This window comes from Solanum dulcamara, chromosome 9, assembly GCF_947179165.1.
Source record: "Solanum dulcamara chromosome 9, daSolDulc1.2, whole genome shotgun sequence".
NCBI classification, from domain to species: Eukaryota; Viridiplantae; Streptophyta; class Magnoliopsida; order Solanales; family Solanaceae; genus Solanum; species Solanum dulcamara.
The window spans coordinates 38,179,971-38,252,059 of NC_077245.1; the positions used below are offsets into that span (position 1 = coordinate 38,179,971).

The window sequence follows — 72,089 nt, forward strand, 5'->3', positions numbered from 1 at the left end:
GCCGAGCTTCTATTTTAAGTAAAAATAAGATATAAAAATTAAAGAAAAATAATAAAATGACATAATTTTTTTTCTGCAAAAGAAGTAAAATAATTAGAAAAGAAATAAAAATTAAAAAGAGCAACAAAAAGAATGTAAACAACAATATTTTGTTTGGATGTTCTAAGCTCAAAACCTTAGCTAATAGTAACCTTTTCAAAGAAATAGAGATTAATTACATCAAACATGGCTATTTGGTCGAATTGGGCCATTTTGGGCAGTGTTGTATAGTTTGGCCAAAAAAGTGGTAAACAAATCTTATGGGTTGTTAGTATAATGACCTAGAGGGTCATCTTCGAAAAATGGAGTGAAATTACCATTTTACCCTTATCATTAGTACCCTCGAGTATTATTTGTTTAGTTTGTATAGTTGAATATGTTAAAGTCTTAATAGATACTGAAATAGGTAAATTCTTGAGTTCTATAGAGTTAAGTTGTGAAAAAATGATTTTCAGAACCAAATGGAGCTACAGGTCTCAAAACGGGATTTCATTAGTTCCATCAGATCCGAAATGTAAAAATAGTCTAAGAGGGTCATCAAAAACAGATTTAGGGTTGATATGTGAAATTGTGGTCTCAAGTTGGAAAGTTAGGTTTAAAAGAGTTAAGTTTGACTTTGGTCAACAAATCGAATTCGGAGACTCGGATTGGATTTTTGATGATTCCAATAGTTTCGGGGGATGATTCTAATGCTAGAAATGGCTTCATTGTAAGGTTTAGAGGTTTCAAGGGTATTTTGGGTATTTCAAATGCCGAAACTAGTTTAGTTGCGATTTAACGGATTTCAGGTCATGGAGACCTGGAGTTTGAATTCTGATAGTTCCATTGAACGTCGAATTTAGTAGGAGTGCATATACAGTTTGTGTGCAGGGATATCGAAAAAATCCCGAGGGTTTGTTCAGGGAATTTTCTTAAGTGTTGGACTGCCATCTGGTGCAGTCACACTTTCTTCTCTGTGTTCGCGGTGTGCAGCTTTTCCCTTCTCCGCTTTCTCTGAGTGAGTCCGCATTCGTGGAACGAAGTTAAATGTCCGCATTCAAGGAGAGCATTTTAGACCTGAAACAGTAAAGGTCGGAAAAACCTCCATTTTTCAGCATTTTGAGACTTAAAGCTTGGGGAGGCGATTTGAGAAGGGTTTTTCGAGGAAAAGTATTGGGTAACTGATTTTTCGACCTTAAATCTTCTATTCTCATTAATTATTAGGTGATTTCAACTCTTAAATCTTTAGTTTCAAACCCCAAATTTCTCTTTTTTTCTCTAACTCGAATTTAAGGAAAATAGTGATCACTAACTCATTTTGAACTCTATTTTTGTGGATTTTTCAATCATGAGTTCCTAATTACTAGTAGAGCATTATTTTGCAAGAAATTTCCATATTCGACCTTTTTCAAATTTAATCAATTTTTTGGGACTATTTTACCCCTGTTTTCGAAATCCATTAATATGGGTGTCATTGGACTCCTTATGACACGTATATTTCATTATTGATAGTAGGTTGTCATTCCAGACATTGAATTTGAGAGTTGATCATCCGGTGGAGGTATTCGAGTGCGATTTTGGCTATCGAGGTAGGTTTGGCTATCCTTCTCTAGGCTGAGTCACGGTAATTAGTCAAATTCTATGTTGTAAACTTTGGGATGGGGTCGTAGTGTAGTTTGGGACTGATAATTGATATTGTGATTTTCGTGTGGGGGCTTATATGTGTTGTATAGCCCGTATGGGGGCTTTATATGATATTTTATTTGTGATTGAGATTGTGTAACCCATGACTTAACTGAGTTAGAGATGTGAAGAGGTTATTTGACTTATAATGCCGCCTGAGGGGTTGAATTAGGGGATTTGAGCATGCCTGAGTATTGAAATATTGTTGAGTAAGGGGTGAACACTTAATTTGAGGTATTTCCTTTCCATTACTGTCTATTGAGGGTGAATATCATGTTTAGGTTAAGTTTTGAGAACTTTGAACCTTGTTTTACATGTTGAGCTGTAAATTACCTCTATGCCTTATATGATGTGAATGCATTCATCTTCATTCATATTATCATCAATCATTGAGAAGTTGAAATTTGTGGAAATTCTTTTGAGAAAGAAATGTGACTCCTTTAAACCCTTGTATCTTGAGTCCCTGACCAAGACAGTTTTACGGCAGGGTAGTAGATACATTGTAATCCTTTGACCACGAGTAGGTGGCGAGTGGAAGAGATATTAGTATCATGAGTCCTTGGCCATAAGCTGGGTGGTGAGGTAGTTGATACATTTGCGATTGTGACAAGGTATATGGTCTGCGAGACCTCATGGATCTAGCTTTGTAGCACATCTCAACAGGTGAATACGATAGGTTGTGCGACAGCCTTGATCCCACCGTATCATCATATCATTGTATCATCATAGTGCATTACATTACATTGATATCTCTCATAATTATTCTATCTATTTAATTGTGATATTGAACTATAATTATATTTTTACTTTATTCACGTCGTTCTATATAAATTGGTGGCAGCATAGTCGGAGTGGGTCTTTTTCTGCATTCAGGTGGAAGCTTTTCTTAGTTTATTTCATAGTTTTTTATTAATTCCTTATAATCAGTCGACTAAACCTACAAATTACATGTGGATTGTACTCACCCCTACTTCTGTATCCCTTTTTGATGCAGATCCTACTCAGGGTATCGCACATGGCGGTTGATCTTCTTCTCTCGCAGATATTTAATCATTTAGATTAGTGGTGAGGTCTTGGAATTTGGACCACCATTATTTTTAGCTATTATGTACAGTCTTTACTATTATTCGAAGACTTATGATGTATATTAGACTCAATCATTGTACTAGATGCTCTTTACACTTATAACACTAGGTTTTGAAATATTTTATTTGTGTCCAGTTTTTGTTTATTTTGTGACCTGAGTTCCCTTTTGGGAATCTCGTATGGTTTTACTTTAAGACCTACACATCGGGATGGAGTTTGAGATGTGTGCTATCATGACCTCAGTTTTGGGTCATAACAATTAGCTGGTATAATTTTTCCTTTATTGTGTTCATATGTATATTTAAGTTGTATCCTCTCTGTAACACCCCCTAAAACGTTGTATGTGATATTTCAATTCTCGAAAAAATGATATTTCTTTTGTATTTTGAGCATAACTCTTCATAGGATATTCCTTTAGGTGATTCAAGTTCCTGAAGAACCTCGACATCATTCTCTACAACTTTTGTGAAGACTATAGCTTAAGATTCAGAGGATAAATAGGTCAAATATATTAATTTTTGCAAAACCTGATGTTGTAACGAAATAGAGTATTTGTAAAAAAAATCATATCTCACTGTAGGATGATCATATTCAATTGATTCTTGAACAACATGAAAGGAAACTTCTAGAGCTACAATTCATATGAGATACCAAATCCTAATTAGGAAGTTAACTTATTTCAATGTAGCTCCAAAAAAGGGTATTCCGTAAAAAAAGATTCATCTCACCAACCATGGAGGATCTAGACCCATGACATCATCCACGACATCACAATCTTCTATTAAATTTTCAAGATCATTCTTTGTAATTATTTTATTTATTGTTAGGTCCCTCCTTTACACCTATGAATATCCACATTATTTCCTCATTTTGTTCAGCAAGCTTTCTCAAGCAACTCTTTTATCTATACACTTCTATACTTATTCTCAAATATAGTTTTTGTTTTTAGTAGTGTAGAAATATTATTCTGGTGATTCATATACTCCGGGTAGTATACAAAATGCTCTGGTGAGGAGAAAAGGCTAGTCCTTTGATTCTAAGTAAAGCTTCAGATTCTAGGTATGTAAGGCTATTCATAGCATTGGATTGAGTTCGTCGACGCGCCCAATAGTTAAATTCATCGAAATTGAGTTATATTTAAATTTTTACCCTAATTCTTGAATTATAAATGAGTTAATTCTTCTTCTATTGAGTTAGATATATTTATGCATTGAGATTATTATTTTTGGAATTGTTGTTCGTGGCTACTTTTCTATAAACCCTAAGTGATTTGATGTTCATGATTATTATTTTTATGCATGTTTTGAGTAAAGATAGTGACTTTTAATATGTATTGACAAAAAAAGTATTTTGAATTAATACTATATATGTATTTTATTGAGTTTTGAAAGAGCAAAAGCATTGAGTTTAAATGAACTTGATTCTTTGGGTTAAATGATGTTTTGAGCAAGATGTTTTAATAAGATGTAAATGATATTTTGCAGTGTAATGATGATTATACGTTGAGATGAGTTTGATGTTTTAAATTAAAGTCCAATGAGACTAGATGATGAGGTTAATATGAGCACATGTTTGGGGAGTAGTATTGAGCACCGAGTTGGATAAGAGTTTAATTGACTCAAACTCAGAACTACGTAAATAACATAGGATGGAGGCTATGCCTCTTAAGTCCCAAAAAGAGGACTTTGATGATTGGATCCAAGATGATGATGTCTTTTACCCTGGCAAGGTATTGGATGAATGTGGCAACAACATCGCTTCGTTATATCATCACTAGCTCATAAGCGGTGGTTGTCAGTTAGAGAAACTCCCAACAGAGTAAGCATTGTTTATTATTATTATTTTTAAACTTGCATTGCATATTGATGTTGATATGATATTGAGTTTTGAGCTAAGTCTTCCTGAGAGGAGTATTTTGACATATTTCCTTATTTTCCTGTCATTTTACATACTCGTATATTTTATGTACTGACGTCATTCGACCTGCATCATTTTATGATGTTGATACAGGTGTTAGAGATCCTCAACAGGCGCATCGTTGAAGATCATTACTTTTCAGCTATTTGGTAAGTCCTTCTTATATTCGGAGGAACTCTTTATCCTTTTATTATTATTGAGTATTATGTTTCTTTGGAGGTAGCCAAGGACATGTCATTGGCACCATCTAATAGTGTTAGAGGCTTCGTAGGCAGAGTTTGATGATGTAATTAGAGTAGTTTTTCTTCGAAATTACTTCTCCTAAGGATTATTTCTTTCCTTTGATGTTGATGATGGAGAGCCCACATAAGTATTCTTGTTTTTACTTAAGTATTTCGCTGATGAAAGGATGAGTGATGAGATCAAGCAGTTTTTTTTGGAGATCAGAGATGGTTTGTCAGTGGCGGGCACGCCTAGGGTACCCTCTCGGGGCATGACACAGTTCCTTCCTCTCTCGCCCTATCTCTATATTTTGTATTTACACTTCTCTCTAAATTTTTATATTTTTTGAGGTATGATGTGACTGTATTTGTTGTATAGATACAAACTTTTAGGTTGTTTCCCCTCTCTCTTCCTCTCCTTCCCCCCTTCTCTCTCCATAGTTTTATATTTTTTTAAGGTGTCAGACAACTATATTTGTTGTTTTTATAAATGCATTTAGGTTGTATCCCTTCTATCTATCACCTTTTTCTCTATTTCTATATTTTTTGAAGTGTCAGGCGATTTTATTTGTTATATTCATGCGTGCATTTGGATTGTATTCTACATTTCCATCTCTCACTATTATATATATCACTTGTATTAGTTCATTCTTGTATCATTTATATCCATTATCTTTTGTATCACTTGTATTCAAAACTCTCATACAACTTGTATTCATTCACTTTTGTATCACTTGTATTCATTCCTTTTTGTATCACATGTATTCAAAGTTCTTTTATCACTTGTATTCAAAGTTCTTGTATCACTTCTACTCATTTGATCTTGTATCACTTGTATTCATTTGTATGCAACAATATGTATTGAAAAGAAGAAAGAGAAAAGGTTAAAAAGGCAATAAATGTACCATTGATACAAATACACAAAGCAAAATTTATGAAAAAAGGCTAAAGAAAAGAGGAAGTGAAAGAAGGTGAGGGAGAAAGAGAGAGAAAAATAATACAATTGATACAAACACACAAAGCAAAATACAAAAAATACTATAAAGGGAGAGAGAAAATATACAATCGATAAAAAAATATAAAGCAAATAAAAGAGAAATTGTTTTTAAAAGAAGAGAAACGATGAGAGAGGGAGAGGGAGAGGGAGAGAACATATATACAATTAATATAAATACAGAAGAGAACATATATACAATTAATAGAAATATACAAAGAAAATACAAGAAAATTAGCTATAGAGGAAGAGAGTGAGAGGAAAAGATAGAGTAAATATACAATTGATAAAAACACATAAAACAAAATCTATGAATAAAACTAAAAAAAAAGAAAAAAAAGAGAAAGATAGTGAGAGAGGGAAACGGAGGGAGATAAAAAAATAAATATACCATTAATACAAGTATAGAAAGAAAAATAGAAAAATGACTATAGTGGAAGAAAGAAGGAGATGAAAGATAAAGCAGAGCGAATATACCGTTGAAATAAACAAATAATGCAAAATTCAAGAATAAAGGCCAAAAATGAAGGGAGGCATTGAGAGAGGGAGATGGAGGAGAGAGAGAAAATATAGAATTAATACAAATATACAAAATAATATGGCTATAGAGGGTGACGAAGAGAGAGAAAATAAATATACAATTGATACTAACACACAAAACAAATAAATAAATATATATAATGGAGGATCATAGAAAAAGTGATGTGACACCTCTCTATGGCCTCTATTCATATTTATCTTTTTTCAATTTTTTTTGGCCTTTTTCTCTCATTTCATTCAAATATTTTATTTTATAAAATCATCTCCTTAATACATAAATTCTACTCTTAATTAATATTATTAATGTCCATAATTCCTAATCTTTCATATTTATAACCTCAAATAATTTAATATACAAATTGGTGACACCTTAAAATCACTCTTATAAAAACCTGTTTTCATTTTTCGTTATGCTTCATCTTTTGTCTTTTTGGTTTGTTATTTTTTTGTCTTCTTTGATTTGATTTTGCATGATAGAGATCTATGATGAAGATTGTTAGATGCATAGCTCAATTTTATGAGGTAAAATAATTTGATATGTCTAATATAATTATCCTTTTTTCTCTATTGCAATTATATATTAAGTATTATTCAATAAGAATGTAATGAAATATAGAAAACGAAAAGCTTTCTATGTAACATGATGTAACATTTAACTAATTAAGATAGTTGTGAGAAAATTATTAGTACTTTCCTTTTATTTATTTTAAATTTCATGAAATGCATACATTTTGTTTAAACCAGATACATAAATAAGAGTTACTAATTAGAAAGGATAATGATAAGAAATAGTAATATATAAACACGAAATGCCCATAATATTTTACTTGCAATACGATTAAAAAAAGAAATGAGTTTTTTTTTTCTCCCAAAAAACTTGCATAAAACTACCATATACATTTGTGCCTTAACTTACATTTTATTTCTTGGATTTCAAAAAGAACTCAATAATAATACTGCAAATAAAATAAAGAAGCAGTATATCATAAAAAAAAAGACAATACTTTTTTGAGATTTCCAAAATATATGTTTACTAACTTTCCTTAAGATCATACAGTAGGCTTCTACTTTATTGTTTAGTTATTTACCGTTAAAATTTTATAATATTTGTTATATTTATTGAATATAACTTTTCATATTTTCATATGTTTTGCATTAATTTATTTAATGTAAATACAATATATATTTTTACCTTTTATGGAATAAAATCTTAAAAACTCAGCACTTATCTTAGAAGGAAAAACACAAATAGATATCTAAAAAAAATCATATAAAAAGAAATTATATAACATATATATGTACACACATATGTGTGTATATATATATATATATATATATTAAACATATAAGCGTATATATGTTTTAGACAAACAAAGAAAAATTATGTATATATATGCACATGCACATAAAAAGTTCAACTTTTAAAAATAAAGAGAAATAATTTTATCGATGTAAAAGCATCTTTGGAGAAGACCAAAGATTCTTAGATGATTTAAAATTACAAAAAATATAAATTTTAAGTACTATAATAAACTGAATTAAAACTCCTTTTAGAATATTTTTAAAACTTATTTAATAAATTTTAACAATTTATATGATCGTGCGAAGAGCGGCCATGTTCACTAATAAGAAAAATAAAACTAAAAAGGGAGAGAGGGAGTGAGAGAAAAAGAGAGAGAGGGGGAGGGAGAGATATAGAAAGAGGGAAAGTGAGAGAGGAGGGGAGGAGGGAGGCAAGCTAGATTAGAAGAGAGATGCTAAAAAAATAAAGTATAATTATAAATATATAAATTTATTAAAATATAATTATGTATATAATAAATAAATAACACATATCTGTTACATTATGTAATTTTCTCCTATTTAAGTTTTTTAAAAAACCTTTTTGTTCTTAATTTGTGCGGCAAGTGAAAAAAGAGTATAGGGTCGACCCAATTAGTGTGAGGTGGAGGTGGCCAATGTGTTTTTAAGTTGAACTTCTTTTCTCCAATTTGTAAGTTCCCTTCCCTTCTCTAGTTTTTTATTTGGTTCCAAATGCTTCTTTTTTTTCTTTTTTTTTAAGGGAACAGGCCCTACACGAGGCTCCCACCTCTCGTGCATAGTCAGGGGTTGAGCAGCACCCCCAAGCCTTAACATAAATAAACAAAATAAAAATACAAGGAGGGGGACATAAACCTTACCTCCAATCCTATGTTGGTTCATAAGTCGGCTAACCTATTAAGGTCAGTTAACTCATCCCCGATACAAAAGAGAGGCTAACTATAACTAGAAAACAGTAAACCTATGAGAGGACTCCTCCCGGTACAAATCGACTAGAAAAGCATAAATGAGGGAGACTCTCCCCTTCCATGAGAAAAAAGAGAGTAACCTACACTATTTCTATTCAACTATGCTACGTATCAGACATAGCTAAATTGAAGAAGAAAAAAGTATATAAAACTTTTATCTCGCATGGGATGGGAAAATTCTTTTCATCTTTGCCCTTTTTAGTCTTGTCATACCAAGTAAGTCCAAGGAAATATGCAACAACATCAATATAAGGATGAGTAGTAGGGAGGATGAAAGGATAGGAAGTAAATGGAGCTATAGCAGCAAGTAGCCTTGGGGTTGTTGTTGAGGATCATGAAAGATAGAGAAGTTGTGTAGTGCAACTTGTATGTGATGCCTCCTTGACTTGAGCAGCTGATTGGATGTGCACCATTGTGTGCCTTGCATTTTGCATAGTTGCAGTGCTGTCGAAGCTGATTAGGGGTGTACCTGCACATCCACACATGAACCAAGAAGGAGTTCCAAGAGTCTTGAATGTAAGGGAGCTGTTGCAGGTGTTGAAAGAATGCATCTGGTATGCATGGAGAGGTGATGGGAGTAGGTGAGGCCCTTGCTTGTGTGGCTGTTGTCTCCCTTTGTCTGAGACTTTGTGTACCTGCACAACCAAGCAACAAAAGAGCCAAACAAATATGGGAGGTGTGATGGCTGTTGCAAACCTGCAGGCAGCTTCTTGATACAAGTAGCCAAGGAAGGTTGCTGCATTCCTGTAACCAACTCCTTATTGCCTCTCCCAATAAGCAAATCTGGAAGCTGATGTATGAAGTAGTAATGACTTGTAGTTGCTCATTGAGTGCTGCAAATTGTTGGTACAGATGTTGGATGCTGATGGCTGCTGGTGCTCTGAGAACCCAAGTATTCTCAACTTTGAAGTTGTAGCTGGGGTGCATAAAAGTTGTTGTAGGTGTTGAGACCAGGAACCCGGTATGTAGTAGTGTTGCTGTGATGATGAGGTCCAAGTAAGCCAAGTAGTTGTCTCCCTTAGTGTGAGGATTTATGGACCTGCACAGACAAACAAAACCAACAAACCACACAACCAAACAAATCTGCAAACTACTGTAACTAGTACTATTAACTAGTAGTTGTTTCTTATGTGCCTGCACATAATAAGTAAAGGAGTAAGGAGCTTCAGGAGTTTTGGGATGCAAAGGGTCTACTTCAAGTGTTGCAGTAAGGGAATTGGCTTGTGTGGAGAGCTGATGTGTTGGTGAAGTCCTAGCTTGTAAGGTTGTTGTCTCTATGTTGATGCCTTTTATTTTCCAAGGTGCCCCATCAAGTGTTGTACTTACACAAAAACCATCAAAGAAAAACGAACAGCCAACCAGACAGAAAACCCAGAATGGGCCTTGTGTAGCAGTCTTGGAGTTTTTATTTGATTTGGTGGTTGTATCTTTGATATACTCCATGTAGTTGTTGTTAATACATGTTGATGTATCACTCCAGCAACTTGCAACAATACAACAAACAAACAAAAGCAAGAAAGAACTTGCATAAGCTAGCAAAAAGGAAAGGACCTCTCATAGTGTTTTGGAGCCTGTTTGCTTTTTCAAGGTCGCTCCCCTAACGTCTCCAATTATCCGATTGAGCTGAAACTCCTTGAGACTTGCACAAACATGCTTTTCTTTTGTCCTGCAAGATTTTGAGGCATTTTACATAGGTTGGAACTTCCAAATAGCAAAATGCTCCCTCTTTAGGCTTAAGACAGATGACTTTTTCAAGGTCGCTCGCCTAACGTCTCTAATTATCCGTTTGAGATGAGACTTCTTGGGTCTTGCTCCTATAGTATTTGCTGCAGTCCTGCAAATTTTGGAGACCTTGGTATAGATCCACATGGTCCAAATCACCCTGCACATCATACCTTGCTGCATTTTGGTCATAGTTTGTTGCAGGTCCTTGGGTATCTCCATGTTACTTCCATAGTAGAGGGGGTTAAGATGCTTGTTGTTGCAAGCTACTCCTAAGAGGAGATCATTCCTTATGATCAGGATCAGCTCTTCAGAGTACCTGCACAAGATAGACAAACAAAAGGAGAAATCCCATTGCTGATTCCTGTGCTGCATCTCTACAGCATTCTTATGTTGTTGTTGCTGCATCTCTGTAATGTAGTTGCTGTAGCATCTACATGTGATGTTGTTGATATGCTGGTGCAAGAACTTCAAACTCAGCTGCTGTAACTCCAACCCCAGGCTCAAAGTAGCATTAAACCTGCACAATGAGACACACAACAGAAAACAATAATAGAACCAGAGTTTCTTTTTTGATTGCTGTTGAATGGAGTTCCATGTGGTGGATGTTGTGTTGCTGGTTTGGACAGTTGTTGCTGTGGATTGTTGTATGCTATTATATTGCTGGTTGACATTTTCCATGTCTGCAACTACCTGCATAAACAAGAGGACAATAGAAGAGAAGATAGCTACTCTATCCCTTATCTCTAGTGGTATGGTAATTATTCTAGGAAAGCAGTAAACTAGGGAGACTCTCCCTTTTATAATGGTCCTGGATATCATTATATATATCAACTAGTATTAAAAAAGTGTGAATAAATATACTTGAATGGAAACTAACACTAGAGCATGATTAGTGATATCCTTCAAGGTGGTTGGTGGATCTTCTTCATCTTTGTTCTCCTAAAGCTAGCCATGCCAGCTTTGTCCATTTTGTAATATCCCTTGGTCTCTCTTGGAAGTTGTTGAAAACTGTAGTAGTGTTGTGTATGGTCCTTCATGTGGCTTTCTTTTGAGAGTGTATCTGCAGGGAAATTAGCTTTCCTAAAGATATGTCTGCAGTGGAAGCTTTCCATCTTGCTAATCAATAACTGCAGCTCAGTGAGATAGGTGTGAATATTCTATGGTGGTTTCATCTCTTGTTTGAGCCACTTGATCAGTAGCTCAGAGTCTACTTCCAGGGCTACCCTACTGTGGCCATGTTGTAGACACCATTGAATACCAATAAGAGCTTCTTGTACTTCAGCTTGGTTATTAGAACCAAAGCCTAGTGGAGATGCAAAGGCATATATCAGCACTCCATTATGGTCCCTTAGAATGCCTCCTGCCCTTATCTTTCCTGGATTATTAAGGGCACTCCCATCTGTGTTGAGCTTGATCATTGTAGGTTGTGGTTTAGTCCAACATACTTTGGTTATTCTCAACTCATGTTGGCTTTTTTCAACCATGGTAACCAAATCTGCCCACTTACTTGGCAAATCAATATATGGATACACAGTAGAGATAAGCATATATAGATCTTTGGATATTGAGAATATTACTCTAGTAGCATTAGACTTCTTGCCTCCATACTTGCATGCACATCTATTCTTCCATAGATTCCAGCACACAAAAATGGAGATGGCTTGCATTACTAACTTATGAAGCTCATTGTTAGTTTTGATTAGCCACCACCTCATCAATAGGTTTTTTAGAGGAGTGTTGCTGTGTTGTAGACCCTAGTACCCTGAGAAGTGCTTCCAAATAAGTTGTGCAAAGTAGCCTGAAATAAGGATATGGTCTACATCATCAAGACCTGCTCTATAGCAGCAAGAGCATGCAGCAGGCTCCTGTCCAAAGGCCACAATTCTGTCATTTGTGGGTAGCTTAAGTTTGAAAGCTCTCCACAAAAGAAAAGAGACCTTGAAAGGAATGCTATTGTGCCATATATTGCTGTTAGTGAGAGATCTTGTCTTTTTCTTTCTTACTAACTCCCAAGCTGATGCACAAGTGAAGTTGCCATGAGAGTTAGGCTTCCAGATGGCTTGATCCTGCATATTTGGAATATAGCTGATGGGAGTGCTGAGAATTTTGCACACCAGCTGAGGGGGCGCATGTTTCCTTACTTCCTCTGCCTTCCATCCTCCATTCTCTATTAGTTCAGAGACAGTAGTGTTATTCAATCTAGGGAGACTTTCATTGTGGTAATCTAATGGACCTACCCCTAGCCAATCATCCCACCAAAAGCTCCTTGTTCCAGACTTGATTCTCCATTGTATATGAGGCTCAATATCTCTTTTATTGCTCATCATGTGCTTCCACATGAGGGACTGTCCTGTGTTCCACTTTTTTATGACTGGATGAGCCCTTTGGCAGTATTTTGCTTTAAGGAATTCCCCCCATAGTGTCTTCTTTGATCTGAAAGTCCACCGCTGTTTATATTGGAAGGATAAGCACACATCTTCTAATTTTTTAACACCTATACCACCCTCCTCATAAGGATAACTGAGAGTATCCCAAGAGGCCCAGTGATATTTTCTTCTTTCAGTTTCCCATCCCCAAAAGAAGTCAGCAATTAGTCTTTTGATTTGATTCATGGTGGTCTTGGTAGGACTGATAGCTGACAGCAGGTGTATAGGAATGGATTGCAGCACTGATTTCACCAAGGTGACTCTACCTCCATAGCTTAACATTTTAGTCTGCCATCCCCTGATCCTGCTTAGAACCTTAGAAACCATACTAGAGAAATATATGATCCTTTGTCTTCCTATATATAGGGGACAGCCTAGGTAAGTGATTGGGCCATGAGTGCAATTGTATCCTGTGATCTTGCTGACCCTTTCCACCACATCAGAGGGAGTATTCAGTGGCATCATGGTTTGACTCTTATCTTTATTGATAAGTTGTCCTGAAATAGCTTCATACAGTTTAAGAGTTTTGGTAATCAATGTAAGTGAGAAGTTGCTGGTAGATGTGAAAATGATCACATCATCTGCAAAGCTCAAGTGATTTACTTGAGGACCTCTTCTTTCCATCTGGAATCCTATATATAAATAATGGTGATGAAGATTGTTGAGAAGTCTAGACAAAACTTCAGCTTCAATGATGAATAAAGTAGGGGATAGAGGGTCTCCTTGCTTGAGTCCTCTTGTAGAGTGGAAGAAGCCATGCCTTGCACCATTAATGATGACTGAGTACCAATTGTTTGACATAATCCTCCAAACCATATCAATCAACACTTCTCCAAACCCCATTTTCCTCATGACCATACAAATGAATGACCAAGAGACCCTATCATAGGCCTTGGCCATATCTAGCTTTATCACCATATTATCCCCAGCCTTTGGTCTCTTAATATTGTGGATGATTTCTTGAGCTAACATTATGTTCTCAGAAATACTCCTACCTTTAACAAATCCAGATTGATTATCTGAGATTAGCTGAGGCAATATTGGAGCAATTCTGAGGCTTATCAACTTAGAAATGATCTTGTTAGTGAAGTTGCTGAGAGAAATAGGCCTGTATTCTGAGAGGCTGTTAGGATGCTCATTCTTAGGAAGTAGAGCTAAGCATGCATGAGAAATAAACTTGGGAATACCATGTCCATTGAAGAAATACTGGACTAATCTCAGTAGGTCTTCACAGATGATATCCCAGCATGAATGAAAGAATTTCCCATTCATTCCATCTGGTCCAGCAGCTGATGTAGGGCTCATAGACAATACAACTTTCTTCAGCTCATCCATAGTAGGTAAGGATTGCAGGCTCTCATTCTGCTCCTCTGTAACCATCTTTGGAATGCATTTAAGAACATCTTCCCTGATCAGTCTCTCTTCTCCACTGAATATTTTTTCAAAGTGTGCTGTGGCTGCTCTTGCAATATTGTCTTCACCTTGAATAGTATTGCCATGTTCATCACTAATCTGATGGATGAATAACTTTCTTCTTCTTTCTCTGATAATAGCATGAAAATAACTAGTATTGGCATCTCCATCTTTGAACCAATGAAGTCGAGTTTTTTGCTTTAAGATAGCCTTCTCCATCTTCAGATATCTGATGTACTGAGCATTGATCTGATGTAGCTTGGACCTGTTCTCTTCAGTATTGTCACTGATTATTTTTTCTTTAGCTTGTCTCACCTGCTCTTCATATTCTTTTACTGAAGCAAAAATGTCCCCAAACTCATTTCTTGACCACTTACTAAGAATATTAGAAACTCTTTTCAGCTTTTGTTGGAAGGTTCTCATTGGATTTCCTTCCACAGGATTGTCCCAACATGCTTTTACAGTGCTAAGAAAATTAACATTGTCTGTCCAGTAGTTTAGAAATTTGAAATACTTAATAACATTACCTTGTTTTGCCATGCTTTCAAGTAGTAGAGGACAATGGTCAGATCCTGTGGAGGCCAAGTGATTGACAGTTGTTACAGGCATGACTTCTAACCAAGATTCATTAACCATGGCCCTGTCAAGTCTTTTCCAAATCCTAGCATCTTTGTCCCTATTGTTGCACCAGGTGAACTTCTGCCCACAGAACCCCAGATCAGTGAGTCCACAAGCTTCTATATCACACTAATAAACTCAAAGCTCTTGGTCACATTGTATGGCTGGCCCCCCATCTTTTCTTCAACATCTGTAATAATATTAAAGTCTCCAATGATGCACCAAGGCTTCTCCTTACTGGAAAATTGCAGCATCTTATCCCATAAGTCTCTTCTCATATAGTCCTTGCATTTTGCATATACAAAGGTAATGAGGTAGCTATTAGGACAAGCCACATGAGTAATGTCACAAGTCATTTGCTGTTCATCCTGGCCAACAATGTTGCATACAATGTCTTTGTTCCAGAATAACCAGATTTTGCTGTTGGAGTTGGACATAACATTATCCATACCTAGCTGAATTCTGTGGAATTCAATTTGGGATTTGTTGGAGAATGGTTCCAGCACTGCTATAATAGACAACTTATGGAGATCTTTCAACTTTTGTAGCCTGTCAAGGGCCCCTTGAGTATTAATACTCCTTGCATTCCAGCAAATTATACTAATTATTAAGGTTTGTGAGCTTTGGACCTAGTGTTGATGTTGCTATTGAGAACAACCTTATCAGAACTGCTGATGATACTTTTCTTAGTCTTTTTCTTTGTTTGCTTACTTTTAGAGGGTGGATCATTCTCCTCCTTGTCTTGCTGACTTTTTCTCTGCAATAAAGCTGTCAATGTGGATTTAAATGCCTCCAGTTAATCTTCTTGTTGTGCCTCTTTCCAATGGTCATGGTTTTCCTCATCTTCAGAATAAGTGACCCTATATTCATCAGAGAATCCCTGGGACTTAGCAACCTGTTGGACCTCATCCTCATACACCTTGTCCCTGGATGGGCTGAAAGCCTTAATCAATTGTTCACTCATAGCATCCTCATCCTCATAGTCAGTCATTGGTTGATAATCACTATCTTCTTCATTCTCAGATACACACACTACATATTCATCAACCTCAGTGTTGAGAGTATAGTTGGCCTTGGCTATATTAGTATGTGTTTCAGTATTGACACCTGCTGACTGAATGGGAGTTGTGAGAATGCAATGGGCTTGGAGGATAGTGATATCCATTCCCACTTGATCATCATCAATTACAAATTGTTCGCAAGGCTGATGAGTTTGTTGCATAGTCATGCTGTGACAAAACTTAGGAACTCCCTCAGCATGATTTTTTTCATCAATTTTCTTCTTGATAGCATCCCTCGTTTTCTTACTTAACTTGTTCCTCTTTGCAGTAGAGTACTTGGCACTGGTGCTAGCAAGTGACCCCAAGTCTTTAGCCATAGATCCTTTAGGAGTTGGCAAAGTAGAATCCTGTGCAGTACCACTTCCTTTAGCATTTTCAGGCTAGGCTGGATCATTGATATTGTTGTGCTCAGTGGTTGCAGTGGCTCTAGAGTCACTCCTAGGGTCAGTGTTTTGGTTCTCATGCAAAATATGAGACAAATCCCTTCCCCTTATGGTTACCCCTTCCTGCAGGTTGAGTGTGCCTCCTTTTCACTTCCATCCTGCCCCCCAACAACTTCAGCATCAATAATATCAACAACATTAAAAATTGGGGGCATCCTGGGGATTGGGCTAGTAGAGTCAATACCTGAGTCCCTTGCAACATTGGTCCTTTGAGTAGTACCTGTTAAGATATTACTTGTACATCCAATATGAGGGGAAGGGGTTTGTGGGAGAGATAAGTCAATACCTTATCTCTGAGTTGTAGTACTTGTTTGCCTTACTGATGAACTCTTCACTATTGAGTTCCTTTGGTTGTTTGTATCTCCTGCACCTTGGTTAGTGGGTTGATCTTGCATAACAAGATCAACAAGAACATTGGAAGTAGTAGTAGGAGTAGCATTTTTACCTGGATCAGCATTGAGTTGATGCACTGGTACATACTTACCTTTGAGTAGTGCTCCTGTGGTTCTGATGTCCTGGTGCTGCTGCACATTAGTAGGTCGTTTGTTCTGTTTTCTTCTTTGAGTTTGCCAGCCATTGTCCTCCTTGCTAGTCATAGTGTTTTGTGGCTGTTGTGGTACTTTGGTTGTTGAAGGATTGTTGTGCACCTGTAGGTTGGCAGGTGGTGGATGAACTTGTTCTCTTTTGTCTTTCTCATCATGGCTCTTGGTTTTCTTTTCATTTTCTGCTTCTTTCCTGTTCTTTTGTTCTTCATCTCTTTTTCTTATGTTGTAGACATGCACCATATGCCCCTGATGCTTGCAATACATGCAATATTCAGGGACATTCTCATATAGTAGTTCTTGCCATCTTCTAATAGTTGGATCTCTTTTGTCATAGCCAAGTCAGACATGATGAGGCCTCTCCTGGGTAAGGTTGATTTGAACTCTCACCTTGGCAGTACTTCCTCTTGTCTTTTGGATAGAGGCAGCATCCATAAAGAGGACTTTTCCAACAGGGGCCAATAGTGTAGTAACAAACTCCTTTTCATAGCAATGCCATGGGAGTTCTGGCAGTGCTACCCACACAGGAACTATAGGAGTTTCCTCCTCAGGCCTAAAGGTTGGTGTCCAAGTTTGTATCCTCATAACTTGCCCTTCAATGGTCATCCTTTGCCTGGTCCACACAGTTGTGTAATCCATTTCATTGTCAAGGTCAATGTATACATGCCTTGCATTAAAATGGGCAATTTTAACACCTCCCACAAGCTGTGTTTGGAGGATGAAGCTTCTCCTTATGAGTTCCACCTTTGGCATGGTGTTACTAAATTTCCCAACAAGAGTACATTTGCATCTTTGAGCTAATTTAATCATGAAGTCATCAATCATATATCACAGCTGGTAACCCTTATATAGTAGTATAGATAGGAGTATATAGTTCAAGAAGGGTGTCATTCTTAGCTTGGTTTAATCTAAACTTAGACACAAAGGTTTGAATCACAGTGTAGGGGGCAGGGTGAGGGACCTGTTCCTTTCTATTGGGGAACTGATTTCTCTGAGGATTTCTATTGTTGTTTTCAGGTTGTTGAGGTTGGGTACTAACAGGTTTAGGGACTTGATTGTTGGGGCTAGGCTTATCAAAGTTGGAGGATATTTTTGGGAAGGTACTTGGAGTACTTGTAGTTTTGTGAGTTTGGAGTATGTTGGTGGTCAGGGTCTCAGCATTAGAATTAGGCTTGGTAGTGTTATGCTCATTACCCTGCATAAGATTATTAGAAGCAGTACCAAGGAGTGTATTTACTCCATTGGATTTCAACAAATTAACATCAATATTCATAGAAGTAGAATTATGTCCAGCTGCACTATTCTTATTAGTATGATAATGATGCACATCAGCACTAGGCACCAAATTATTTTCCAAACCTTGCCCATGATTATTAGGAAGATCAATATAATTAGGAGATAGTTGAATGTCATTAGGAGAACACACATACTGACCCTGCATATTGAAATCAAGAGAAGGAGAAAACTTACCTTGTACTCCTGTGATCGAACTAGTGCTGCAGATATGGTTTAAGTTTTTTGGCATTGGATCATTGCAAGTTATTTGATTATTGTGGGATTGACTACAATCATCAAGGTACGGATGGTGATCATTAGCCAATGTAGGTTCCTCAATTCGAATACCACTGTGACTTTGATAATCTCCTTCGGAAAAGTCTTGACAACTTTTTGAATTTGAACTTTTTGAAGATAATTTGGGGTCAGTGGTTTGTGTAGGAAGCGTCACAACAGCCTTGGGAACATTTTGGGATTGGTGTCTCAATATTTTGTTCACCGGAGCTCCGGCAGTCTCATCACGATTGTCGCCTTGACAACTTTTCAAATTTGAATCTTTTGGTAGTGATTCAAGACTATCCATATAGCTAGGAAGCTTCTCTACACTGTTGCGCACCTTTTGTCATTGGTCTTGGCTCAATTGGTTAACCGGAGGTCCGGCGACCTCTTCTCGTTCAGTAGCGAAATGGATATTCGAAGCCTGTGGTTGAAATTCGAGCTGGTTCTTGATGCCTGAAAGGTTCTCCTCATCGAGCTTAGCATGTTGGCATTGATTTTGATGGGATATACTTGCCGGAGCTCCAGCGCCGACATCAAAGTTTTTGCCGGCGATTCTAATGCCGGTGAAACTTATACCATTAGACGCGTCTTGACCAGGAGAACAAACCCCAGTGGGTCCGACATCTCGAATATCGTCGGAACTTGTTCGAATTTCAATTCGCTTGTCCGGCGAGACTGTGTTCTTTAGCTCAAATTTTGAAAATTTAGTGCTCACAACTGGTGATGTAATTTGTTCTAATTTTTCAACTGTATGTAGTCCAAGTGATGATGAATCATTTGCACCCACTCTTGAGACTCGAATCAATCCATCTTTGTGCAAAGCAATGATTTTGTGTGCTGCTCGCAGCTCCTCCTCAGATATGTGTACAGTGATTGCATCAGCGTTTGGTGAATTGGAGGAGCTGTGTTTGGACCCTCGGGTCGTCGTAACTTGCATTACATTCGTATCGACAGGATCTACGATCCTATCTTTAGAACGAAATGTTTCAGCGTTGGGAGGTGGGTCCCCCCCATTTTCGTATTTGTGACTTAAGTGCCCTTATTAGGAGCTTTTTGCTAGAGAGATATTGTAGAGAGAGAAAGATGATGCAATCCTCGTTCCAAATGCTTCTTTATTGCCAAACTAGCATTTTATGATTTGGGTTATTTTTCATCTTCGAACCCCTAAATTTTGTTTATTTTTTCTACATTATTTTTCCTGATTCTTATAATTTTTTTTTGTACTAAATTGACTATACTACTTGTATAAGTCTGTAAAAGATGACTTATTTGTATCCATTTGTCAACATTTTTTTTATTTTTTTCAAGTTAAAAACACTATGTATTGTTTCCCATGTTATCGTATCAGTGGTCAAGTTATTGAATGTTTGTTTTAAATAAGAAAAGAACGGAATAAAGCAAATAAAGGCATAATCTTTTTTAACCTGTTTATTAACTTATAAAAACAGAAAATGAATTTGCTTGATGAAGTTCAACTGAACTTTTATCCATGTTGTCAGGTTTCAGCACAATGGGACTCATAATTCTCAATTACTTTTACTAGAATTTTCTTTTTTATTCTTGTTGTTTCATTTAGAATATGCTAAAAGAAAAAAAAATAAATTTCATTTAACTTGGAATCAGTCTATCAAAATGTTGGCTGTTATGTGGAACTTTATATATTGGAGAACTTGATAGCTATTATCTGGAAGGAGTAATCATTCTTTTCTCTATTGATCTTATTTATATATCTATGAATATTTTTTTCCTGTTGTTCTTAACCTGAATTAGAATGTTGCAGTTATTAGGCTCAAAAGAGCCAAAGTGGGAGATATCCTAGGGAGAAAATTGCAATGGCTTCTCTATTCAAGGTAATATGAATTCCACAGTGTTCTTTGTCTTTTTATGTATGCTGTATACATGGTATGTTTTTCCAATAATCAATTTGTCCATTGACTTGATGTTTTTAAGTTGTGTCTTTCTTTGTGTTTTCGTGGATTGTACTAGTGCCTGAAGAGATCTGCTCCTGCCTGTGGAAAGCACAGCCTTTGGAGTATATAAAACATGTTATTACTTTTTACACTCTACTTTAATCCTTGTGTAGTTGCTCATCGGAGGAGTTATCAACTTTTTTTCCCCTTATATTTCTATCATGAAGGAGGGTTGGGAAGGGTACAGTAAGAATTCTACACACACCTATTGCATGGAGACTTGAATAGGTACCACTAAGCTATAAGCCTCAGTGTTATGAGTAGCTACCAACTCTTACATGGTTTCCTGATTTAACTCGAAAGTTTGTTGTTTAGGAAGCAAGATACATCTATGACTTCCCATATTTCTATATAATGTTAGCAAAGTGCAGCAAATGAGTCTCCTGCATCTCCATTGGCATTTCATAAAATTTTAACATAACGAGAATGTAGTGTCCTATGTCCTTTCTTAATCTAGATTTTATTTGCTTTTAACTATCTTTTAACATTTCCTTGTTGTTTCTCTCTTAGGATTTAGCCAAGATTTCAGCATATAGGGATAGAAGGTTTCCAGGAACACAAGAAGAATTTGAAGATGCTTTGTTAAAGTCGATAACTGTTTATATGGGGAATATGTCATTCTACACAACAGAGGAGCAAGTATATGAGCTGTTCTCTCGTGCTGGAGAGATTAAAAGGATAGTGATGGGGTTAGATAAGAATTCCAAAACTCCTTGTGGATTCTACTTTATGATGTATGACCTGAACTTGCTTTCAATCTTAAATTCTTTCATTTTGTGTTGCTAACCTTCAACCGTATAATTTCTTCTCCAAATATGGTACATCTGCTCCAGCTTTAGCTAGTTCCCTCTATCTCTGATTTTGTTTACTTGTTTAATAAGCATCTCATATCATATATGTTACTGTTTATCAAAAAAAAAGAATTTCATTTTATCTATTTGTCATTTGTTCATGCCATCTGATGAATTTAAGGATCATGTATGCCGTTTCTACTCCTACAAGTATCGCTCAACTCTTTACTCGTTGTGTCTTCAGATTTAGACGACACATGTTACAGTCCTGAGGGTTAATACAAGGAACTTAAGAAGAATTCTGAAGATTATTTGATTCAGTATTGAGTGTTAAAACTAGTTTGACATGTTCTTCTAGCATATTACAAGAAATCTGAATCCACTCGATGCGATCGAAGACCATCTAGGTTTTTGGTTTCCCTAGCAAGGACAAGATTCCCAGTACAAGCAAGGGTTCAATTTGATATCTTTAATTTTTTTCATTTTCTTTGGAAAGTTGGCAGTGTTAGAGTAAGGCCAATGGCATAGGCAGAAGTCAAGACGGATGTCTGCTGAAAATTGCGGATGAAGCTTGTTTTTCACATGAAGGTGAAAATTAGATCCAGCTGTTCTTTGGTGCAAAGGAACTACATGAGTAAAAGTTCGACATACAAGGTTCAGGTTGAGAGGTGCTATTGAGTATGTGTTAAGACAGGATGATACGGATTTTGGTTCATACTGCTGGATAACTGTGCAGTTGGCTATTGAGAGTAAAGAAGGCTATTAGCGGAGTCTATCGAAGTCAAATATTAGTATTTGGGTTCTTGATACCTTCGATATCTTAAAATGGAAAAACAGAAGAAGCTTGGGACCTAGATGAGAATATGGAAATGTGAGTTTTTTTTATCTGCAATGATAAAGTATGAAATCTTTCAGAAGACGGTAGGAAAAAAACAGAGACTTCCAAAATTTTGAAATATCTGAAGATTATAGCGCAGTTTTATTTTCTTTAATGGATTCAACACTATTGCAGTTATCTATCTTATTCTGACATAGCAATCAATGTTAAACTTTGTTTGGAATTTTTGGATTTAAAGAGTCCTAGAGGAAAGGAGGGACATGTGGGAGAAAAGAAAAGAGAGGAGAGAAGGGAAAGAATTTTTTATCACTCTCTCTATCTCAATTTATCTTAATTTATGTGGCACACTTTTCTTTTCAGTTGTTTCAAAAAGAATGTCACATTTCTATAACTAAAAATAATTTAACTTTAAATTCTCCTGTTACCCTTAATGTTAGACCAGGAGGTCACGGGTTCAAGCCTTGGAAACAGCCTCTGGCAGAAATGCAAGGTAAGACTGCGTACAACAGACCCTTGTAGTCGGGCCCTTCCCCGGACCCTGCGCATAGCGGGAGCTTAAGTGCACCGGGCTGCCCTTGCCCACCCTTAATGTTAGACCACACATTTCTAAAGTCTTTTTATTTTCTTAAACTTTATGCCAAGTCAAATAGTGCTAGATAAATTGGGACAAAATGAGTATTACTTTTGCATCAATTTGGAGAAAAATGAATGGTGTGACTTTTATCTGACACTAATCACCTGTTATGTAGTCATTTCATTTGTAATCCTAACGTGCTTCTTGGTATTACAAAACATTTCACTAATGGAGTCACATCTAGTTTTTGCCAGTTTGAACTGAAAAGGAAACTTTGCTCCTTGATAGAAAAAATAAAAGAAAATTTCTCTCGTATTTGTGTTATATTTTTCTTCTCCTTTTTCAAGTCTTGGGATTGTTTAACTTGTTAGTCTAACGGTATCATAACAAAAAGTTGGAGTATTTTGGCTATGGCGTCTTCGATGTTATCTACTTGTTCTGCTTTGTCACCTTCTTAATGATGGTAAACAAAATAAATTAAGAGGAGAGTTTCTAGCTAGGAATGAGAGTCAAATAGGTTCTTTGCAAAGCGAATCAGCCAAATTAACCTTTCACAAAGTAAAAGTAGGCATTTGTTCTTCCCTAAAAATCCCAAAATATGATTCTAATAATGTATATGCACCTTCATGTCATCCATGTATCATCAATATTTTTTCAGAAGCTATTATATTGTTCTTTGACTACTTGTGATGGTGTGGGGTGAATTTGTATTTGGGAAGTATATCTATTTCGTAGCATTCTCTGTCTTGTTGCCCTGTTCCAAGCTTGTCAAATTTTGCTACTTTTAGATGTGTTGTCATTTTAATTGACTTGGGTTGACACTTACAAAGTTTAAGAACAGATGGTTGAATGTGTATTATTATTATATTAGGTTTGATGTGAAGGAGTTCAAATAATATTTTGAACAGTAAAAAGGAGAGAAGTAAGTCGAAATAATGTCAGATGATTTAGTAGTATGTATTTATGCCTGAGTTTAAATATGACACTAGGAAAGATGTGAACTTTTAGGATGTGCCAACATAAATATAGATCAATAAAAACGGAATGAAAGGAGTGTATCACAAGTTTGTCTCTTTGGTGCTACCATTGTCGTTGCAGTAATAAACATAAACCTATTTTCTCATTATTTTTTTCTTTTTTGATAGTTGAAGTGATTTCTTCTTATAAACACCAAGATGGTATTAGGTGTATGTTGTAGTTTGTTACATATATATCTTTGAGTTTATTTCCCGATTAGGGCAACATCCTATTTCCTGTACTAGGCAAAAAATGCCAAAGAAGAAAATAAAAGAAGGTGAGGAAATATCATTTGCATCGATAGTAACTGCAAAACTATTATAGATACTACTCTAGAGATGACACTGAAGACTCTATCAAATATATCAGTGGGACAATTCTTGATGATTGCCCTATTCATGTGGATTTTGATTGGGGATTTCAAGAAGGTAGGCAATGGGGCCGTGGTAGGAGTGGTGAACAGGTAATCTCGTTAGTGACTCATCCTTTTTTCTTGAGATTCATGCTAGCATTTGATCTGATTTATATTTTTTTCCCAGGTACGGGACGAATATCGTATCGACTATGATCCAGATATCCTTCTTTTACTCAATAATCATGTATTAACAAATTTCTTTCAACTTCTTCAACTTTCTTTTTTTAAAAAAATAATTTTTTATTTGTAGCTATTTTCTTGTATTTTTTATTTTCAGATAAAAATGTTTTCATATCATGCACCAAGTTTTCATCACCTTATTGGACGATTGAGTGAAACTCTAGCATTATAGTCCAATAATTAGAACAATCCTATTTTTTGCATTTGTTCACCCAAATGTCAATGGGGTTTAAGACATCATTCTTTCTCTATTTATATTTAAGAATTTAGGAGTATCTAACTAGTTATACGTCGTGGTAGTTATGGAAAATTGGTCCAAAAGAAATTGAAAGCACAAAGGCAACTAGTGGATTATACTACAGGATCATTGGGCGCGTACCCACCAGTTTTGCCGCCACCTTATTGTGAGTTTAACTGTTCTTAATCCATACGTAGTTGTTTTTTCGATAATATTGACTCTTTCTTTCATCTTAGCAAAGAGCTTCTTTCTCACAATATTTTATTTTTTGATAATATATGAAATGTACAGTGTAAAGTACGCAAATATGTTTCTTCCTTTTTTTCTCCAGGAAGAAAATATTTTTATTCAAAATTCAACTTCAAGTGCCTCATTACTGCAGATTTAGATTTTACTACTACAGGACTTAGGGGAGTATGTGGGTAGGGGTGTGTGTATGGAGGGGGGGGAATGACACCCATAAGTAAAACTAGCCAATGTTTATTAGTACCAAAGTTGGTTCAGTGGTGAACAAGTAGTTCTTATCATGCACCTTAGTGGTTCGAATATATGTGCCTTTCATTTAATGTGTTATAACTATAGCTCTTAGAGCCTCTTCAGAGGAATGATGGTTTTTATATTAAATACTGAACCTGTTAAGCACACTGTCTACTTTCTAGCTTCGTAGTGAATCAAACGTGTATGGTTAAAAAAATTATATAAGTTTCTGCATGAATAGAGTGACAACTTCTGATTGTTATTGCTCTGGGTTTGTTAGTACTAAATTTTGAGCTAGCCGTATTCTTTTCCATAATTGATTCGGTTGCTTTTTCCAAATTAATGCTGCTGTGAGTTTTCATTATTCTAGTATAAATTATAAATTCATATTTAAATTTCAGATCTCTCTATCAAAAGAAAGGGAAAAGGAAGAGATTGAATCAACCAATTTAGGATTTCAATTAGCTTGGAATAGTTGATTCGTTGTACATTCAAGCTCCAATGAGTTTTTCTTTGCACTTCAAATCATCTGAATTTATCTGTGGTGCTCCAACTGTCTGGTGTAGTAGATTTTGCAATATATTATAATTATAATAAAAATGTGTCACATTTCTTATAGACCTTTTACTATGTCTATGACATTGACTTATACAAGAAATATTGCAGATGGTAGACATGGTGGAAATCATGGTCATGGAGGATCTTATCGACATGGCAGAGGCAAGCTCTTCAAAGCTATTGATTCAGTTCTAATGCTCTACAATATTTGTATTTTTCTGTCTTTTGTTTCATTAGAATAGATTAAGCAAATAACTAATTCTCTATCTGTGGAAAATAGATTATCATCGCAAGCGTCACAGGTGTTACACCCCACACTTTTAAACTCAGAATGTCTCATAAGTTCCTTAGACATTATCATGTGAGCCGTATACGCTACGACACTATCAAACGACTCTAAGGAAGGAAGAATGTGATACTCCATTGTAGAGAATGTTGAAAATGGAGTCATAGGAATCCGGAAGGAATTGGAGGCTAAGTAATGAGTCGTTGGACTCGATTTACCTACATAAGCTACTAACATGAAAGTACTACATACTTAAGCTATTGGAATATGTATCAAGCTTGCGTAGCATGGATTACATAGACTCTTAAGACAAGACGAGATTACGAACCCATGGGGGAGAGGAGAAGATGACACGTGGCAGTAAAAGGAGGTGCCATGTGGTAGCTTAGGAAAGTGCCACGTGGCAGCAGGTGACCCACCTGCTTGGGGTCAAGTAGGTGACCCACCTACTTGGGGGTGGGCCCCACCAAGGGCACGTGGCAGCCTTGGAGGCTAAGTGTGGATCCGTGGCCCAATAAGGGCTTGACACGTGTCACCCTTAGGAGATGACACATGTCACTTCCTAAGGAACCATATATATACGTTAATGACTCTTAAGTCATTATGTATCCAAAAATCAGCCAAAACATAGAGAGAAAACGTGAGAGAAAGAGAGTACCCACGACAGCTATGGCTTGGAAGAATTAAGGGTGAGTTCTTCACTTTTCCTCCATGAATTAATTATCTAAGGTGTTCCCTAAGCACGTGGATATGTATATATGTATTTTACGATGTTTACGGAACCAAAACTTCAGCTTTACAATTGGAAACTTGGAAGAAAGGAGAAGAGAAAAACGTAGAGGGGCAAGGGAGGGAGCTACGGGTTTGCTCCAAGAAAGAGGTAAGGCCCGATTTCTTTTTGTGAATTAATTATTCAGGGTATACCAGGCTACATAATAGTGTTTAATGTTATAAAATTCCAATTTGGGGCAGCAGAGAAGTAACACGAACAGCCCGCTCAATTTCAGCGCGTTTGAAGAAGTTCCAAGTTGCGATTTGACAATTTTGGCCAATTTCGGGTAAGGTAAGGTTTCTCCTTTCAAATTGAAATTTATGGTGTTGTTATGGAGTGTGTTATACACCTTGTGTGTGTATGAAAACGTGAAAATGAGATAGGAATGCTTGGCGTTGGAGACAACCCAAATTGTAGTCGTTATAGTTGAATTGTCGTCGAAGTAAAGTGTTGTTCTTGTGAGTTGTTGCTTCAGGGGTGTGGTGTGTTGTTTCAGGGCCTAAATATGTTCTAAATATGGTTAAGGTTCTGATGGTGTCAACCACACGACCCCTTATTTCGTATAATTAAAGGTGTTACAAAATAAAGGTTAGACACCCTATTTTGGATATCATATTTTTGAGCAAGTCGTTTGGAGTTTGTATTGTGTAATGTTGGTGTGAATTACTTATATACATGTTGCAAGTTGTTGTTGTTGGTTGGCTGTATTTATTAGGAGGGGAATTGGAAATTCGGATAGGGTACATTATAGGGGAGGTGCTGCCCAATTTTCGTTAACGCCTTACCTAATTAAAGAACTAGTCGAAGAGACGGACAAGGAAATAGATTCCAGGAATGCTAAGGTGCAACCTAAGATGATGGAAAGCTAAGAGTGGTTGATATTCGTATTACTTTCATGTTGAATAGGTTCAAAGGACGACGAGGCAAATGGAATAAAGAGTAACTCACAAGAGGTATGTAAAGCTTTCTCTAGGCATGTTTTGGTATAAGTACGTACAACTATCTCTCATTTCCCTTAATATGTATTTGGTACGAAAATGAGATTATGATGCCATAGTGGTTCACCTATCCCCATGATGGGCCGGGTACGAAATATATATATGAAGATCACCTGAAGGAAAGTACAGACTACATAAAGCTTATTCTCTTTCTTCTTTTGGGCATGTCTTTGTCTTAGTTGTAAGTTGAATATGATCTAAGCTCTGGGGTAACTCCATTCTTAAACATCTCTTATTTACTTTTGAACATTGAACTCCTACAATAGTCGAACTATTTCTCTGGAAACTTTTATATGTTAAAGAGGTACCAAATGTACAGGCTCCAAGTCTTAAAGACTATACGAGATTAAGTGTTTTTGATTGCATAAATGATTTGGCCCCATGTTAATACATGTCTAGGATCCCCGAGATTACTTTTGAGACAACCCATAATGGCATTTAGAGGACACTCGAAATGACTACACCGTTACTCGGGTCCTCAAACAAAATCTTAATTTTCTTATTTTGTCGAGTCTCTGATAATGATTTAAATTGCATATAGTTACTCACTACTCTACTCGTGTATACTGTAACCCTTCTTTCATCGAGTCCCGAGCTGGGTACGTTATCGTGCACAATTCACTACATTGTTCACTGAGCCCCTCACTAGAGGGCCGAGTACATATGTATATATATGATGATGTATTATAATAAGGTGGTGAGGGCGTCGGGCCTATGATAGTCCTACAGATGTGATTCACCGGACCCTTGAAAGGACCGGCTATATTGTATAAATTGAGCATGCATGCTTTTGTGAGTCACAGAGTACAAGTACATGTCTTTGATTTGATAATTTATTCCCCTACTTCTCTATTTTGAATATACCTCTAGTGTATTATGTTATGTTTTACATACTCAGTACATATATCGTACTGACCCCCTTTCTCGAGGGGCTGCATTCATGCCCGCAGGTACAGATACAGGTTTTGGGAGTCCGTCAGCTTAGGATTCCATGCAGCTCAGCTGGAGGAGGCTCCATTATAACAGGGCCTAGTTTTTGATACTATCCACTGATGTATAAAATTGTTGTGTCTATTCAGGGGTACGGCAGGTGCCCTATCCCGCCATATATTGTCGTCAATAGTTTTAGAGGTCTGCAGACATGTATATATGGGTTGTGTATGTCAGTTTGATTCAACTGGGTCTACATGATATATGATATATATTAATATGTAATGACAGCCTTGTCGGCTTGTGTGCCCTATCATGTTGTGATAAAAATGGAAAAGGGCTACAGGTTTATGAAAATGTTATCGCCTAGTGGGGCTCTGTTACATGATATTGTTTTATTTATAGTTAAATGTGACCACAGCTGATAGATATATGTACGGAGGGTCTAGGTCGGACCCCAGTCGTGGCCTACGAGGTTGGGTCGTGACAACAGGGAAGATGACCACCATCGATCAGATTATTCAAAGAGGAGTTATGATCGTGAATCTCGGAGAACCTCTTATCATAAATCCAGACCGATATTCTCTTTTATACCAAAGCAAGCCATCATTTTTTTTATTGCTTTTTGCCAACATTTCCTCTTGCATATTTTCATATGTATTATGTGCTTGCCACCAATTGAAATACTTGGGAGTTCCCCTTCTACTAAAATCATCAATTAAAAATAGGATATTATTATTGACAACCAGGCCTTAGTTTGTGATTTTAATGCAATGGGAGGTTGAGGTGCAAATCCTTCTCTCTTTTGTTTGTCATTCTTTGTTTCAGCGGGTCAATTGTAGTGATACTTGTTGCAGTCTTATTGTGCGGGAGAAGAATCCACGTTTTCATGAGAGTGGTGATTCTGATAAAGAGGATGATGAAGATAGGAAGCAACGTATGTAGCTCTTTTATTTCTAAATGTAGATTGTTTGGGGAATAGTGTGTGTGTTATTATAAAAGAGTTAACATACCTATTTTTCTTGCTCTCATCAAGTTCCTTTTGTACTTGTGCTCACAGTTAAAATGTTGTACATTATTATGAAGTACTTGAAAACGTATTTGTTCTTAAAACGAGTAATCTTAGCTTCTGACTGTTATTATATCTTTATTTGTTTCTTAAGTTCATTTCTCAGTGTACCTAGTTATAGCTAGAGTATCATTTTTGACAACCCCGATAAAGCGGTAAAGCAATGTTTGCGAAGCAGCTGAAATTAGCGATGAATAATTTAATTCATAGTAAACAAACCTTTGAATACTCATGTGGTGTTGTGCATTTATGGGCAGTTCTTATAGTTAGCTTTCTTGTGGAATTTTATTTTAAACTCATATCTTTTTTCAAAAAAATAAAAAATAAAAAAGGACCATGGTCCTTTTATTTCAAACAAAATCAAATAGTCTACAACTTGAGTCAACTAAGGCTTTATTTGTTTGCACTTAATGGAGGTCTGAATCTGAATAATTCATACATTAAACAAATAGCTGCATTTGTTTTCTTTAAGATTTAAGCACTTAATGGGTTTGAATATGTTATAATCATTAAGATCTAGAATGTAATCTTAATATCATTAAGATGTATTCTTGCGTGGATAACATTCACCATCACTTTATCTACAATCACAACCACCACCACTAACCACCTCTATCACCACAATAACCATCACCACCACCACCATTTTCAACCATCATTACCGTCGTCTACCACTAATCATCTCACTCATCACAACCACCACCATTGCTATAATTACTATTATCAACTGCTACCACACTTACCTCTTCCATCATTATGATTATATCTATTGCCACCCCACCCCATCTCTATAGTAGGAGGGGTTAACAGTGAAGTAGTATGGCCTTAAGTTTATTCAGCTGTCTAGGTATGCTCAAGAGATGGTCCCAGATGTGAGGTCTAAGATGAGGAAGTTTGTCTTTAGTTTAGGCAAACATGTGAAAAAGGAGTGAAAGGCCGCTTTGCTGATTTTTGATATGGACACCTCCAGACTTATGGTCTATGCACATCATGTTGAGGAGGACAAGAAGAAAGCTATGGAGGAGCATCAGTGCAAGAAAGCAAGGTTGGTATGTAATGAGTCTAATCACCAGAAGAGTGGTAATGGCAACAGGTCGTTCTTTCAGAAAAGGTCATCTGGTTATGCACCATCATCAACAAGTCCAATGACACCAAGTAATATGAATTATTAGAGGTTGCAAGATAACCAGAATTTCAAAGTTCAAGATTCCTAGCCCCAAGAAAGTCTGGCCTAAGGTTCTTCGCAAAAGTCATTGTGTGGTAAGTGCGGTCGAATCCATCTAGGGGAGGGCTATGATGGCACTAGTAATTGATAAAAGTTTGATAAGATGGGTCACTATATGAGAGACTTCTCGGTGGAAATGGAGGCAACAAGGCCCAATCTTCAGCAACACTATCATTTGCCTAAAAGGGTACTATTTCAGGAACAAGCAACAGTTCAAACCGCCTGTATGCCATAGCTAGTAGCTAAGATCAGCAGAACTCATCAGATGTTGTCATTGGCATGCTTAAAGTATTTTCTCTTGATGTTTATGCCTTACTTGATCCAGGTGCAAATTTGTCTTTTATGACTTCTTATATAGTTGTGAAGTTTAGGATCCATCCCCAATCCTTCTAGAGTCATTCAATGTTTCTACTATTGTTGGTGAGTCTATTCTAGCTAAAAGAGTCTACAAAGATTGTATAATTTCCATTTATTATAAAGACACCACATCTGATTTAGTTGAGTTGAATATAGTAGATTTTGGTGTCATTCTAGGTATGTACTAGCTTTATGCTTGTATGCCTCAGTCAATTGTGGAACTCAAGTCATCAAGTTTCAGTTTCCAAATAAGCCAGTAATTAAGTGGAAGGCTAGTCCAACAATGCCTAAGGGTCATTTCATTTCATATCTTAAGGCCAAAAAGTTAGTTTCCAATGGTGCATCTACCACATTGTTCGAGTTAGAGATGCTATTGTGGAGACATCGTCCCTTTAGTAAGTTCCAATCGTAAATAAGTTTCCTAAAGTTTTCCCTTATAATCTACCTGGAGTACCTCACAATAGGGAGATAGACTTTGGGATAGATGTCTTTCCCAATATGCTATATCTATTCTTCCATCGAGCCAAGTTAAAATAGTTGAAAGAATAGTTGAAAGATCTCTTAGATAAGGGTTTTATTAGGCTGAGTATCTCACCTTGGGGTGATTTTATCCTGTTTGTACATAAGAGAGATGGTTCCCTAGAATATGTATTAACTATCATTAGTTGAACAAGGTCACCATAAATAATATGTATCCTCTTTTCTGAATCGATGATCTGTTCGGCCAACTTTAGTGTGCCACTTGTTTCTCTAAAATAAACCTCATATCATGTTACATCCGATAAAATTACCAGAATACCCCTAAACTAAAGAACGCTCGCATAACACATTTTCCTTAACCTTTTTGGTTATTCCGAGGCCAGAATATCGATCAAGGAAAAAACTATATGAGAAAATAGTCTTAGTTGAATTTTAGGCCAACTGGATCAAAAGACAATTTTTTAGAGTGAAATGATAGAAAGCAAAGGAGTGTGTGATAAGTCCGCGATGCGGAACTAATGCGGATTTATATTTAATCTCATCTTGGTTATTATCTACGGGGGTAGAATTCGATCGAAAAAATTTCAGAAAAAAATTGCACTATAAGGGAACCAGTCCGAGTCGTGGACCTGGTCCCCCACAGGCCAATTTTCTGCTCATTTTTAATTTTAAGAAGGGCCATTCCGGTCTTTTCCCCACCCCTTCTATACTTAGCCCACGACTAAAATAGATCTTTTTCGACCTTAAAGGAGTTCCTAAACACATTTCTAAGTCTTTTACTGTTATACCCCGTACTTTTGTACCTTGGAAGGTTCTCAAGCTTCTTGAAAGGCTCTTAAGTTTTTTGAAAGGTTCGTAGGCTTCTTAGAAGTTACCGTATGAGCCGAATAATCTATAACGCTACCAAACAACTCTAAGGAAGGGAGAATATGACACCCCATAATAGAGAAGATTGGAAATAGGGTTGTAAGAATTCGGAAGAAGTTGGAGACCAAATAATGAATCGTAGGACTCGACTTACTTACTTAAGCTACTTTAGTACATTCCAAGCTGACGTAGAGAGGATTACATAGGTTCGTAAAGCAAGATGAGATTATGAACCCACGAGGAGGAAAAGAGGGTGACACATGGCAGTAGCTGGTAGTGCCACATGGCAGCAGTTGCAGTAAGGGGGTGGGCCCCACCTGCCACATGGCAGCCCAAGGGTGGAGAAGGGTGTGTGTTGGCCCTATGAGGGCTTGACATATGTCACCACTTAGGGGTTGACACATGTCAGCCCCTAAGGTGGCCTATATATATATATGTTTTATGACTTTTAGCTTCATCCTTATCCCATAAGTTCCATACTTCTCTAGAAAATTCAAGAGGAAAAAAGGAAGAGAAGAAACCCTAGAGCTAGAGAGAAAGTAATGGCGGCCAAGGGGAGAAAAAGGTAAGTTTTCCAATTTTATTCCGTGAATTAAGTATTTAAGGTGTACCATGATGGTATGAAGGTGTTAGTAATGTACATTTATGGTTTGGAGCAGCACCAAAAGGTTAACAAACAACCACGAAGTTTTAGCCGTGCTAAAGGAACTTCCGAGGAGAGTTTTGGCAAGTTTTGGTGAGTTTCGGATAAGGTAAGGTTTTCCCTTTAAAATTGGATTATATGATGTTGTTATACAGTATATTACATGTCTTAAATGAGGCTGGAAGTGGAAAACTTATATAAGGATGCTTGACGTTAGAAACAAATTAAATTGAAGTCGTTATAGTTAAATCGAAGTCGAGTAGTGTGTCATGATTGTGGTTATGCGGTTGTAGCTGGTTGGATGGAGTATTTTAGGGATGGAAAGTGTTCTAAAAGGGGTGTGGGTACTTCTGGTTTCATCCACACGACCCTCCATTTTATATTGTTAAAGGTTTTACGAAATAAAGATTAAAAACTCTATTTTGGTATCGTAGTTTTGAGCTAGTTGTTTGGAGTTGTATTGAGTAATGTTGAAGTGATTTGATTTTATATATAGCTTTTGGTTGTTGTTGGTAATATGTCTTCTAAGATTAGTAATTGGATAGGGCAAGTTACAGAGGAGATGCTGCCCGATTTCCGGTAACTTCGGAATTAGTAATAAACTAGTCGAGGGAAAGAGACAAGGAATGATTCCTATGAATACTTGGTTGTGAATTTGGAAGTTGGACAGTGAAAGGTTATTAATCTTAGTATCGCTTTCATGTTAAATAGGTTCAAAAGATGATGAGGCGAATATGGTGAAGGGTAACCCATAAGATGTATGTGGAGCTATCTTCTTTCTCTTGACATGTTTTTGGCATAAGTATGTAAAGCTACCCTTCTTCTCTCTTGATATGTCTTTGATATAAGTTATGATGTTATGATGAAATGTTTATGGTACCGAGTCCCTTTATGGGCCAAGTAGGATATATGTTACTATCTAAGGATCGGGCCGTACGTTCTACGGCATATATGTGTATAATGACTATATGAGGGGAAATAGAGAGTATGTAAAGCTTATATCTTCTTTTCTCTTGGCATGTCTTAGTCATAAGTGGTCGGTATATGTACTGTAGGGATAATTCCATTCATAGAACCCCGAGTATGGTTCATAAATCTTATTCACTTCTTGATGTTAGAACTCCTGCGATAGTTGAGTTATTATCTTGTAAGTCTTCTACATGACGAAAGGTAGTACACGTGAAGTCTATACCTTCCTTCTCTTGAAATGGCTTAATGTAAGTGAAGCGGTATATGATATGAGTTAGACATAATTCTATTTATAGGTTCCGGGTGTAACTCATGGCTTGTACTCACTTCTAAATGTTAAAGGTCCTAAAGCAGTTGAACTACTACCCTCGAGCCTTCCATATGTTAGGTAGTAACTAGATACGCAAGCTCGTATTCCTAAGGGCTCTAGGGCGATGAATTTCTCTAATTGCATAAGCTGTGTAGCATTATCTTAATGCACGTCTATGACGCCTGAGGCTCCACTTAATATGATCCCTAAGTGACGGTTTACTTGGATATTTCATGGAGTCTCAGATAATGATTTAGCTTGCATATGGTTACTCAATACTCTTCTCATGCATATGGTTAATATATCTTCCACCGAGTCCCTCACAAGAGGGCTGGGTACGATTGAGTCCCATAAAGGGCCGGGTACGATATAAAATGATATAAGTATTTACCGAGTCCCATAAAGGGTCGGGTATAACCGAGTCTCATAAAGGGCCGGGTATGACCGAGTCCCATAAAGGGTCGGGTATGACCGAGTCCCATAAAGGGTTGGGTATGATATATGTATACGATGGTAAGATGACATGATTATTGATCGGGTCTCATAAAGGTTTGGGTATGGTATATATACACATATGATGACATAATGATACATTTGTAACACTGAGTTCCATAACAGGTCCGGATAAGGAATATGACACTGAGATACATAACGTTGTTTTACAAGATGCAGGTATAGTGATTTATTAATTGTTATACTTGTTCCCTGCATCCCTAAGCCAACTGTAATTTCCTTATGATGTCTATGCTTTATATACTCAGTACATATGTCGTACTGTCCCCTTTCTCGGGGGGATGCATTCATGCCCACAGGTACAGATACATATTTTAAGGATTCGTCAGTGTAGGAGTTCCACTCAGCAGTTCAGAAGTGCTCCATTATGCTGGAGCCTAGTTTTGGTACTAACCCTTAATGTATATATTTATTTGTTCACGGGTACGACAGAGGCCCTGTCCCGCCTTATGTTACTATTCTTACTCTTAGAGGTCTGTGGATAGGGCTGTGCATTTGGTATTCGATTCAGTATTTTCAAAGTTTGAGTTCGGTAATTTGGTAATTGGTAATTCAAAGTATATATCAAATACTGAACTTTCAAACTTCGGTTCGATAATTCGATAATCGATAAATCAAAATTCGATTCGGTACGGTATTCGGTAATACCGATTGATAAGCTTCAAGAATGATTAATTTCTGTGTCAACCGATTAATGAACTATGCTAAGTAACAAAAAGTCTTTATGCCTAATTTTTCACAAAAGAAACCCCTTCATTCTCATGGTGCATTTTTTCAAGAACCAAGAATCATTAAGTGAGAAAATAGCAGTAACCTAGACCAAATTAGCTCTCTCTCTCGACTAGTGCCTCTTTTTCATACGACTATACTATTCATCATCACTGGCAAGTCAAAATGGCTTCACCGCCACCAGTGAAGCTCCCTTTGCCCCCGAATATAGATCATCAAACATCACCCCTTCATCCAGCTAATGACACTTTGAATCTGCAAAATAACACTGAAAACACAGTAACAATTTCAAGTGACGCTGGTTTGACTCAACTATAATCGATCGGTGTTCACATTTCTGAGAAGGAGCTGTGAATTGCTCAAAATATTATTGCTCTGCAAACCAATGGATTGATTCGAGTTACAAGACTAGGTGCGCCTGATTCCTTATCATTTGGACTACCCACAGTCCAAAAAATGGATCAAATCACCACACAAATTGGTAGTAATGACCAGGCGATTGCTGAACTAAAGAAGCCAGACTCGTTGGAATGTCGCCTTCTTATTTGACCATGCTCCGGTTACATTCGAGACATCGAACCTCATGGGGTTTGTTCCCCAGGTCATGAAGCAGCTGTGGGATCAAGTTTCACCGGCATAGCAATCGCTGGCAAAAAAATCCATGTCGGAGCCGGAGCACCGATAACCCAATCTGACCAAATCTAATGCCAAAATGTTCGTAAAGGTCTTGTGCATCTCCCTAGCAACAAGCGCCAGATCGAATCAATCCCCAGCTCCTCGAATATCTCTTCAACTCCTAATCGCAATTCGAGCAAAGAACACGCAGGTTCAGCTGGTCGATTTCCAAAAAAATTAATTTGTAGGGCCAATTACAGCAACAATTGCATGGAATGCAATCTTGTGATCACTATGATCACAATCCTAATCAAATTCAAGTAATTCAAGGTATGCATAATCAATGTAACAGTAAGTCGTCGACGGAAACTCAAGTTGCCGGAGCTCCAGCGAACCAATTGATGGAGGACCAATGCCAAAATGTCCCTAAAGATGTTGTGATGCTTCACAACCAAACAATGGACCTCGAATCATCTCCTACAAGTTTAAATTTAAAAAATCGTCAAGGCTTAAATGAAGGAGTTGCTCACAGTCACAGTACTAGGAGTGATGCTATTATCATGAATAATGATAATAGCATTTTTTAGCATAAAAATGTTAAACATACCTTAAATGCTGAGCAAAATCAGTCACAAGGAAGAATAACCACAGGTAAGTCTTCTCACTTTAATTCTATGCCTCCTACTAATGATCTATTGAAATTCAGTGAGCCTTATTTGCGTCATGCAAATGAGTCACCTGGTATTGCTGTGAACATGTCTATGTAGGGCTCTAAGATTGCTAACTATCCTGAAAATTTATCCAAAGTGATCAACAAAGACAACCCCCAGCCTAGCAACCAAAACCATATTCAGCCCTCTACCAATAACCACAATAGCTTTCATAAGGTGTCTAGCAACTTTGACTCCTATGGAAAAACTAATCATCCTAAGGTGCCTAACAACCTGAACAAAACTGGTCCTAACCATTATGGAACCAAAGTAGTTAGCACCCAGACCCAACCTAATAGCAGTAACCACAACCCCCAAAAGAATAACTTTCCCAACTTGAAGGACCAGGTCCCTCAGCCTGCCCCATATACTGTAATTCAAACCTTTGCTGCCAAACTCAGAACAAACCAAGCTAAGAATGAGGCACCATTTGAGTTGTCCCCCCTAAATACACCACCAAGCAAGGGCTTCCTGCAGTGATTTTTAAAAAAATTGACTTCATGCACAAACTTGCTAAAAGATGCAAGTACACCTTGGTTGGCAATTTTACCAATACCATGCCTAAAATAGAGTTAATATGAAGAAGCTTTATTCTTCAAACTCAACTTTCAGGGAGTGTTAAAATTACTCATTTCAATGCTAGACATATCTACATTGATTTGGACAATGAGTTGGATTATACCACTGTTTGGACTAAGTAGAGAATGAACATAGAGGGTCAAACCATGAGAATTCAAACATGGACTCCAACATTCACACCTAAAGAAGAAACTCTAATAGTGCCTATCTGGGTGGCCTTACCTGAGCTACCTTTGCATTGTTACAATAAGGAGTTCATCACAACTTTACTATCATCTGTAGGGAAAGTTTTTTACCTTGACACTGCCTCTATTCAAAAAACTAGGGGGAGCATAGCTAAAATGAGACTTCAAGTTGACCTCACTAAAGAAAGACCTCCCCATGCATGGCTGGGCTATGATGAAGATGATAAAACTAGAGGGAGGTGGCAAGCTCTTCTATATGAGAATATTCCTGATTATTGCATGTATTGTAAACATCAAGGTCACTTGATACATGCATCCAATATACAAAGGAGGGATGAAGAACATAGGAAAAGAAAAGAACAGGAAGCAGCAAAAAAAATCAACAACAAAGAGGGCATGATTAACAAAAATCAGGATATGCCATACATCAATAGACCTGCAAATGTTATCCCTACTCATCCTTAACAGATGGCTGATAATAGAAAGACTGAGCAATGGCAAGTTCAGAGGAGGAAGCAACCCAAGGGACAAAATAAGCCCCAACAAAACAATGTCATTAACTCTTCTTTGCCACAGCAGAACAGAGGATCTGATAATCTCCAACCAAAAGTCACAGAAGCAGGTAAGCACTCTACTCATAACTTCAATTCAAATAATTATGTTGATCTTGTTGCACAAGATCAAACCACTAAACAATATGCAGGAGAACCAATTAACCAAATGAACCCAATTGAGAAGAGTTCATCAACAATGCAGAAAAGCACTCCAAGCCAAAGACAAGGTATTGACTTATCTCTCCCACATGCCCATTCCCCCATATTATACACACAAGTACTATTTTAACAGGTACTAATCAAGGGACTAGTGTAGCAAGGAATTCAGGTATTGACTTATCACTCCCAATCCCCTTGAGTCCTCCAATTTATACTGCTATTGTTGCTGATCTAGGAGTTGATGGAGGTAAGGCTGGAAGTATTCCGGAGAACCCCACTAATATGCAGGATAGGGAAACCAATAGGGGAGGGGTAATGGTTCATGCTATGCATAAGAATCCAACTGACCTTAAGAGTGACTTTAGAGCTCCTTCTACCTCTGCACATAAGGCTCAAACTGACACTTCTACTCATGCTACTATCTCTGCTGATGAACCTCCCATGCAAAATGCCAAAGGTTCCATGGCCAAAGATCTGGGATTCTATGCTAGTACTAGTAGCAAAGATTCCACTGTTAAGAAGAATAAATTGAGCAAAAAGAGAAGAGAGGCCATCAAAAAGAAAATTCAAGAAAAGAATTCTGCTGAGAAATGTCAATCTCCCAATTTGGACAGGGTGATATTGCAGCAAGGGGAGCAAGAATGCCAATAATTTATTCTTGATGAGGATCAAGTGGGGATGGATATCACTCCTCTCCAAGCTCACTGCATTCTCACATCTCCTAAACAAACTATTCACAACATTCCTGAAATATTTACTAATCTCTCTCAACTCAAATGCACCCCCAACACTAACATACAGGATCTTACTGATGAGTATGCAGTGTGTGAGTCAGAGTGTAGTCAGAAAATGAAGAAAATAATGATAACCATTCATTGCAAGATCATGATGATGATGATAGTGTAACTGAGCAGTTAATCAAAATCTTCAACCCCTCTCCTGATAATGTCTATGAGGAAGAAACTCAGCAAGTGACTAGTTCACAAGGCCTATCTCCTAGAGGGATATATAGGACCAGACTTAGCACTAAAACAAAGAACTCTACTATATTTGTCCCCACTGGCAGGCCAAGTACCAGGCTCCACACCCCCAAACCATCTAAATGATTAGTATCCTTAGTTGGAATGTGAGGGGTATTAATATCCAAGGAGCCATGGAAAGAATTAAACTCCTCAAAAACATTCATCATATCTCTATCATTGTTATTCTGGAACCTTTCTCTGATAACACTCAGCTGTAGTACTTTCAGAAACCATCTCAATATGGACTATGCCACTCATAATCCAAATGGTAAGATTTGAATTTTTTGGACAAAAGATGTGAATTGCACTATCTTGGAGAATGAGGAGCAGCTGATCACTTTGGAAATCAATCATGTAATGAGCCCTAATCAGTTTATTACTACTTTTGTATATGCCAAGTGTAAGGATTATCTCAGAAGGCCTCTCTGGATAGCATTCTGCAGCAGTCCACTACACCTCTTCCATGGTGTACTCTAGGTGATTTCAATATTATTACTGATCCTGAAGAAAAACTTGGAGGGGTCATGTATAATATGAGAAAAATCCTTGAGTTCATTAGTACTATAGAGGCTAGTGGCTTGTAAGATCTTGGCTTCACCGGACAGAAGTACACCTGGTGCAACCAGAGGGGCATCATGTCCACAATTTGGAAGAGACTAGATAGGGGGATGACTAATGATAGATGGCTGGAAACCATGCCCCTTACCTCCATCACTCATCTCCCCTCTGTGGGCTCTGATCACTGCCCTCTACTCTTGGAAATGGTTGATCAACATCACAACCCCATCAAGTATTTCAAGTTTCTTAATTGTTGGCCTGAACATCCTTTTTTATGGAGCCTATTAAAAACTGTTGGAGCAGACACATAGAGGGTAATCCTATTTGAATCTTCCACAAAAAGATGAAGAGACTTGCCACCACTCTTAGTGATTGGTCCAGGAATTAGTTTGGTGATATTTATGCTAAAGTCAAAGAGTATGAGGAAGCTGTTAGACAAGCTGAAGAAAACCCTATCAACATGAATTCCAATGATAACAGGTCCAAGCTTCATGCTATCAATGCTAAATATATTAGATACATGAAAATGGAGGATGCCATTCTCAGGAAGAAATCTCAGCTGCACTGGTTCAAAAAGGTGATATGAATTCTAGCTATTTCCATGCTTTGATTAGAGAAAGGAGAAGGAAGCTGTACATTCATAGGATCCAAAATGATGAAGGCTCTTGGGTGCAAGGTGATGCTGAGATAGCTAAAGCAGCTTGTAACCATTTTCAACAAATCTATACTAGAGAAGAGAAGTATATTCAACAACAGGACCTTCAGTGCATTACTCCTATGGTTACTAATCAGCAGAATGAGGCCCTCCAAGCCACACCTTCTATGGAAGAGCTAAAAACTGTGGTATTTGCCATGAATCCCAACTCAGCAGCTGGTCCTGATGGGATGAATGGCAAATTCTTCCAAGTATGCTGGGACATCATCAAAGAAGACCTTCTTAGTGTAGTCATTTCCTTCTTTTATGGTCAGACTATGCCTAAGTATTTCTCTCATGCCTGTTTGGTTCTTCTCCTCAAGGTAAACCACCCCACCAAAATCTCTGAATTCAGGCCCATAAATTTGAGTAATTTCACCAATAAAATCATTTCCGAACTCCTTTATCTTAGACTTGCACCTATCCTTCCTAATCTCATCTCTCTTAACCAATCTAGCTTTGTTAAGAATAGGAGCATATCTGAGAATATCACGTTGGACCAGGAAATTATCCACCAGATCGAAAGGCCTAACATAAGGGCAATGTTGTGATCAAGCTTGACATGGCCAAAGCTTATGATAGGGTATCATGGTCCTACACCTGCCTGGTTCTAAGAAGAATGGGATTTGGTGAAAGATTTATTGACATGGCTTAGAGAATCATGTCAGACAATTGGTACTCTGTTATAGTTAATGGATCCAGGCATAGTTTCTTTCATTCTACAAGGGGTCTCAAGCAGGGTGATCCTCTATCCCCAGCCTTATTCATCCTTGGAGCTGAAGTTCTCTCTAGGCTCATGAACAATCTTCATCACCACCCTCAGTTTTATAGTTTCTTCATGGCTCAAAAGGGCCCTCAAATCAACCACCTTAGCTTTGCTGATGATAATATTATCTTTGCCTCTGGAAGGAAGCAGACCTTGACTCTCATCATGGAGACCTTAGATACTTATGAAAAGGTATTTGGACAATTGATCAACAAACAAAAGAGTCACTTTATGGTTCCATCCAATGCCTTCAAGGCTACTATCTTGAGAATCAAGGGGATCACTGGATTTAGCCAAAAGAGTAGTCCCATAACCTACTTGGGGTGTCCTATTTACATTGGCAGGCAAAGAATTATCTATTACTCTAATCTTATTGCAAAGGTTGTTAATAGGATCACTAGATGGAATGCAAAAATATTGAGCTATGGGGGAAGAGCTATTCTTGTCAAGCATGTTATTCAATCCATGCCAATACACTTGTTATCAGCCAGCACCCCTCCCTCTACCATCATCAAGCAGATCCAAAGCATCACTGCTAACTTCTTCTGGGGGTGGAAAATGATAAGAGAAAGTACCACTAGTCCTCATGGAAGAATCTTAGCTATCCTTGTGATGAAGGGGGTATAGGAGTTAGACAAATTAATGATGTTGCTAAATCCTTTTAGTACAAGCAGTGGTGGACCCTCAGAACTAAAAACACTTTGTGGGGAGAGTTTCTTAAGGACAAATACTGTTAGAGGGCCAACATCATCTCCAAAAAATGGCACACTGGTTAGTCCCGTACTTGGAAGCATCTGATGAACAACAAGCACAACATTGAGCCTCATATTCAGTGGCAAATCAAGTCTGGCTCTTGCCTTTTCTGGTGGGATAATTGGCTAGGTGTTGGCCCCTTAGCACACTTTACTACTAATATCTGTAGGCTTAACAACACCCAAGTTTCAGATTTCCTAACCAATGGCCAATGGAATGTGGATCTCATCATCCAAGAAGCCCCTCCTCAATTTGTCCCTAATATTTTAGCAACTCAATTCAGCTACCACCCCCTCCATCAGGACCTGCCTTGTTGGATCCCTAGTGCCAATGGGGAGTTCAGCTGCTCTTCTGCATAGGAGATCATCAGAGATAAGAGGACAAAGACTATGCTAAACTCATGTACTTGGCACAAGTGTATTCCTTTCATATGTTCCTTCTTGGTCTGGAGAGCCATTAGAGGGAAATTACCTACCAATGAGAAGCTGATCAGCTTTGGAAGAGCTCCCTCTCAATGCTATTGTTGTTATAAACTGTTACACCCCGCACTCTTAAGCTCGGAACGTCTTCTTAAGTTCCTTAGACACTATCATATGAGCTGGATAAGCTACGACACTATCAAACAACTCTAAGGAAAGAAGATTGTGATACCTCGCGAGAAGGGAGGTTGGAGATAGAGTCATAAGAATTCGGAAAGAGTTGGAGGCTAAGAAATGAGTCGTAGGAATCAATTTACCTACGTAAGACACTAAGTTAAGAGTCTTATACACTTAAGTTGCTTAAGGATATATCAAGCTTATGTAGTACGGATTACATAGGCTCTTAAAGTGAGACGAAATTACGAACCCGCGAGGAAGGGAAAAAGACGACGCGTGGCAGCCAATGGATGAGCGATACATGGCAGAACCTCAAGCAAGCAGGTGATGCACCTACTTAGGGTCAAGTAGGTGATGCAGCTCTTGGGGGAGGTGGACCCCGCTGCCACGTGGCAGCCCCTAATTGGCAGCATGACACGGTGGCCAATCATGGCTTGACACGTGTCATCCTTAGGGGCTGACACGTGTCACCCCTTGGGACCACCTATATTAGTTGATATGTATCCAAATATCTTCAGTTCATTAACATATTTCCAGCAGCAACGTGAGAAAATAGACCCTAAAGCTAAGGAGAGAAACTTGCGACGGCTTTGGGAGAAAAATAGGTAAGTCCCGTTTTCGTTCCGTAAATTAATTAATTAGCGTATACTACGATGATATGGAAGTATTAGTAGTACAAAATTAGGATTTGATGCAGCAAAAAACGGACAGCAAGCTTCCACGACGTTACAGCATGCTGAAAATATTTCCGAGGCGCAATTTTGGCGAGTTCTAGCCAATTTCGGGAAAGGTAAGTTCTTACCCTCTAATTTGAAGTTTATAATGTTAAATTATGGTGTATTACACACCTTATGACCTGCTGGAAGTTGGGAAAAAGGTTTCAAAAGTTCGGCGTTCGAAATAAACGAACTTAGAATCGCTATAGTTAAGTTGTTGTCGAAATAAGGTGTTGTACGCGTAAGGGCTGCTACTGGTTGTGTTGTGGCGTGTTGCAGGGTCTAAAATTTATCTAAATGAGGTGTGGGAGCTGCTGGTTGCAGCCACATGACCCTCCGCTTTGCAATTAAAGAATTCGCGAAAGAAAGATTAAAAACTCTAGTTTTGGTATCTTAGTTTCGAGTAAATTGTTGGGGTTTATATTGTGTAATTTTGGTCATAATATGTATATGTATGGGCTGCTGGTTGCATTGTTGGTTGGCTGCAGGTGATAAGGACATGGTTGGGAATTCGTATAGGGCAGATTATAGGGGAGGTGCTGCCCGATTTTCGTTAGCATCCTAACTAGTTAAGGAACTAGTCGAGAAGGCGAGCGAAGGGATGAATGTTATAAATACTCGTGGGTAGTCTAAGTTGCTGAAAAGTCCAAGGTTGTTAATAATTACCTTACTTCCATGTTAAATAGGTTTCGAGGACAACGATGTGGACGTGATTAAGAGAAGTCCATACAAGGTATGTGAAGCTTTCCTTTGGCGTGTTTTTGGAATAGATATGTAGAACTATTCTTCTTTTCTTTTGGCATGTCTTAGATATAATTTATGAATGATATGTATACGATATTTGGGATTCAATCCATTCGTAAAGCCCTGAGTATGAGTCGAGACTCTTGTTTACTTCTTGATATTAGAACTTCTGTAATAGCTGAGTCATTTCCTTTTAGTCTTCTATGTGATGAAAATTAGTATATGTAAAGCCTATTTCTTCTTTCATTTGGAATGGCTTAACTTTAAGTGAGATTGTATATGATATAGGTTTAGAGGTAATTCCATTTACGATCTCCAAGTGTAACTTGTGACTTGTAATCACTCCTGAACATTAAGAGTTTGAAAGTAGTCAAACTACTATTCTCGAGCCTTCTATATAATGAATAGTAAGTGGAGGTACCAGCTCCTCTCTTTTTAAAGGCTCTGAAATGATAAATGGGTCTGATTGTATAAGTTGGGTCTTTGCCTAGATAAATTGTGTTTCTAGTTGCATAGACTATATTTCTGATTGCATAAATTGTGTGGCATTATCTTGATGCATGTCTGTGATCCCTGAAGCCCCAACTGATATAAGCCCTAATGACATCTAAAGGGATACCTCGGATAATTACTCCCCCAGTCTTCAGGTGACGGTTCACTTGACTGTTTCATCGAGTCTTAGATAATGACTTAGTTGCATATGGTTTCTCACTACTCTACTCGTGCATACTGTAACCCATCCTTCCTCGAGTCCCACGATGGGCTGAGATATGTTATCGTTTACAGTGTTACTACTTCTTTCACCGCGTCCCGGGCCGGATATGTATAGTTCCACGCACGAGGAGACGATGCCGTACGTGAGGTGTGATATATGTTATATGTTATGACGATGTGATTATTCACCGAGTCCCGGGCCGGCTGTAATATGATTGTATGTGTGGTGAAATAAGAAAGGAACACCGAGTCCCTCCTTAAAGGGCCGGGTACATATGTATATTATGATGGTACGCTATAGACGTACACCACTCCATTCACTGAGTCCCTCACTAAAGGGCTGGATACTTTATGTAGGCATGCATATGAGATTAAAGCAATACATTGTGACCCTGAGCCCCGCAGTGAACCGGGTGTGATACGATGATATACATGATAAGATGATACCGTATATGATGGTATGATACCGTATACGATGATATGATGAAATGAAATGCATTATGGTATGATGATATGTGATTATGAAGAAGTGATTATAACACCGAGTTCACTAGAGGGCCGGGCACAGCATATGATGATGTGTATGATTTACGTGTCCTAAGGTGCAGGTACAATAATTCATTTAGTTATTATACTTGTCCCCTGCATCCCTATTTCAGTTATGATCTCAGTTACGATGTGTCATGCTTTATATACTCAGTACATATATCGTACTGACCCCCCTTTTCTCGGGGGGCTGCGTTTCATGCCCGCAGGTACAGATGTTTATTCTGGAGATCCATCAGCATAGGAGTTCCTCTCAGCTGTGTCGGAAGTGCTTCACTATTCTGGAACCTAAATTTTGATGCTGGTCACTTAATGTATATATTTGTACATTCAGGGGTACGGCGGGGGTCTTGTCCCGCCATATGTTGTTGTTACTATTCTTAGAGGTCTGTAGACATATGTATATGTGGGTTGTTTGTGAGTTAGTTTTGATGTTGCCTATTCGATATGTTGTGATGTTTTTGTTATAGCAGCCTTGTTGGCTCACGTGCCCTTTCATGATATGATACAAATGAAAGAGGCTACATGTACATGAAAAAGGTTTTAAGTTTTAAACTATTGGGGTTTTTGTATATAGTATCACATCACACATGGTTCAACTTAAGTGTAGTTGATAAATACGCATAAGAGGGTCCAGGTCGGACCCCAGTCACGGCCTACGGGGTTGGGTCGTGACATAAACCTGGCCAGGATACCATTGATCACACCTTTATTGCAGGAGCCTTTGCTCATAATGTATGGAGATTATTTTCTAACTCTTTGGGCATTAATACTGATTACACTCCCCTTAGAAACCTGCTAATGAGATGGTGGACTTCAAAGCATAAGAATGAGGCCCACAAATTCATTCTCCATGCAACTCCTATCTTCATTTATTGGAATCTATGGAAGAGTAGATGTGCTTCCAAATATGGTGGGAAGCAGTCTAATCTCACTAGAGTCAAGTTCTCCATCTTCAAAGACACCTACAACCTTCTCACCACAGCTTTTCCTTATATGGTCTGGCCTAATAACTGGAAGGACCTAGTCCTTTTGGTTGAGTAGTGCTTTCATGATACCAAAGTAACCCCTACATATTGGCTTAAACCAGCTGCTCCTAAGGTGAAGCTTAACACTGATGGCAGTGCCCTTGGCAACCCTGGCAACATTGGTGGAGGGGGCCTCCTTAGGAATGCTCATAGTGATCTCATTTTTGCCTATGCAACCCCTCTGGGTGTAGGAACTAAAAATCAAGCAGAGATCAAGGCTGCCATCTTTGGTCTCTCTTGGTGCCTTCATCTTGGTTACTCACATGTAAACTTGGAGGTGGATTCTCAGCTTCTTACCAAGTGGTTGCAACAAGAATAAAAACCCCCTTGGCCCATCAAGAAGAAGCTGAACAGCTTAAAGAACATCATCAGCCAATTCCAAGATTTCAGCTGCAACCACATCTTTAGAGAAGCCAACTACACAGCTGATTCCTTGTCTAAACATAACCACAAATGCACTTCTCCTAAACTATTCTTCACCAAGCAAGACCTCCCTAAAGAAGCCAGAGCTCATATGGAAATGGACAAACTGGGCATGGCTAACTTCAGGAGAAAAAGAACCAAGAGGATCAAGAAGCCACCCTGACTTCTCCCCTACAGTACTTCCTAGTGCACTAACTTATTCTTCAACCTGAATGTATCTACTTCATAGTTATATTATCCTTGAAGAATTCATAGTTAGGGCCAATGTAAAAGGGAGAGTCTCCCTTAGTTCTTGTTCCTCTAGTCTCATAAACTCTACTCTTGCATCTAGAATTAGAATAAGCTCCCCTCCCTTTATTTTCTACCCTGTAGGTATAATTACAGAGCTGCAGCCCCTCCCCTTTATTGGTTGTTGCATCTTGTGCAAGAACATCAGAGACCTGCAAAAACCAACCACCAGTCCGTCATCATCTTCTTTTTCCCAAGAGCTTGCAGAACTGGAGCATAAATTAGCATGCCTCTCTATTGCAGGATACTACAGCTTGCACAAGCATGATATACTAAACAACTGTAACACTTTTAAGCACTCTTGGAGCATCTTTATTATTTATTTGTTTCTTGTTAAGTTGTTATGTGCAGGCACACTAAAGAAAGGCAACATCTCTTTGAAGTTGAAGCCTCAATTAGACTTTCTATAATGCAAACAAGTATCAAAGAAACCATCTAGTACTCCATTACATTTCCTGCTGGCTACTTCAATCACTGCAACACTGGAGTGCACCAACCTGGAAGCTTTCAAGATTATGCACACTGCTGAGCCTCTTGTAACATTGCTACTCAAGCAGCTGCCAATAAACCCCAGATCTTCAGCCTTTGTGCCTCATTGTGCAGGGTTGTTGTTTATTTTATTACAGGTGCAGGGATTGCAAAGTGCATGGTTGCACTTGGATGGGCAGCAGCCCTCCTGCATCCAAGCTTCTTGGAGCTATTTACTTGTTATTTATTTGTGTGCAGGCACATAAGCACCTTCCAAGGTGCAAAGCACTATCAGTTAAACCTTCAAGCAGCAGTTCAAGCCACAACTGCATCACATACAAGCTACAACGTACAACAATTCAACCCCATATCATCCTTAACAATAACTCCAGCTGCGGCCTGCTATAACTCTATATTGTTTTCCCTTTTTTCATCCTCCTTAGCTCTTATAATCATGATCTTGATATTGATACATCCTTCCATTTGGACTTACTTAGTACGACAAGACTAAAAAGGCAAAGATGAAAATAATTTTCTCACCCCATGCGACATAGAAGTTTTGTATACTTGTTCTTCTTCAATTTAGCTATGTATGATACGTAGCGTAGTTGAATAGGACTAGTATAGGTTACTTTCTTTTTTCTCATGGAAGGGGAGAGTCTCCCTCATTTATGCTTTCTTAGTCGACTTGTACTGAGAGGAGTCCTCCCATAGGTTTATTGCTTTCTAGTTTCTAGATAGTCCTTTTTGTATTTGGGGATGAGTCAGCTGACTTTAGTAGGTTAGCCGACTTATGAACCAACCTAGGAGCGGAGGTAAGGTTTATGTCCCCCTCCTTGTATTTTTCTATTTGTTATTTATGATAAGGTTTGGGGGTGATGCTTAACCCCTGATTGTGGACGAGAGATGGGAGCCTCATGTAGGGTTCGTTCCCCTAAAAATATATATATATAGATGTTAGACATTCTATATGATAAGTTGACAGACTATATCAAAATATGCAGAAGATTCTGAATAAAGATAATTCAAAACCCTAAAGAAACAAAATTGACAGACTGCAAAGGCCTAAAAGTGAAAGGGTCATGACAGCTATTTCAAAGCTTTTATAAATAAATAGAAACATTAAAACCTTAGCAAAATGAAACAAGAACCGAGGAAACTCCTTATAGAAACAAAATGGAAGAGCAACAGTGTAGAGCAAACCAAAAACAAAACAAGGTATAAAAGGGTATAGCAGATACCTTAGCAAGTTCCTGAGTATATGAATTAAAGATTCAGAAACAACCTGCGTCTTCTTTTCCGCTGTGCTCTTCGACTATTGGGACTTCTCTTCAAGGTAAGTTCTCTTCTCTAACTGTTTTCTTCTTCTCTAATCCTCTTTTTAATTATTTTCTCCTCTGCTTGTTTTCTCTATTTCGGTGTTTCCTCTGCTGTTATAGTGCTACTCGATTGCACTATTCTAATTGTGAAGGAGTGAAGGATGGCGAAGTGAAGGACGATAGACTGATTGTGATTTGTGAAGGAGTGAAGGACGACAGAGTGAAGGATGATGAACTAATGTTGTGATTTACTGATAGTGATTTGTGGTCTTGTGAAGGAGGAGGACGACGGACATGGACCAATGATTCTGAATTTGAGAATTTCTGATAAGTGATGAGTGATGACTGGTGAGTGATTATCCTAGGTTAGGAATTAGGATATCAGATTTGGGCTGGAAAAATATTTTGATAATGGGCCTTTATTTTATTTTTAGGCTATACATACATTTAGGCCCAATGCCATTTAGTTATTTAATTTTGGTATTCAAGAAATACCGAAATACCAAAATATCAATTTCGATACCGAATACCGAATCAAAATACCGAATTACCGAATACCGAAATACCAAAATAGTCGATTCGGTTTGATAATTTGGTTTTCAGTATTTTATGTCCAGCCCTATCTGTGAACATGTATGTGGGTTGTATGTATGTGTGTGTACAATGGTGCCTATAAGACTTATGTTTTAGGACGTTCTCTTTTGTCATGGCAGCCTCGTCGGCTTATATGTTATCGTGCATGTTGATACCTTATGACGCAAATAAGAGACAGGGTTACTTATAGTTAGCAGGGGTATATGCGAGTGTCCATTCTGGGCACCTGTCATGGCCTACGGGGTTGGGTCATGACATTTACGCTAATTTAACTTAAGAGCTAGGCTAAGAAGTGGAGAAGAGGCTAGGGTTCAAAAGATTCAAGATTGATTGTCCTGTCTTCATCCCAGGTATGTAACGCTACCCATAAGGTGGATAGAGTTCATCCACGTGCCCTACATCTTCATTTTTCTTAGTTGAGATTAGTTTTAAAGTTCCATGAATCGAGTTCTTGAACTATCTATCATTCCTTTTGAGTTCGTATATAAATTTCCTTGTGTTATTGTACATGTATTATGATATTTTGTTAAGTTTTTTGCATTGAGTCTTGTTGAGATTGTGGGTTCATTTTTGTATCCATATGAACCCTAATTGAGAATTCATTATACATTATGCATTGACGGAGTTTTAAATAACAAGTTGTGAACGTTTTGCATTAAATATTTTATGTATTTTTTTGAGTTAAAGAATAACAAGTGTCATCTTTGATTGAGAAAGAGTTTGAGTATAAGTTGAGAAATCTCCTGAGTAGAATCTCGAGCATGAGTATTTTGAGTATAAACGAGTGAAGCCATATTTCATTAAACGTCTATTTTGAAATTGAGTTGAGAAGTCACATTATATTTTTATTTTAAATGCATTCTTTGAGTTGAGAAGAGTTGAGTTTTGAGCTAAGTCCAAAAGAGATTAAATGAGTATTTTGAGTATTTTATTCACTTATTGTATATGAGAATAATATAGTATTTTGGGAGTACTATTGAGCACCTATGTGGGGTGAGCCCATAAACTAGGTAGCTAGCGTAGGATAGAGGTAAAGACTCTATTTTCCCAAAAGAGGACTTTTATATTGGATCCATGAGTTTGAGCGTCCTTTGCCCTGGTAAGGTAGTGGACGGCTGCAGCAACGTCAGTTTTAAGCATTGTATCATCACTAGCTCATAAGTAATGATTGTCGGTTAGAGAAACTCTCTAAGAGAAAATATTATATCTTTATATATTAAGTTGCATCTCTTACTGCATATTATTTAAAGCTTTTGTATTATTTTACTTCATGCTTTATTGAGTTGAGTAATTTCAGAGTGAGTCTCATGGGTTGAGTTGAGTTGAGTTGAGTCAAGTTGAGTTTATTTAAGTGTCCTTGAGTAAGTTTCCTTTCAGCTATATTACATACTCGTACATTCCATGTACTAATGCCATTTGGCCTGCATCATTTTATGATGTAGATACAGGTAATAGACATCCTCAACAAGTGCATAATTGAAGACCAAGACTCATCCAGCTTTTGGTGAGGCCTTCCTGCATCTAGAGGACTTCATTTATGGTTTTGTCATCCCTTCCTTTTGATAGTCATTTAAGATAGCCTTGGGCTTGTCTTGGCACCCTTCTAGTATTGAGTTAGAGGCATCATAGACAGGGTCAGAGTTGAGTAATATGGATTTGTTTCAGAGTTTGTCGTAAAACTTAATTTTTATTATTGAGCACCTGACATTGAGTCATTTTTAGCATATTATATCATTATTGATGATGTTGTTAGTGCCTACTTGAGTTATCTATTTTTTTAGTTATGATGAACCTTTCACTGAGAGTTTGGATGTGTGACTAGACCAAATCTTTTGCTTAGGGGCCATCAATGGTCTTTGAGTGCCAGCCATATCTAGGGTGTCACGACCCAATACCGTAGGCCATGACGGGTGCCCAATCTAGACACTCGCGTATACCCTAGACCTGTCATATGCTCACATATTAGAACAATTGAACAACATACATAGATACATAACTCACACACACGTTTATACAACCCACACGTATGTCTACGACCTCTGAGAATAGTAACAATGACATATGGCGGGATAGGACCCCTATCGTACCCCTGAACAAATAAATATATACATTAAGGTTCAGTACCAAAAGCTGGACTCTGATACAATGGAGCTCTTATCCAACCCACTGGGTGGAACCCTAAGTTGGTGGATCCTCGAGTCACGTGTCTGTACCTACAGACATGAAATGCATCCCCCCTGAAGAACGGGGGTCAGTATGATATATGTACTGAGTATGTAAGCATAAAACCTTATAAAGAAGTTACAGTTGAAATAGGGATGCAGGGAACAAATATGACATTTAGCAATCACTGTGCCTGCATCTTAGGACATGTAGTCATATACATTATCATACACTGTACCCGGCCCTCTAGTGAACTTTGTGTCATAATCGTTTCATCATATCAACATATCATCATGTCGTCATTTCTTTTCATCATGTATATTACTTCATTATGTCATCGTATACGATATCATATCATCATATATGGTATAATCTTATCGTATATGTCATCATATTATATTCGGTCCATTATGGGGCTTAGGGTCACAAATGTATCACTATATTTTCATATGCATGCCTATACAAAGTATCCGGCCCTTTAGTGAGGGACTCAGTGAAGGGAGTGGGGTACATCTATAGCATACCAGCATCATATACATACATATCCCGACCCTTTAGTGAGGGACTCGGTATTCCTTCCTTATTTCACCACACATACCATCACACACATACCATCATATTACAACACATACCATCATAGTACAGCTCACCTGGGACTCGGTGAATAATCATATCATCATAACATATATCACGCCTCATGTATTGAATCGTCTCCTCATACATGGAATCATACGTATCCGGTTCGGGACTCGGTGAAAGAAGTAGTAAAGGTGCGCCCGATATAATATCCAGCCCATCGTGGGATGCGATAAAAGAAGGGTTACAACATGCACGAGTAGAGTAGTGAGAAACCATATTCCACTAAGTCACCCTTTGAGACTTAATGAAATAGTCAAGTGAACCGTTACCTAAAGACTAGGAAAGTAATTATCCAAAGTACCCTTTAGATGTCATTAGGGATTACATCAATTAGGGCCTCAGGAATCGCAGACATGTATCAAGACAATGCCACATAGCTCATGTAACCAAAGATACAACTTATGCAATCAGAAACATAACTCATGCAATCAGAGACACAACATATGCAATCAGAAACATTTATCACTATAGAGCCTTTAGGAAGAGGAGCTGGTATCTCCACTTTCTTGTTACACCTCGTACTTTTGTACCTTGAAAGACTTTTGTATCTTGAGAGGTTTTTGAGTTTCTTGGAAGGTTCTCAAGTTTCTTAAGTTTCTTGAAAGGATTGTAAGCTTCTTATAAGTTGTCATGTGAGTTGGATAATCTATGACTCTATCAAACAACTCTAAGGAAGGGAGAATGTAGCACCCCATAGAAGGGAAGATTGGAAATGTGGTTACGAGAATACAGAAGGAATTGGAGGCCAAGTAATGAGTCGTACGGCTCGACTTACTTACGTAAGCTACCAATTCGAAAATATTATATACTTAAGCTACTTTAGTACATACCAAGGTTATATAGTAAGGATTACATGGGTTCGTAAAGCAAGATGAGATTATGAACCCACGAGGAGGAAAAGAAAGTGACATATGGAAGCCCATGAGAGAGTGACATGTGGTAGAATGAGGGAGTGCCATATGGCAGCAGCTGCAGCAAGGGGGTGGGCCCTCACATGCCCTAAGTGGAGGGGGTGATGCGTTGGCCCTATAAGGGCTTGAAACGTGTCACCACTTAGGAGTTAACATGTGTCACCCCTTAAGGTGGCCTACATATAAATGTTTTTGAAGAATTTTAAGTCATCCTTATCCTTTAAGTTTCTTTTTATCCAAAAAAATTAAAGAAAAGTCTAGAAGAAAAGAGAAGAGAAACTTGAGCTAGAGAGAAGAGAGAGCTTCGATTTTGGAGGAGAAAAAAAGGTAAGTCTCCAATTTTGTTCCACAAATTAATTACCTAGGGTGAATCACTATGTGATGAAGGTGTTAGTAATGAAAATTTATGGTTTGTATCAGCCCAAAACGTTATCAAACAGCCACGAAGTTTTAGGAGTGCTAAAGAAATTTTCGAGGCAAGTTTTGGCGAGTTTCGGATAAGGTAAGACTTTCCTTTAAAATTGAAGTTTATAATGTGTTTATGAGGTATATTACATGTATTAAATTAGTCTTAAAGTGGAAGAATTGCATAAGGATGTTTGATGTTAGAAATAAACTAAATTGATGTCGCTAGCGTTAAATCAAAGTCGAGTAGTGGGGCTGTCGTTGTGGTGCTGCAGGTGCAGCTGGTTGGGTTGCGTGTTTAAGGGCTTCAAAGTATTTTAACAAGGATTTGGGTGCTGCTGGTTGCATACATATGACCCTCCGTTTGGTACGTTTAACGATTTTGTGAAATAAAGATTAAAAACTCTATTTTTGTATTGTAGTTTGGAGCTAGTTGTGTTGAGCTTGTATTATGTAAGGTTGAAGTGATTTACTTGTAAATATGATGCTGGTTGTTGTTGTTGGTATGGTTGTTGACATTGTGGCTGAGTTAAAATCTCGGGGATGTTAAAGTTATAGGGGAGATGCTGCCTAATTTTTGGTAGGTTTGGAACTAGTAACAAACTAGTCGAGGGTAATGGACAAGGAAATAACTCCTATGAGTACTTGGGTGTAGAGTTAGAAATTGGAAAGTGAAAGTTCATTAACCTTAGTATTACTTTCATGTTAAATAGGTTCAAGAGACGACGATGTGAACGTGTAAGAGTAATCCGTAAGAGGTATGTAAAGCTACCCTTCTTTTTTTTTTGGCATGTCTTAGACTTAAGTGATTGATATACAAAATGTGGGGATAATTCCATTCATATAACCCCAAGTATGACTCACAAGGCTTATTCACTTCTCGATGGTAGAATTCTTATACTAGTTGAGTTATTGCCTCTCAAGGCTTCTATATAATGGAGAGTAGTAAGTATGTGAAGTTATTTGCTTTCTCTTGGCATGTTTCGGCATAAGTACGTAAAGCTACCCTTCTTTCCTCTTGATATGTCTTTGACATATATGTGGTTCTAGGATGGTAAGGTAATGCAATAAGAAGGTTATGATACGGAGCCCATGATGAGCCGGGTAAAATATATATAAATGATGAGTCCTTGAGGAAAAGTAGAGACTAGGTAAAGCTTATTCTTTCTCTTCCTTTGGCATGTCCTAATTGTAAGTAAAATGTGATACGAGCTCTGGGGTAACTCCACTTTTAAGTCCTAAATGTAATCTGTATCTTTTATTCACTTCTAAATGTCAAACCCTTGTAGTAAGTTGAACTACTTTCCTTGAACTCCATAGATTGAGAAATACTGGATGCATAAGCTCCTAGTCCTAAGGACTATCTGACGACGGATATCTCTGATTCTATAAACTGTTAGTATTACTTTAGCTGTGTATAGGGTCCCCGAGATCCTAAGTGGTGTAGGCCTTAATCGCATTTAGAAGGCACTCGAGATGGCTACACTACTATTCTGGTCCTCAGACGATAGCTTAATCTTCTTACATTGTCGAGTCTCTGATAATGATTTAGATTGTATATGGTTACTCACTACCTTACTCGTATATACTGTAATACATGTTTCACCGAGTCCCATAAAGGGCCGGGTATGGTATATGATGATATGATGACACCGATACCTATAAAGGGTAGGGCACGGTATATAATATATAGATCGGGCCAAACATTCCTCGGCATTACTATATAATATATAGATCGGGCTGAACGTTCCTTGGTATTACTATATGATATGTGGATCAGACCGAACATTCCTCGGTATTACTATATGATATGTGAATCGAACCGAACATTTCTCGACATTACTATATAATATACAGATCAGGCCGAACGTTCCTCGGGATTACTATATGATATGTGGATTGGACCGAACGTTCCTCGGTATTACCATATGATATGTGGATTGGACCGAATGTTCCTCGGCATTACTATATAATAAATAGATCGAGCCAAATATTTGTCGGTATTACTATATTATATGTGGATCGGACCGAACGTTTCTCGGCATTATAATATGGTATATTGATCGGGCCATATGTTCCTCGGCATTATTATATGAGATAACACTAATAATATATAGATGCTTATGATAACAGAGTGATGTAGTCGTTACACCAAGTCCCCGAACGGGACGGGTACAGTACGTGATGATAGTATTTACGATCTTATGTTATAAGCTACAGGTATAGTAAATGATTAGATGTCACACTTTTCTCTGCATCCCTATTCCAACTGTAATTTCCTTATGATGTCTATGCTTTACATAGTCAGTACATATATCGTACTGACCCCCCTTTTCTCGGGGAGGAGGGGGGAGGGAGGGGGCTGCGTTCATGCCCGTAAGTATAGATGCATATTTTGGGGATCCATCAGCGTAGGAGTTTCACTCAGCAGTTTAGAAGCGCTCCATAGTGCCGGAGCCTAGTTTTGGTATTAACCCTCAATGTATATATTTATTTGTTCATGGGTACGGCGGGGGCCCTGTCCCGCCTTATGTTATTGTTCTTACTCTTATAGGTCTGTGGATATGTATATGGGTTGTGTATATGTATGTATGTACAGTTGTGACGATATGCTATGATAGCCTCATTGGCTTATATATTATCTTACCTGTTGGCACACTATAACTTAAATAGGAGACCGATTTACTTATGGTTAGTAAGGGTATACGCGAGTGTTCAGTTCGGGCACCCGTCACGGCCTACGGAGTTGGTTCGTGACATTTCTATTCACTATATAGAAGGCTCGAAATGTCTATAGACCGTGTCTAGTAGAGTCCGGTTTATCGGTGTATTGTGCACCATATTTATAAATGGGAGGCTACAGGACATTTAAGATGTTACCTTTCTTTCTTGTCTTAGATCGTGCTATAGATCCGAGTCATAGGAAAACTCCTTATACTAACCTTGGACTTTAGCAGAAGGACGACATCAATCGGAGGAAGTAATTGATGACATTGGAAGTTACAAAGCACGTAGGTAAGCAAGGGCATGAAATGTATCTATTGGGTAAGTTATTGACACATGATTTAAACGTAAAGTCAAAAACTAAAAGGAAGGTAGACCGGAAAGTGTAACAGATGAAGGTTAGTTGGACACACGAGGTAAGTCCATCATTTTCATACTATTATTGATACTGAAAGCCCTGTGTGGCTGCGATATGAGATGATATTGAAATCCCTGTATGGCTGTGATAGGATATGAATATATATATATGTTGGCCCTATGAGGCATTGCTTGTATTTCCTGTGTGCAGGTTTTGGGGATAGTAAGGAGTATAGAGGAAACTCTGCCAAATTTTTCCCAAAACAAAAAAAGGGGGGTATGAAACATAGTGTTACACCCCGCACTCTTGAGCTCGGAACGTCTTCTTGAGTTCCTTAGACACTATCATGTGAGCCGGATAAGCTACGACACTATCAAACAACTCTAAAGAAAGAAAATTGTGATACCCGCGAGAAGGGATGTTGGAGATAGAGTCATAAGAATCTGGAAAGAGTTGGAGGCTAAGAAATGAGTCGTAGGACTCGATTTACCTACGTAAGACACTAAGTTAAGAGTCTTATACACTTAAGTTGCTTAAGGATATACCAAGCCTACATAGCACGGATTACATAGGCTCTTAAAATAAAGTGAGATGACAAACCTACGAAAGGAAGCAAAAACTAGTTTCCGAACTTATGAAAGCAAAGCAAGCAGGTGACAAGCAGGTAGGTGACACACCTAGGTGGGACCCACACTGCCACATGGCAGCATGTGACTGGCCGAATAAGTTGAGGTGGCACCCTAGGAGGCTGCCACGTGTCACCCTAGGGGGCTGCCACGTGGCACCTTCTAAAAAGGTGTATATATATGCATTATGTGACTCTTAACTTGTTCATTATCCAAAAATCAGCCAAGGAAGTTGAGAGAAAACGTGAGAGAAAGAGAGAAAGCTAGGCAGCCACGGATTGAAGAACCCGCTTTTAAAGAGGACTGCTGTTACTAATACTATCATAACTCCTTCTGTATAGTTCCGTTTCAAGTGATTCAAGAAGTTTTGGAAAGCTATTTCATAGGTCTATAACTTTCGTTTAGCCTATGAAACTCAGTTTTTCTTTTATCAGCTCGAAAAAGGGTGATGAAGTATGGGGTAGGTGCTGCCCAGATTTCGTTTTGGAAATCCTACACAGACTGCTGTTGGTATTTTGGGCATATCTCTTTGTAAAAAATTGATGTAGGGATGATTCTAAATGGTATGCGACCTTGAAACACATGTATATAACTTTCATTGAGAACACAAATCCTGTTACCATCAATTAGCCCTTCGAAACTAAGGGACAATACGAGACAGTAACCTGCCCAGAATTCACGTTTTGACAACTTTGGTGAATTTTGACCAATTTCGGGTGAGGTAAGGTCTTACCTTCTAATTTGAAGTTTATGGTGTTTTTATAAGGTGTATTAAACACCTTTTAGGCTGCTGGAAGTGTAAAAATGTCATAGCAATGTTTAACGTTTGAAGCAATCCAAATTGTAGTCGTTATAGTCGAATTGTTGTCGAAGTGAAGTGTTGTTAGTGTGAGTGGTTGCTGCAGGGGTGTGAGGTGTGGTTGCAGGGCCTAAATGTGTTTTAAAGTGGTTTATGGTGCTGCTGGTTGAAGCCACATGACCCCTCGTTGTATATAATTAAAGGCGTTACAAAATAAAGTCTAGACGCCCTATTGTGATATCGTATTTTTGAATAAGTCGTTTGAAGTTTATGTTGTATATTGTTGTTGCGAATTGCTTAAACATATGCTGCAGGTTGTTGTTGTTGGTTGGCTGTAGGTCTTAGGGACCTAATTGGAAATCCGGATAGGGCACATTGTAGGGGAGGTGCTGCCCAATTTTCGTTAACGCCTTAACTAGTTAAGGAACTAGTCGAGAAGGCGAGCGAAGGGATGAATGTGATGAATACTCGTGGGTACTCTAAGTTTCTGAAAAGTCCAAGGTTGTTAATACTTGCATTACTTCCATGTTAAATAGGTTTTGAGGACAACGAGGTGGACGTGATTAAGAGAAGTCCATACAAGGTATGTGAAGCTTTCTTTTGGCATGTTTTTGGAATTAGTATGTAGAACTATCTTTCTTTTCTTTTGGCATGTCTTAGATGTAAGTTATAAATGATATATATATGATATGTGGGATTCAATCCATTCATAAAGCCCTGAATATAAGTCGAAACTCTTATTTACTTCTTGATGTTAGAACTCCTGCAATAGCTGAGAGGTTGCCCTTAAGTCTTTTATGTAATGAAAACTAGTACATGTAAAGCCTATTTCTTTTTTTCCTTTGGAATGGCTTAATTTTAAGTTAAATGGTATATGATATAGGTTTAGAGGTAATTCCATTTATGAGCTCTGATTGTAACTCGTGACTTGTAGTCACTCCTGAACATTAAGAGTCTGAAAGTAGTCAAACTACTATTCTCGAGCCTGCTATATAATGAATAGAAAGTAGAGGTACCAGCTCCTCTTTTTAGAGGCTCTGAAATGATAAATGCCGTTGATTGCATGAGTTGAGTCCTTGACTAGATAAATTGTGTTTCTGATTGCATAGATTATATTTCTGATTGCATGAATTATGTGGCATTATTTTGATGCATGTTTGTGATCCCTGAAGCCCCAACTGATGTAAGCCCTAATGACATCTAAAGGGATACCTCGGATAATTACTCCCCCAGTCTTCAGGTGACGGTTCACTTGACTGTTTCATCGAGTCTTAGATAATGACTTAGTTGCATATGGTTTCTCACTACTCTACTCATACATACTGTAACCCATCCTTCCTCGAGTCCCACGATGGGCCGGGATATGTTATCGTGCACAGTGTTACTACTTCTTTCACCGCGTCCCGGGCCGGATGTGTATAGTTCCACGCACGAGGAGACGATGCCGTACGTGAGGTGTGATATATGTTATATGTTATGACGATACGATTATTCACCGAGTCCCGGGCCGGCTGTAATATGATAGTATATGTAGTGAAATAAGGAAGGAACACCGAGTCCCTCCTTAGAGGGCCGGGTATATATGTATATTATGATGGTACGCTATAGACGTACACCACTCCATTCACCGAGTCCCTCACTAAAGGGCCGGATACTTTATGTAGGCATGCATATGAGATTAAAGCAATACATTGTGACCCTGAGCCCCGTAGTGAACCGGGTATAACACAATGATATACATGATAAGATGATACCGTATACGATGGTATGATACCGTATACGATAATATGATGAAATGAAATGCATTATGACACGATGATTTGTGATTATGAAGTAATGATAATGACACTGAGTTCACTAGAGGGCCGGGCACAGTATATGATGGTGTATAGGATCACGTGTCCTAAGGTGCAGGTACAGTAAATTGTTAATTGTTATACTTATCCCCTGCATCCCTATTTCAGTTATGATCTCAGTTACGATGTGTTATGCTTTACATACTCAGTACATATATCGTACTGACCCCCCTTTTCTCGGGGGGCTGCGTTTCATGCCCGCAGGTACAGATGTTTATTCTGGAGATCCATCAGCATAGGAGTTCCTCTCAGCTGTGTCGGAAGTGCTTCACTGTTCTGGAGCCTAAATTTTGATGCTGGTCACTTAATGTATATATTTGTACATTCAAGGGTACGGCGGGGGTCTTGTCCCGCCATATGTTGCTGTTACTATTCTTAGAGGTCTGTAGACATATGTATATGTGGGTTGTTTGTGAGTTAGTTTTGATGTTGCCTATTCGATATGTTGTGAATGTTTTTGTTATAGCAGCCTTGTCGGCTCGCATGCCCTTTCATGATATGATACAAATGAAAGAGGCTACATGTACATGAAAAAGTTTTAAACTATTGGGGTTTTTATATATAGTATCACATCACACACGGTTCAACTTAAGTGTAGTTGATAAATACGCATAAGAGGGTCCAGGTCGGACCCCAGTTGCGGCCTACGGGGTTGGGTCGTGACAGAAGTGGTATCAGAGCAGTTCGTCCTTGGAATGTCTACAGACCGTGTCTAGTAGAGTCTTGTTTATCGGTGTGTTGTGCACCACATCTATAGACAGGAGGCTACAGGATATATTTAGGATGTTATTTTCTTTCATATCTAAGATCGTGCGATAGAGCCGAGCTATAGGAAATGAAATTCCTCATACTAACCTGCGATTTTAGCAGGAAGACAACGTCGATAGAAGAAAGTAACTGACAATATTGGATGTTACGAAGCACGCAGGTAAGCAAAGGTACAAAAGCCCTATGCCAGGTATGGTATTGAAATGCGATTGACAGATACAATTGAAAAGTGAAAGGAAAGGTAAACAGGAAAGTATAACAGGTGCAGCTCGAGTGGACATAACAGGTAAGTTCATTTCCATACTGTTAATTATGGGCGCCCTGTGCGGCTGTGATATGAGATGATATGACTATATATGTGTGCCCTGTGTGGCTGCGATATAATACGATAGGAATATATATGATGTTGGCCCTGTGAGGCATTGTTGGTATTTTCTGCGTGCAGGTGTTGAGATAGTAAGAAATACAGAGGAAACTCTGCCCAAATTTTCCTAGAAATAAGAGGAGAATGAGATACAGGGCTATAGTATGTCTTGAAAGGTTGTCCTCGCAACAATGATGAGATTTGACTAAACAAGTATGGTTGACCTCGAGAAATAAGTTAATTGCTGAGTTAATGGCAATAGAAACTAGGAGGACGATACTGGAATAGTAGAATAAGTTAGAAAGGAACTATAAGCCAAAGAAAATGACTCAAAGAGGACTGATAGATCGAGATAAAATGAGATAGTAAGGCATTGCCTAAATTGATACATAGGGATAAACTATGACAAGTGATAGTTGAAGGAAGTAACAGTATGGTTAAGACAAGAGTAAGACAAGAGTACAAAGGGAAAAGAATTGTGACGGATATGAAGTGTTAATAAGATAGCTTGTGAGACATTAAGGACAAGACTAGCTAAGAAGGGTAAGTAACCCATAGTAAGAATCGTGAAGAAAGTCAAGCGGTATTATACTATGGGTCTGAATGCGAACAAGGTACCAGGTGAACATAACAAAAACCATTATTAGAATAAGTAAAACTTAGTAAGGAATTAACTAGAAGGTGTGATGTGGTCCATGTAAATGGAATGTAAAGATAGGTGTGGAACGGAAAAGCAAGCTATGGAACAAATAAGGAAGATTTATCAAGTTCCATAAGGAAAGTTTCGAATAAAGGTTATATGATGACGAAAAGGATGGCTAGTGCAAGGAAATAAAGAGTAATATGGAATTCCTTACGCCCAACCAAAAATGGAAATGAGTTGAAGGAATGATACAGAAGTTCTAATAGAGGCACTCAAGATAGATGCGATTAATTAAGTATAGGTATCGAACAAAAAGAGACATAGACAGTTACGAACTGGAGGTATAGTACGATGAAAAAGTAATAAGATAAGTCCCCTACTACCACGAAGTTGATGTGGTTTTAAGCAGGATTAGAAATGAGCCTTAGGCACACGAAAAAGGTGCAAGCTCAAGAGGCGTAAAGAAGTATGGTGTACACGTGACTCCACTCTAATGATTAGTGGTATCCACTGGAATAAAGTTAGTATAATGATGAAGCTCGAAACATGAGTCATTAAAGTATAAGTACACTTGAGTGGGGAATGTGCACCAATTATGGGCCCTCGCTAATTACTGATTGGGATGAATGGAATATGGCTTTGAATGTACTGCTACATTACGGATACTACTCGAGTATCAATCATTAGATGAGATTCGATTCGAGATATTCCAAATATTACAGCACCCTACGATTGTGCTAGGGTTTCCTAGAAAGGCAACCTAACGTGGGGATGATTTAACAGAAGATGTAGATATGGTGCAACCCGTTAAATATGTTGGAATAGAATCATTCGTGTGTAAATAGCTGAAGATATACGGAGAATGACATAGGTACACCCTAAAAGGGGGGAAGTGGACAAAAGAAGTACAAGCGTAAAAGAAATTCAACTGATGCTATCGCATGTAAATGGGGACGCTTAAACGTCAAACGAGGCCCCATAAGGGATGGACGCGATCATACCCGTATTAATGCACCGGATTCCGTCAAAACACTGAAGTTAAGCGTGCTCGAATGAGAGTAGCACTGGGATGGGTGACCCCCTGGGAAGTGAGAAAGAGAACAAAACAAGTATGACAAAAAGAGATTATAAAAGCGGGTTAGTACAACGACACATATAGAACAGAGTTAGCCAAGAGCAGAAAAGATTATGACTGAAATACAATGCACCTTGTGAAAATGGCACAAGAATAGTTGTGCAGCTTATGAATATTGGCATACTAAGAGCGAGGTCAAATGATTACTCTATAAAAGAAAGTCAGTAATAACAATGTGATTGCCATATTTAGAATCTATTCAGGAAAAGTGTAAGATGGTTCGAGGCAGAACTATTCAGATATAATCGGTATTAAGGATAAGAGCCAAAGTGGAGCCTTGACCTCGACTAAAGGAGGTAAGCCACTAGTATAGCAACGCTAAGGAATTTTCTGGGCTGCTCTATGTCCGTACACACGTTTATGTAAGGATTACAATATGATGTATGGTAAGAAAACTAGAGAAAAGATCTGAGTAAAAGAGAAAGATAGCATACCTAAGGTATTACAAGTTGGATTAAGAGGAGTTGTACAATAGCTTAAGTTAAAAGAAGCATCAGCAGTCTGATAGCCTATCTCAGGGAATGGAAACCCCGACTCAGAGGTGGAAAGCAGTTAATATGTATTATAGTACGAGCTGACCTCGCATTCTAAGGAACTGGGAGTTCATACGGGCTATGGTAGATGGGCTGACAGAATCAACCTGTTCCCCTCCAGTTAGAAAGGCATATTCAGCTGAGGGTTCTGCGAAATGACATAGTAGGGAAACAATAAGATTTCACGGAGTCCCCACATCTATTATCTCAGATAGAAAAGTTCAATTTACAGCTAACTGCTGGAAATCATTTCGAAAGGGATTGAGGAACCCAGATGAATCTTAGTATGACATTTTGCCCTTCGATTAAGGGACAGGCCCAGATGTGATCCACTAAATTATTGATGAAGTAAAGCTTATTCCGGGACAAGATATCAATTAGCAGCCTAAAGTCAGCAAGAAGGGGATACATTGATCCTTCGCAGAGCATTTTTAGAATAGATAAAGCTGCCTAAGAGTGAGACCTATCGTCCGATTTGAAACAATACATTCATTTTTCACAGATTAATGCTCCGTAAGAATGGGAACGACGCTCCCAGAATATTTCCCGTGGAGGAGGTCCACATAACAGGGAGTTATCCTACGAGGGGCAACCTATCTCCATTCGGGATCAGCAGAGTAAACGGGTTGCGAACTAAGGAATAGTTTCCATCAAGGTACTGTGGCGGAATAAGAATCGTGAAGACATAAATTTGGAGGTTGAAAAGGACATGAAACACAAGTGTCCGTACCTATTCCCGATGTCTACGGATAGCCCCAGTCTTGGAACTCGTATATTAATTACTTGTATGAAAATGTATGTCATTCCAGTAGAAAGGCATCTCCCTATGATCCGTATAAAGTCTTAAGGAAAGTTTTATTCAACATTCGGGGACGAATGTTCTAAAGGGGGGAAGGATGTTACACCCCGCACTCTTGAGCTCGGAACGTCTTCTTGAGTTCCTTAGACACTATCATGTGAGCCGGATAAGCTACGACACTATCAAACAACTCTAAGGAAAGAAAATTGTGATACCTCGCGAGAAGGGAGGTTGGAGATAGAGTCATAAGAATCTGGAAAGAGTTGGAGGCTAAGAAATGAGTCGTAGGACTCGATTTACCTACGTAAGACACTAAGTTAAGAGTCTTATACACTTAAGTTGCTTAAGGATATACCAAGCCTACATAGCACGGATTACATAGGCTCTTAAAATAAAGTGAGATGACAAACCTACGAAAGGAAGCAAAAACTAGTTTCCGAACTTATGAAAGCAAAGCAAGCAGGTGACAAGCAGGTAGGTGACACACCTAGGTGGGACCCACACTGCCACATGGCAGCATGTGACTGGCCGAATAAGTTGAGGTGGCACCCTAGGAGGCTGCCACGTGTCACCCTAGGGGGCTGCCACGTGGCACCTTCTAAAAAGGTGTATATATATGCATTATGTGACTCTTAACTTGTTCATTATCCAAAAATCAGCCAAGGAAGTTGAGAGAAAACGTGAGAGAAAGAGAGAAAGCTAGGCAGCCACGGATTGAAGAACCCGTTTTTAAAGAGGACTGCTGTTACTAATACTATCATAACTCCTTCTGTATAGTTCCGTTTCAAGTGATTCAAGAAATTTTGGAAAGATATTTCATAGGTCTATAACTTTCGTTTAGCCTCTGAAACTCGTTTTTTCTTTTATCAGCTCGAAAAAGGGTGATGAAGTATGGGGTAGGTGCTGCCCAGATTTCGTTTTGGAAATCCTACACAGACTGCTGTTGGTATTTTGGGCATATCTCTTTGTACAAAATTGATGTAGGGATGATTCTAAATGGTATGCGACCTTGAAACACATGTCTATAACTTTCATTGAGAACACAAATCCTGTTACCGTCAATTAGCCCTTCGAAACTAAGGGACAATACGAGACAGTAACCTGCCCAGAATTCACGTTTTGACAACTTTGGTGAATTTTGACCAATTTCGGGTGAGGTAAGGTCTTACATTCTAATTTGAAGTTTATGGTGTTTTTATAAGGTGTATTAAACACCTTTTAGGCTGCTGGAAGTGTAAAAATGTCATAGCAATGTTTAACGTTCGAAGCAATCCAAATTGTAGTCGTTATAGTCGAATTGTTGTCGAAGTGAAGTGTTGTTAGTGTGAGTGGTTGCTGCAGAGGTGTGAGGTGTGGTTGCAGGGCCTAAATGTGTTTTAAAGTGGTTTATGGTGCTGCTGGTTGAAGCCACATGACCCCTCGTTGTATATAATTAAAGGCGTTACAAAATAAAGTCTAGACGCCCTATTGTGATATCGTATTTTTGAATAAGTCGTTTGAAGTTTATGTTGTATATTGTTGTTGCGAATTGCTTAAACATATGCTGCAGGTTGTTGTTGTTGGTTGGATGTAGGTCTTAGGGACCTAATTGGAAATCCGGATAGGGCACATTGTAGGGGAGGTGCTGCCCAATTTTCGTTAACGCCTTAACTAGTTAAGGAACTAGTCGAGAAGGCGAGCGAAGGGATGAATGTGATGAATACTCGTGGGTACTCTAAGTTTCTGAAAAGTCCAAGGTTGTTAATACTTGCATTACTTCCATGTTAAATAGGTTTTGAGGACAACGAGGTGGACGTGTTTAAGAGAAGTCCATACAAGGTATGTGAAGCTTTCTTTTGGCATGTTTTTGGAATTAGTATGTAGAACTATCTTTCTTTTCTTTTGGCATGTCTTAGATGTAAGTTATAAATGATATATATATGATATGTGGGATTCAATCCATTCATAAAGCCCTGAATATAAGTCGAAACTTTTATTTACTTCTTGATGTTAGAACTCCTGCAATAGCTGAGTGGTTGCCCTTAAGTCTTTTATGTAATGAAAACTAGTACATGTAAAGCCTATTTCTTTTTTTCCTTTGGAATGGCTTAATTTTTTAAGTTAAATGGTATATGATATAGGTTTAGAGGTAATTCCATTTATGAGCTCTGATTGTAACTCGTGACTTGTAGTCACTCCTGAACATTAAGAGTCTGAAAGTAGTCAAACTACTATTCTCGAGCCTGCTATATAATGAATAGAAAGTAGAGGTACCAGCTCCTCTTTTTAGAGGCTCTGAAATGATAAATGCCGTTGATTGCATGAGTTGAGTCCTTGACTAGATAAATTGTGTTTCTGATTGCATAGATTATATTTCTGATTGCATGAATTATGTGGCATTATTTTGATGCATGTTTGTGATCCCTGAAGCCCCAACTGATGTAAGCCCTAATGACATCTAAAGGGATACCTCGGATAATTACTCCCCCAGTCTTCAGGTGACGGTTCACTTGACTGTTTCATCGAGTCTTAGATAATGACTTAGTTGCATATGGTTTCTCACTACTCTACTCGTACATACTGTAACCCATCCTTCCTCGAGTCCCACGATGGGCCGGGATATGTTATCGTGCACAGTGTTACTACTTCTTTCACCGCGTCCCGGGCCGGATGTGTATAGTTCCACGCACGAGGAGACGATGCCGTACGTGAGGTGTGATATATGTTATATGTTATGACGATACGATTATTCACCGAGTCCCGGGCCGGCTGTAATATGATAGTATATGTGGTGAAATAAGGAAGGAACACCGATTCCCTCCTTAGAGGGCCGGGTATATATGTATATTATGATGGTACGCTATAGACGTACACCACTCCATTCACCGAGTCCCTCACTAAAGGGCCGGATACTTTATGTAGGCATGCATATGAGATTAAAGCAATACATTGTGACCCTGAGCCCCGTAGTGAACCGGGTATAACACGATGATATACATGATAAGATGATACCGTATACGATGGTATGATACCGTATACGATAATATGATGAAATGAAATGCATTATGACACGATGATTTGTGATTATGAAGTAATGATAATGACACTGAGTTCACTAGAGGGCCGGGCACAGTATATGATGGTGTATAGGATCACGTGTCCTAAGGTGCAGGTACAGTAAATTGTTAATTGTTATACTTATCCCCTGCATCCCTATTTCAGTTATGATCTCAGTTACGATGTGTTATGCTTTACATACTCAGTACATATATCGTACTGACCCCCCTTTTCTCGGGGGGCTGCGTTTCATGCCCGCAGGTACAGATGTTTATTCTGGAGATCCATCAGCATAGGAGTTCCTCTCAGCTGTGTCGGAAGTGCTTCACTGTTCTGGAGCCTAAATTTTGATGCTGGTCACTTAATGTATATATTTGTACATTCAAGGGTACGGCGGGGGTCTTGTCCCGCCATATGTTGCTGTTACTATTCTTAGAGGTCTGTAGACATATGTATATGTGGGTTGTTTGTGAGTTAGTTTTGATGTTGCCTATTCGATATGTTGTGAATGTTTTTGTTATAGCAGCCTTGTCGGCTCGCATGCCCTTTCATGATATGATACAAATGAAAGAGGCTACATGTACATGAAAAAGTTTTAAACTATTGGGGTTTTTATATATAGTATCACATCACACACGGTTCAACTTAAGTGTAGTTGATAAATACGCATAAGAGGGTCCAGGTCGAACCCCAGTTGCGGCCTACGGGGTTGGGTCGTGACACATAGATTCTTAATATGTCTTGGAAGTTGATACCGAGTACCCCTATTATGTTGAACTAAAGCAGTAAAAGGTACCCTTCATGTCGTCAATGAGGGACACCCTTTTTACTTGAGAAATTTTATTTCGGAGAAACAAAAGCCTATTTGAGCAGCAAAGTTCAGACTAAGGTATCTTCAGCTGTATTTCACCTAAGGAAAAGCTCACGTTGAGGGGAAAAATTCTCGATGATGGAGTTTCATTCTTGTTGGAAAGTATAGAGCCCTCAACTATTATTAGAGGACAAGATAAGTTGTTTATGACTCAAGAATAGAAGGAGTACTAAAGGGAGCACTCAAGATAGACGTGATCAATTAAATACGAGTATCAGACGAAAAAGAGAATAGATAGCTACGAACTGAAGGTGTAGTATGTCAAATATGTTGGAACAAAATCATATGTGTATGAATAGTTGAAAATAAATAAGAGGATGACATGGGTACACCCTAAAAGGGGGGAAGCGAACAATAGAAATACAACGTAAGAGAAAATCAACTGACGCTATCATATGTAAATGAGAATGCTTAAACTTCAAACGAGATCCCATACGGGATGGATGCGATCATACCAGCACTAACGCACCGGATGCCATCAAAACTCCAAAGTTAAGCGTGCTTGGGCAAGAGTAGTACTAGGATGGGTGACCCCCTGGGAAGTGAAAGAGGAAATGAAACACAAGTATCCATACCTATTCTTTACGTTTACAAGTAATCCTAACCTTTAAAACTCTGATATTGATTGCTCGATGAAAGTATATGTTATGGCAATGGGACAGAGAAACTCTCCAAATAGTCGGTATAAGATCCGGAGGAAGGTTTTGGTTCACATTTGAGGATGAATATTCTAAAGGGGGGAAGGATATTACACCCCATACTTTTGTACCTTGAAAGACTTTTGTATCTTGAGAGGTTTTTGAGTTTCTTGGAAGGTTCTCAGGTTTTTTAAGTTTCTTGAAAGGATCATAAGCTTCTTATAAGTTGTCATGTGAGCTTGATAATCTATGAATCTATCAAACAACTCTAAGGAAGAGAGAATGTGGCACCCTATAGAAGGGAAGATTGGAAATGTGGTTATGAGAATACGAAAGGAATTGGAGGCCAAGTAATGAGTATAGGACTCGACTTACTTACGTAAGCTACCAATTTAAAAATCTTACATACTTAAGCTACTTGAGTACATACCAAGGTTATATAGTAAGGATTACATAGGTTCATAAAGCAAGACGAGATTATGAACCCACGAGGAGGAAAAAAAGTGACACGTGAAAGCCCATGAGAGAGTGCCACGTGGAAGAATGAGGGAGTGCCACATAGCAGCAGCTGCAGCAAGGGGTGGGCCCCCATATGCCATATGGTAGCCCCTGAGTGGAGAGAGTGATGCATTGGCCCTATAAGGGCTTGACACTTGTCACCACTTAGGGGTTGATACATGTCACCCCTTAAGGTGGCCTATATATAGATGTGTTTGAATAATTTTAAGTCATCCTTATCCTTTAAGTTCTTTTTATCCAAAAAAATTCAAGAAAAGTCTAGTAGAAAAGAGAAGACAAACTTGAGCTAGAGAGAAGAGAGAGCTTCGGTTTTGGAGGAGAAAAAAAGTTAAGTCTCCGATTTTGTTCTGTGAATTAATTACCTAGGGTGAACCACGATGTTATGAAGGTGTTATTAATGAAAATTTATGGTTTGTAGTATCCAAAAACGTTATCAAACAGCCATGAAGTTTTAGGCGCGCTAAAGAAACTTCCGAGGCTAGTTTTGGCAAGTTTCGGACAAGGTAAAGCTTTACCTATCAAATTGAAGTTTATGATGTTTTTATGAGGTATATTACATCTCTTAAATGAGGCTAGAAGTGGAACAATTGCATAAGGATGCTTGACGTTAGAAACAAACTAAATTAATAGCGCTAGCGTTAAATCGAAGTCGAGTAGTGGGTTGTCATTGTGGTGCTGCGGGTGCAGATGGCTGGGTTGCATGTTTCAAGGATTCAAAGTGTTTTAACAAGGGTATGGGTTCTTCTGGTTTCATCCACACGACCCTCCGTTTGGTATAGTTAAAGATTTTGCGAAACAAAGATTAAAAACTCTATTTTTGTATCGTAGTTTGGAGCTAGTTGTTTGGAATTTGTATTGTGTAAGGTTAAAGTGATTTACTTATAAATATGATGCTGGTTGTTGTTTTTGGTATGGTTGTTAAAATTGTGGCCGAGTTAAAATCTTGGGGATGTTGAAGTTATAGGGGAGATGCTGCCCGATTTTCGATAGGTTTGGAACTAGTAACAAACTAGTCGAGGGTAATGGATAAGGAAATAACTCCTATGAGTACTTGGGTGTAGAGTTGGAAATTAGAAAGTGAAAGTTCATTAACCTTAGTATTACTTTCATGTTAAATAGGTTCAAGAGACGACGAGGCGAACGTGTAAGAGTAATCTGTAAGAGGTATGTAAAACTACCCTTCTTTTTTTGGCATGTCTTAGACTTAAGTGATTGATATACGAAATGTGGGGATAATTCCATTCATATAACCCCAAGTATGACTCATAAGTCTTATTCAATTCTCGATGGTAGAATTCTTATACTAGTTGAGTTATTGCCTCTCAAGGCTTCTATATAATGGATAGTAAGTATGTGAAGTTATCTCCTTTCTCTTGGCATATTTTGGCATAAGTACGTAAAGCTACCCTTCTTTCCTCTTGATATGTATTTGACATAAGTGTGGTTCTAGGATGGTAAGGTAATGCAATGAGAAGGTTATGATACGGAGCCCATGATGGGCCAGGTATGATATATGTAAATGATGACTCCTTGAGGAAAAGTAGAAACTAGGTAAAGCTTATTCTTTCTCTTCCTTTGGCATGTCCTAATTATAAGTAAACTATGATACGAGCTCTGGGGTAACTCCACTTTTAAGTCCTAAATGTAATCCGTATCTCTTATTCACTTTTGAATGTCAAACGCTTGTAGTAACTTGAACTACTTTCCTTGAACTCCATAGGTTGAGAAATACTAGATGCATAAGCTCCTAGTCCTACGGACTATGTGACAACGGGTATCTCTTATTCTATGAACTGTTAGTATTACTTTAGCACATGTCTAGGGTCCCTGAGATCCTAAGTGGTATAGGCCTTAATGGCATTTAGAAGGCACTCGAGATGGCTACACTACTATTTTGGTCCTCAGATGATAGCTTAATCTTCTTACATTATCGAGTCTCTGATAATGATTTAAATTGTATATGGTAACTCACTACCTTACTCGTGTTTACTGTAATACATGTTTCACCGAGTCCCATAAAGGGCCGGGTGTGGTATATGATGATATGATGACACCGATACCCATAAAGGGTTGGGTACGGTATATAATATACAGATCGGCCGAACATTCCTCAGCATTACTATATAATATACGGATCAGGCCGAACGTTCCTCGGTATTACTATACAATATGTGGATCAGACCAAACGTTCCTCGGTATTACTGTCACGACCCAACCCCGTAGGCCGTGATTGGGGTCCGACCTGGACCCCCGTATACCCATATATCAGTTGTAGTCAAATTGAACCATGAACAAGGTGATACTACTCACACAAAACCCCAATGAGTTAAAACTTTTTCGTGTACGTATGACCTCCTTCACTCGTCTCATAACATATAAGGGAATGCAAGCCGACAAGGCTGCTATAACAAAAACACATTCACAACATGCCATATAGGCACAATCAAAATGAACTCACAAACAACCCACATCCATAATTCTATAAACCTTTAGGAATAGTAACAACAACATATGGCAAGACAGGGCCCCCACCGTA

The 72,089-nt window shown here is 38.2% G+C and overlaps 1 protein-coding gene and 1 pseudogene across 1 annotated transcript; both read left to right on the plus strand.

Moving 5' to 3' along the window:
- The first annotated feature begins 20,361 nt into the window (after positions 1–20,361).
- LOC129903653 (nuclear cap-binding protein subunit 2-like) lies at positions 20,362–30,814 on the plus strand. Its single transcript, XM_055979199.1, has 11 exons — positions 20,362–20,379; positions 21,010–21,233; positions 24,044–24,182; positions 24,259–24,292; positions 24,605–24,718; positions 25,696–25,749; positions 25,868–25,889; positions 29,067–29,150; positions 29,443–29,510; positions 29,737–29,797; positions 30,613–30,814. Exons 1-11 carry the CDS (start codon positions 20,362–20,364, stop codon positions 30,812–30,814), a joined length of 1,020 nt encoding a protein of 339 aa, XP_055835174.1.
- Positions 30,815–68,837: 38,023 nt separating this feature from the next.
- On the plus strand, positions 68,838–68,959 carry LOC129904788 (5S ribosomal RNA; annotated as a pseudogene).
- Positions 68,960–72,089: the final 3,130 nt, after the last annotated feature.

Coding starts and splice junctions, on each gene's coding strand:
- LOC129903653 (XM_055979199.1), top strand. Junction 24,293..24,604: donor TCGTATCGACTATGATCCAG/ATATCCTTCTTT, acceptor AACTAGTTATAC/GTCGTGGTAGTTATGGAAAA. Junction 24,719..25,695: donor AGTTTTGCCGCCACCTTATT/GTGAGTTTAACT, acceptor GAAATATTGCAG/ATGGTAGACATGGTGGAAAT.